The sequence below is a fragment of the Benincasa hispida genome, chromosome 10 (assembly GCF_027475165.1).
Source record: "Benincasa hispida cultivar pf3 chromosome 10, pf3_genome.v1.1, whole genome shotgun sequence".
Classification (NCBI taxonomy): Eukaryota; Viridiplantae; Streptophyta; class Magnoliopsida; order Cucurbitales; family Cucurbitaceae; genus Benincasa; species Benincasa hispida.
Window position 1 is genome coordinate 408,726 of NC_143487.1, and position 72,089 is coordinate 480,814.

At 34.7% G+C, this 72,089-nt stretch overlaps 5 protein-coding genes and 1 non-coding gene across 9 annotated transcripts; 3 read left to right on the forward strand and 3 right to left on the reverse strand.

Annotated features, from left to right (window-relative positions):
• Positions 1 to 16,454: 16,454 nt before the first annotated feature.
• LOC120089406 (auxin-responsive protein SAUR50-like) lies at positions 16,455 to 17,134 on the forward strand. Its single transcript, XM_039046860.2, has one exon. It carries the CDS (start codon positions 16,478 to 16,480, stop codon positions 16,883 to 16,885), a length of 408 nt encoding a protein of 135 aa, XP_038902788.1. The 5' UTR covers positions 16,455 to 16,477; the 3' UTR covers positions 16,886 to 17,134.
• A 9,509-nt stretch (positions 17,135 to 26,643) lies between these two features.
• Positions 26,644 to 31,049, reverse strand: ABCF1 (ABC transporter family protein). The gene is made up of 6 exons (XM_039045078.2): positions 30,033 to 31,049; positions 29,694 to 29,922; positions 29,120 to 29,193; positions 28,821 to 29,031; positions 28,510 to 28,744; positions 26,644 to 28,137 (listed from the first exon to the last, which is right to left on the reverse strand). Exons 2-6 carry the CDS (start codon positions 29,913 to 29,915, stop codon positions 27,080 to 27,082), a joined length of 1,800 nt encoding a protein of 599 aa, XP_038901006.1. The 5' UTR covers positions 29,916 to 29,922; positions 30,033 to 31,049; the 3' UTR covers positions 26,644 to 27,079.
• LOC120088052 (Ribosomal L18p/L5e family protein) lies at positions 30,523 to 33,857 on the forward strand. Of its 4 annotated transcripts, XM_039045080.2 has the most exons (4): positions 30,523 to 30,662; positions 31,085 to 31,229; positions 32,398 to 32,516; positions 33,130 to 33,857. In XM_039045080.2, exon 4 carries the CDS (start codon positions 33,175 to 33,177, stop codon positions 33,559 to 33,561), a length of 387 nt encoding a protein of 128 aa, XP_038901008.1. In that variant the 5' UTR covers positions 30,523 to 30,662; positions 31,085 to 31,229; positions 32,398 to 32,516; positions 33,130 to 33,174; the 3' UTR covers positions 33,562 to 33,857. The 4 variants fall into 4 exon arrangements, 3 of the variants coding, with proteins under 3 accessions (XP_038901008.1, XP_038901009.1, XP_090161931.1); XR_016523834.1 differs by lacking the exon at positions 32,398 to 32,516; XM_039045081.2 differs by lacking the exons at positions 31,085 to 31,229; positions 32,398 to 32,516 and having other exon boundaries at positions 30,528 to 30,662.
• Positions 33,858 to 36,230: 2,373 nt separating this feature from the next.
• LOC120087831 (heavy metal-associated isoprenylated plant protein 3-like) lies at positions 36,231 to 37,883 on the reverse strand. Its single transcript, XM_039044761.2, has 5 exons — positions 37,593 to 37,883; positions 37,396 to 37,498; positions 37,106 to 37,317; positions 36,861 to 36,948; positions 36,231 to 36,763 (listed from the first exon to the last, which is right to left on the reverse strand). The coding sequence occupies exons 1-5, from the start codon at positions 37,599 to 37,601 to the stop codon at positions 36,372 to 36,374; spliced, it is 804 nt and encodes a 267-aa protein (XP_038900689.1). The 5' UTR covers positions 37,602 to 37,883; the 3' UTR covers positions 36,231 to 36,371.
• Positions 37,884 to 39,336: 1,453 nt separating this feature from the next.
• On the forward strand, positions 39,337 to 39,837 carry LOC150033030 (uncharacterized). Its single transcript, XM_090305876.1, has one exon. The coding sequence runs from the start codon at positions 39,337 to 39,339 to the stop codon at positions 39,835 to 39,837; it is 501 nt and encodes a 166-aa protein (XP_090162002.1).
• A 6,519-nt stretch (positions 39,838 to 46,356) lies between these two features.
• On the reverse strand, positions 46,357 to 46,460 carry LOC120089618 (small nucleolar RNA R71). The gene has a single exon (XR_005485291.1). It is a non-coding gene; the product is annotated as a small nucleolar RNA R71 (small nucleolar RNA).
• Positions 46,461 to 72,089: the final 25,629 nt, after the last annotated feature.

A 72,089-nucleotide genomic window follows, 5' to 3' on the forward strand; every position in this document is an offset into this window, starting at 1 on the left:
CATATTAGTAAATTTGGTTTGGTTATATTTGACCAACAAGCCGAATCGAATTGAACCGTTTCCACCCCTGGTTTAATTATAGTCGTGTGGTGCCCCACTCTCAAGAAGAAGACTCGATTTAATTGAGGTTAAAATATCAATTTATTCCATGTTTGTTCAACTTTAATCTTCATACTTTTAATTATCTAATTTTAGTTTCTATAATTTCAATAAATCTTAATTTAGTCTTTAATCTTAGTTTATTGTTGATTTTTAATTTTTTTTATTATCTATTAACATTGTTACTACAAAATTTTAAAAATGGGTTTCACATATTCTTGACATGAAAACTATTACTATTATTATTTATTTAATTTTGGCAAACAATAATTTTGAGAGATTAGATTTAAGATTTATTAAAAATAAAACTATAGAGACCAAAATAGCAATTTAACTTTTTGAAATGTTTGTTTAGCGACAATTTAAGATTCTCATGGAATGTGCATCTCGATTATCATATTTATTTGGTGATAATATAAGATGTCCAAACATCTAGAGATTCTCGAAAATCCTAAAATGGGTATATTGAGGGTTGATATTTTTTTAATTCCTGTGTTTAGGGCACCCCTGTTTATTTTTATTTAACGATTATTTCACTTCTCTTTTGTTATATTGTAGTTTTATTTCTTGTTAGGAAGATATTCAGAATCAAATTAATATTTGTTTTATAAAAAATCTTAAATTAATATATATTATTTTAATAAAAATTATATTAATTTAAAAAAGAGTTTAAATTAAATAAAAAAAATATGTTATATAAGTTCGAACTATATTAAATTAACTATAAATTCATATATATAGTCATAAGGGCATTTTTAAAACATTAGATAAATTTAAGACATTTCTGATTAAAAATGCTACAAAACAAATATAATTATCTAAATATTTTCAAATATCTTCAAAAATATGCCTATATAATAAATAAGGTTATCTAAAGATGTCAAACATCTGTAATTTTGAATCTCTATAACTTAGTACATTTATTGATTCTAGTTATAAATATTCTCAAAAAATAAATGGTCCCTTAATTTATTCATTAAATAGTATGAAATATCTTTAAATCACCTTGGATATTTACCAATTACTACTAAACTGGAGTCTGACGATTTGGGTAAGAAGTAAGAAGTAAAAAGAATGGGAAGTATGACAGAATTTCATGGAGAAAAAACCAAAGAATTTTGTGGGAGGATAAAGCTTCATTTCTTCGTTAAAAGAGATGGAAAATTAATAAATTAATGTTGAGGGATAAGCCTGACTAACCAAGCGGTGTTTAGTGTCTTCATTTCATATTTCATATTATGTAGTTCTGATAAGGTTGCACTACTATAATTTTATTCGATAATATTAATGTGCACCATTTTAAAAAAATAATGTGATAAATTATAATTAAATAATTTGATGGAAAGCACTCCATCTCACTCTTATTATATACGTAAAAAAATATGAATTAAAATATTTTAAAAAAGAAGTAAAAAGAATTTTTCATATGAAAAATTATGACTAGAAGAATGAAATGTACAAAAATAGATGATGTCTGAGATACATTTCATTAATTTTTATTTTTCTTTATTTTGATGACATATATTAAAAAAATGAAAATAAAAACATAGGACTAAAGTCTCTTTTTCATATTCTTCTCTCCTTAAAAAATTAAGGAATCAAATATTAGTGGAAATTTTCAGAAATTTTGATAAGTGGAATTTCAATTTTCCTCCAATCTTTTGAATTTTTTAGATTATTTTTCTTTTTAACATTTGACTATAAAAGTTTTTTATTCTTTACCCTCCCAAGTTTCATTCTCAAGAAATCAAAATTGAGAAAAATAATAAGTATTTATTTTTTTTTATTGATTTTTCACATCACTTTACTTTAAACTTGAATTGATGGAAATTCACTAATATTTTTCTAATTTTCTCTCAAATACTATCTACTTATAGAGATTTTTTTTTCTTTTCTTTTCTATTATGTCGTGTTATGTTTAATGACATACTCTTTGTATCCCTTTATATTTAATGTATGATTTTTATATCTTTATTATGTTATGTTGAATAAATTTAATGTTATGATTTTTAATTTTTATATCCTCCTCATTTTATAATGAGCAATTTACAATTATTTTGTATGAAAATATTTCATGTACTTTATTTTTATAATTAATTACCAATATTTGATTGTAATTGTTTTTCTATTTTTTTTTTTTTAAATTTCTGCTCCAGCATTAACATTTACACTTACATATATTTTACAAATAATACATCTAAATGTTGTCTTCATAGAAATGATGATTAAATATGGTCAGTTATAATCTAATTTAGCTATAGCCAAAGTATCATAAATTAATTATAATAATTTCCATTTTTTTTTTATTAATTTTCATAAAGTTTTCAAAATTTCCATCAATATCAATATTTTCATAAAACTAAGACTTTAAAATTTTCAACCTTGAATCACATTCACAATTTTAAGGAAAAATATTCTTGTGAGGTTCTTCTAGCTTAGTTTGGGATTATTGTATTTTTGAAATAATTGATCGCAACTGTGCTTGTAGAAAAATCTACGGTTAAATGAAGTAAATTAGTGTTTGGTAAATTTTAACTTCAACTTGAAAAAAGAGGTTATAGTGTTTGGTAAATAAATACAAAACATATTATTTCAGGTATAATAACTAAAATATACTTATAAGTAACTTTTTTTTTTCTAATTTAAAATTTTAATAATTATGTAGAATGATGTATTTTGCTTGTTATAAATTAACTTTTAAATATTAAGAGAAATAATTTGTTTTAAAAAAATTAATATGGTATACTTTTTTAAGAAAAAAGAATTGATGTATTCAATACATGAAAATTAGAAGCTAAATTTGATAAGGTGAGAAATAGATAGATAAAATAAAATAAATTTTCCTTTTAAAGTACAAAATTGAAAACTAAATATTCATTAAAAAGTCTACCTAATTTAGGATAATCTAAAACTAATAGAATATTGCTTTTAAAATATACATGAAATTGACGTATTTTTAAAAGTATTTTTAACATATTTAATTCAAATATTTGCTTTACGAAACGCAAAAACACGTAAGATTTTTCTATAATCACTTTTATCTTTCCCAAAAGCAACCCTAAAAGCATGCTCTATCGGGTTGTTGTTTGATTTTTATGTTTTAAATTTTTCTTGTTTTGGTTTTGATTTTGATTTTATTTTAGTTTTGTCTCAATTTAGTCCTTATGTTTCAAGATTTAAACTTTTAACCTCAATTTTTTTTTATTAAATCAATTTTATGCATTAAATTTCCTAAATATTTTTAATTAAGAATTGAAAGTGAATATTTATATAAAAATCAAAGTTAAAGTGTAAATCTTAAAACCTATGTGAACCAAATTGAAACAAAACACAAATCTCAATAATAAAATTGTAATATTTAGGAACGAAGGGTCTAATTGAAATTAAATTTAAAACTTAAGAACTAAAAATGTGACATTTTGAAACTTAGAGGTCAAATAGAAACTAAATCAAAATATAGGGACAACAAGAATATATTTTTTTCCCAAACATAACTCACACGATCCTCTTTGTTTAGTTTACACTTTTTGGTTTTTTTGGGAAGGGGGAATACCCTTTTGGTCTCTAGATTTTGGATCTAGTTGCTATTTAGTCCCTAGATTTCAAAATGTTATACATTTAGTCTTTTAAGTTTTGAGTTTGATTTTAATCTAGTCCGTAGGTTTCAAAACACTACAATTTTACTCTTTACATTTTAAGTTTGCTTCAATTTGGTCCCTATCTTGAGATTTACACTTTTAACCTCAATATTTTTCTAAATATTCACTTTCCGTCTTTTGGAGTTAATTTATGTTAATAAATTAAAAATCATTAAAATAATTATAATTAAATAAGTTTCACCATTTTTATCACTTTTTAAATTTAATTTAAAATTTCACTTCTAATTATTTTTAATTAATTAATCAAAATTAATGCCAATGATTAAAAGTAAGTATTTAATGAAAAACTAAGGTTAAAAATGTAAAATCTTGAAATCCACGGACCAAATTGAAACAAAATGTAAATCTCAAGTATAAAATTGTAACATTTTGAAACTTAGGGATTAAATTGAAACAAAATTTAAAACTTAAGGCTAAATGTATAATATTTTAAAATCTAGGAACCAAATAGAAACTAGAATCAAAACCTAGGGACCAAGGTTTTTTTTTTTTTTTTTTTTTTTCCTTTTACCTCCCTCCGAATTATGATTAATTAATAATAATAATAATATTTGTCTCTATTATTTTGTCTTTCATTTTCGAAAAATATTTAGATGCATCATATTTGCATGTATTCTACCAAATTATCCAATTATAATTTGTCGCATGAAAAATTCTTATTATGCTCTTCAATCTTTTTCTCACCTTTTGTTCTCACATTCACATCTTCTTTGTTTTTTTCTTTCTCCTATTTCTCTTTTTTAATAATACTTATGAGAGAATTGAATCTCTAACTTCGAAGTTGATAATATAAATACTAAATCGGTTGGACTATGCTCACTTGGCACATCTTCTTCCGTCTGACTTTTAGTTTTTCTATTGTTTTTCTTCATTTTTTCTGGTTTAATTTTAGTTTTTTGTTTAGACAAACTCCATCTTCATTTCGTTTTTTGAATATTTTCTCATAAAACATTATAAACAAGGCCTCCATCGCATTTTGATCTGAATTGTTCATCCTTTTTAGTGTAGGAGTATTATTAAGAGTCCTCTGCCATGAAAACAAAAAAGTTTATGATACTTGGGCTTCCGATAAATCAATTAAAATAAAAGAAAATATATGTTTTTAGTTTTATTTCATATAAAGTAATCATCAAAGTATTTCAAAATAAAAAAGGGGAAAAAAAGTGAAAGAAACAGAACCCCTTATAGCATCCCCTGTCTTCGTAGTTACGATAAATAAACCAATTACAACCTTAAAATCAACACACAGATTCTGAATCTCAATTGGTTGTAGTGACTTAAATAAATATAATCAATCAAGCAAGTTTAGCTAAGTTGCCCCATACTTTTTTCTCCAATAAATAATTAAAGTTCTTTTATCATTTTGGAAAAAAGAATTAAAATGTAATCCAATATATATATATGGTTTTAGTTAAATTACAAATTTAATTTACGAACTTTGATATTCGTATCTATTTGGTCTCAGAACTTTTAAAAGTATCTATTAGGCATCTAAGCTTTCAATTTTGTGTCTAATAGTAGTTCATAAACTTTAAATTTTTATCCATAATAGGTCTTTAACGAATTTGAATCTTTAAAAAATTAATTTTTCTATTAAATATAAATATAAATTTTATATCTAATGAGATCTTAAATTTTGGTAATTATATAATTTATATTTGTAATTTTAAAAGTTTAAGAATTAAATAGATACAAATATAAAATTTTGATAACTAAATTTATAATTTAAAATAGATTCTTTTAAATCGAGAACCAAAAAAGAGGGGAGCATTTTACCTTAAACTTTAAAAGCGGTCTGCTTCAATTTAGGTAGTACTTGTAATTAAAAGTAGTTATCTGTCTTTGTTTGGTGAGAATCTAGATAATTAGAATATTTGTTTCGTATGAATATTTAGTTAATTAGGTTTATTTTGTAGAAATATTTTTATAGATATTTAAAAATAATCGAATAACTATATTTGTTTTATAGAATTTTTATTCGTAAATATCTTAAATTTATATAATGTTTCGAGAATGTTCTTATGGTTATTCATTAATTTATAATTAATTTAATATAGTTTGAACTTATATAATATATTTTTTAATTAACTTGAATTACTTTTGAAATTAATATTTTTTATATTAATTTTAATATGTTATTTTTCTTAAAAAATAATATATATTAGTTGAAGACGTTTTATAAAAATAAACATTAGTTTAAATTTAAATATCTTTCTGAAAAAATAAAAGCAACTATGATGTAACAAAAGAGTGAATATATATAGAGTGATATATTTAAAGGAAAAAAGGATAAACATGGAAAAGGAGATGCCCTCAATATGAAAATTTGAAAAACACATTTTTTTAGGAGAGCATCCAAAACTCTCTAGAGGTCCTCTATAAGGGTATCGTAGAATATCCAAAAATCTTGAGATATCAAGACATATTACTTTACCACAAAACAGATCACGTAGTAATCTAGATATCTCACTCCGTGGGATTCTTGGTTGCTTGTGAAACAACGACCCCTTGGTGTAAATATTTTACTATTTCATTTGTATGTATGTATATATGTGTATGTTTCTATTTTCTAGGAAATAGTTTAAGTTGCATATCGAGCCGAGTTTTAAGACCGACAATTTTACTCCTTCAATTTGCTTTTGGTAGCAATCATGGATACATCCACATTTTTTTTTTTTTAATTACTAATAGAAAGTTGGCGTAACACTGACTTACTTTTATTAAAAAATCTTAATTAAATTTTAATTTTTTCTCTTATCTCTCTCTCTTCCTTTTTCTTTCTTTCTCTCCTCTTTCCATCGTCTTCCTTTTACCATTTAGATCAACTCTCATTGATGATAGTATAAAAGTAGATATAAAATATATTTTCTTATTTTAAAAACAATAAAAATGTCTTTTCAATAATAAAAAAAAAGTTTATATCTAACTACCCTTTGATAAATTAATGAAAAATTAAATGAGGGACCAAAATACTACTTAACTCAAAACGTTCAAAGGTAAAATTGTTAGTTTAAAAATTTAGAGACTCAGATGCAATCTAATTTAAACTTTAAGGATTAAAAGTGTAAATTTTTTTAATGTTTTATTTTTATTTTTTTAGAATTATATGTCAATATATTTAACCTACAAACCATATAAAAAAAACAATAAATTTACATTATTTTATTTTCAATTTCATGCCTAATACTATTGATATTGATGGATGTGGTGTGACATTCAATTTTAAGTTCTAAATCCTAACTTTAAAAAAGTCTTCAACTTAATTAGTGTTTGATATATTCTTCTTTTTAAAGCCTAAAAGTTCAAATCTCTACCTAATAGCGGACTTAAACAAAATCAAGAGAGGATCTTAAGTGAGCTAATATTGCATATATAGAATTATGATATAAAAAGTATTAATTACATCCTTATTAATAGCGAAGGGCCATGGGAATTGAGAATAAAAGTAGCAAAATAAATACACACAATGGAAAGACATAATTTTGTTGGGACATATTCCACTGTTGGATTTGGAAGAAAGGATGGGAACAAAAACACTAGTTGAGTACTATCAATCTTATTCAGCTCATCTCATAGGTTACAAAACATTAATAAAATATTATATTAAAATAATTAAAATTGTAAATATTTCAGTTGCTCTTTTGCACATGACCTTGTCACTTTGCCTTGTCCAATGTCTCTAACCTATTGTCCCACTCACCATGTCTTCTTAGACATCATTGTCCTTTCCCTCTACTGTTTCACTTTTCCATCTTCTTTTCCTCTTTTGAATAATATCATGCATTATAATCATATTTTTAAGAGTATATTTTGAAAGTAACTTTAAAGTAGTGAACATTTTGCTAAGTTAAAATCAATTCAATATTTCGTTTTGTTTTATATATATATATATATATATTTTATAATGTTAGAGAAGAAAACTTCTCACTAATATCACAAGAATAATAAGCGAAAAAAAATAGCATAGATTTTTTTTTTTTAAAAAAAAAAGCAATAAAACTGAAACACACGAATTAACATGGAAATGTTCCAGAGGGAAGAAAAAACTATAGACCAGAAAAATTCTACTATATGAAAAATTAATAGAATCATACAACTCTCTCTTTCAACCTCAATTACAAAAGCACTCTCTCAAAACTTTTATATTACTCACACCATTTAATTTCACTTTCAAAAGTTAATTTAATTAGAGTTAGGATAACCTAAGCTTAAAGTATTTCTAACTTAGATGATTTGAAATCAAAAGTATAGATTATTTGGAGTGCATGACTTCATTCAACTTTTTCAATATAAGACATAAACACTTCTAATATTTATATTTATTTGACAGAAATGATTTTAATTATTTCAAAATTATTCCTAGATATATCGAACACGATGGATCAAGATTTAGTAATTGCCGACTTTGGTTTTTTCTTGAAAGTTTAATGTATCTGTCCATATATAAAAAATATTTACAATAATTTATACCCATTTCATTTTTTTAATGGTGAATTATGCATATATGTCAATTAAAAATAATGCATATATATAGTTTTAGTAGGGATTTGTCAAGCCGCCTTATTGTACAAATTTTTTATAAGATGATCGGCATGTTTTAGAGTAAAAGAAAATCTCTTAGCGATAGGAAAAAATTATTTACATGCTAACTTTGTACATTCAGTATTCCAATTTTAAAGGGTGGAAAGAAGAAATTAAAAAAAAAAAAAAAAAAAAAAAACTGCAGGAACATATGTACTATATCATATATCATCTTTAAATTATCAACATACTACGGGATCTTGATTATAGTTCAATTAGTTAATATATGAAATCTATGCTATAAAACGTAAGTTCCTACACACACCTCCTAATCTGAACTTAAAAAAGGGTAAAAATAGTTGACCTTTTTAAAATACTAAATTATGTTCTAATTTAAGGGGAAAAACAAATGGTGGTGAATCATTTAAATTAAGGATTAAATAGATATTGATATTAAGGATAAAATATCGACATGACATATATTCCTACTAGTAAAAAAAATTACTTAGATGAATAATTAAGTTGCATGTTTTTAGTCACAATCTAAATTATGGATATTATTACTAATATTTTCTATTCATATTAGACTAAATAGATGACTTGTTTATGTTTTACAACTTACAAGCATTATAAAAGATATCGAAGATATCAATTATCAATGTATCTACAAATATATTGATAAATATATGAAATTTTAATGTTGATTTAAATAATGAATGGCATATGCAAACATTTTACAATATTAACAAAAGAAAAAAAAAACATGTATTGCCTTGAATTATTTAATACAGATAATAGATTCACTAGACGTAACAGAATTTTGTCAAAAATTAGAATTATTGGCAGAAAAAACTTAATTAAAGAAAGAGGCAGTTATGTAGTATTAAAATATTCGAATGAATTGGAAAAATAGTCGTTATTAAATTAAAGAGGGAAAAGAAAAAGCAATAATTAGATAAGAGAAAAGCCATGTCCGGGGGTATTTTGTTGACCAGTCCAAATTAAGAATAATGATGACACGTGTCGAGCTACAAGTAGCTGAATTTGACATCTAAATTTGATTGGTCGAGGTCACGAGGCTGCACCCAACTGCCGATGATGTGGACACTCGGTTTTTTCTCTAGTTTCGTCACACGTGGAAGTGAATCAGACAATTGAGCCCAAGCCCCTGCCCTGATCTCCTGCCCCTGCCCCCACAAACTAAAACATGTCTGCCTCCTTTAATAATTCAATATAGAATTTACTTTCAATAGATCCACATCCAAAACAATCCAACATAATATCGTTATTATTAATATTTACCGATATTTTTATTTTTGTTTTCTTGAAATGGCCGACGTATCCACTATAAGAAGAGAAAATTATCTTAAATAAAAAAACGGCTAAAAATATCGTCTATCTACGATAGACCGCGATAAATTTAATAGACACATATAGTAGATTGTGAAATTTTGTTATATGTATAAATATTTTGGTTCATTTTCGTATATTTGAAAACAGTCCCATAAAAGAAATAATTATTCTTTCTTTTGTTAAAATAAGACTAAGAATAATGAGAAAAATAACTTATTTTTAAGATTAAACAACTACACATATAATCTACTTTTAATTAATTTGAGTTAAAATACCCATTAATTATTCACTAGCTAGTCTTCTTTCAACTATTAAGTCTATATAGTTTAATGGTTTGTTTTAGTTTGATTGGTAAGCTCAATTAAACTTCTCAAATCATCTTTAAATCATGGTCCACAAAACTACTCAAATTCTACTCAACTACATAAAAAGTGCACTCTTATTATCACGTAAGAGAAAATGTTTTCATATCCTACCCGATAAATAACTTATAACCACAAAGAAGATTTTCGTAGTTTGGCCAAAATCATTTTTATTTCTATTTTTCATTCAGTTCAATAGTTATCGGGTGAAAGATTGAATCATTAATATATGAAATGGTTAATGATGTCTTATCTATTAAGTTATGTTCATATTGAAAAATTAAAACTAAATTCACAAAGAACTAAATCATAAGAGCTAAAATTAAGGGACTATTTGGACCGAACTTGAAGTTGGCGTGGAATGAGCTATTATAATCCACTTAATATTCAAGATTCCAAATATAATTACAATTATTTATAATCGCAATTAACTACACTAATACTATTTGAAATCTCACTTTGTTATAATATTACTATTTTCTACCTAACATCTCTCCCTCTTTGCCATCGTGTTTATTATTTTTTTACTCAAACTAAAATATTCTACACTCCAAATATAAAACTATTATATCTCGTAGACTGTATGATAATCAACTTTAACGCTCTAAATGCTCCTAAGAATTGAATCGTAAATCAAATTATAAGCTTGAATCATAAGAGTTGAAACCATTATTTTTCACAAAGAACTAAATCAAAATAAGAGGTTTAAATTGGTATTTTAACTTGAAAATTAGTTAAAAATAAAATAAAAGGGAAACATATATATATATATATATATATATATATAATAGAAATTTGAGAAGATACCCAGAAGCAACTAAACTAATGGAATAGCTGGATTTTTTAGAAAGTTTGTATTGGACAGAAAGAAAGGAGGGAGGTGGGAATTAATAATTAATGGTTTTTTTGTTTTTTTTTGGGTTGGAGTTGAAATTAAATTAATAATTAGTGTTGGGACATGTGTGGTGTGGGACAATAATCTGAAAAAGAATTAAATGGGCCGGTGGGCCGGTGGGCCGGGCCGGTTGGGAGGAGGTTGAGGTTAAAGAGATGGATCGGTTCGGTTGTACAACCTAGCATTAGGATTTGTACAACGCCTTGTCTGTACTTTAGGTTTATGTATTTATACTTATATGTGTCTCTTCACACGCCCTCCATCCAAATCTCTACCAACGGTCTGGATTTTGGGTCCGTTTGGATTGAAAAAAAAAAATTATAAAAAGAACTTATTATTATTTAAATATTTTTTATAAAAATAGATTAAAATATATCTGAAAAACTATTTTGAGTGTTTGTCAAACACTCTAATTTTTCTCAAAATAACTTATTTTTTAAATTAAATATTTGAATATGTATTCCAAACATATCATTCATTCTCTACTTTTTCATTTAGTTTTATCAACCATTATCTTTCTTTTTCTTTTTTCCTTTTAACTAATATTTTTTCATTTTTCATTTCTAAGCAAAAGGAATATTTTCTTTTTTAAGCAAGTAAAATAGGGGGGGAGGGGGGGAGATAGGAAAGAAATAAATAATGGAGTTAGAATGGCGAGGCTCCACTATTATATTCTCATTTTCTTTTTTTCTTTTTCTATTCTTTTTTCTATTGCGTTTTTTTCTCAATTGTTTTTATATTTTGTTGTAAGAATGAGAAATATATTCATAATTGTAGGACCCTCCCTTTTTCTTATATTATTAATAAAAGTAAATATATCAACTTAGCATAAAAATGAGTGCAAACTTAATTTGCAAATAGTTAAAATCTCATTTGATAACTCTTTTATTTTTTATTTTTTATTTTTGTAATTTAAACCTATTTTTTCATATTTTCTTACAATGGTTAGCACCTTCTTTAATTACCAGAGTTGAATTCTTATCTAAATTCTAAAAACAAAAACAACTTTTTGAAGACCTTTGGTAATCATTTCGTTTTTTGTTTTTGGTTTTTAAAAGCTTATTTTCTTTTCAATTTTTACAACAACTTGCATCTTTCTTGAGTACAATTGTTGCATATTTGTGCCTTGAATTATGAATTATGCATATATTTATGCTATAGATTAGGAAATTTGATTATCATCATTTGTATAAATTTCCTATGTAAATCTCAAGTCAACAGATCGAAATATTTATTTGAATGTCATTTTCCACACATTGAATTCTTAGCCAAATTCCAAAAACAAAAGCAAATTTTTAAAAGCTAGTTTTTTAGTTTTAAAATTTTGGTTTGGTTTTTTAAAGCATTGGTACAAAGTAGATAACAAATAAAGAAATTGGAGGCAAAAATATTGTCTATATAAGCTTAATTTTCAGAAACAAAAACCAAAAACCAAAAACCAAATTGTTACAAAACGAGATCTAAATTAATTGTTTTTTTAGATTAATGATATTAGCTTTTATTTAGGGTAGTGGTTTTTATTTAGAAGGAAGTGACCTAATGGCTTAGTGGGATTATTAAGGGGGAATTTTAAGTTTTGTGTGTTAGTTTCTTATGCACCTGTGAATACTTAGTAATGTTTCTACGTCGATGAACGCAAAACTCAATTGAAGTACTTGGTCGTCAATGCAATTTTTCTTTCTTCTTTCTATTTTTTTTGTTCTTTTCATTTGTTGTTTTTTGTTACATTGTTGTCATGAAAAACCTACACGCGTGCCATGATAAATCCTTTTTGGGCTCTCTGTTGGCCTGATTCTTTGGTTTGATCTCGTCCTCCAAGTTGACCTGCGTGAGAGTACTCACACTGGTCTAATGTCGAGCCAACTACAATTCAGTTGTCGAATGCGATTATTTATAGAGCATTTTTCTTATAGATGCTATAGTTTATATGTAACATCGTGGTTGTAGAACGCTAAGGTCGTCGAGCTTAACTCGATTATTTTCTAATTAGCATAAATCTTCTAGCTTAACTGATTTGTCACATAACGCGAGAATCTGACTTTTTTTTTCTTTTGAGACGTATGTGTCTTGGGTCTTGCCTGGCCATCCATAAACTAAAAAAAAAATGGTACAATTCCACCAACCTTTTGAAAAACAGTTAAAAAGAAAGGGAAAAAATTGTTTATGATGATTGAAATCTTATAAGAAATATATAAAGCCAGACTAAACATTACCAAATGTAATTCATTATTAGAGTAACTAAATTAGTTTAGGGGATGATTTACGTGATCAAAACAATCAATCAAATTTCTGTTGAGATCTTCTTCATTTTCCATTTATAAAAAAATTGAAAAAAAAAACAGTGATTATTTTGGAAATTAAAGTACAATAAATAAAAGGTTGACAGGTCCTTCCCATTGTCCCCTAACTCGATTACAAAATATTTTAGGTTAAAAAGCATATGGTACCATATATATTATTCAGAAAAGAAATTCCAACAAACTCCAAATGCTTATTTTCTTTGTTGTTCAACAGTTATAGGAACCTGCGAAGAAAAGCAATTTAATATATATATATATATATATATATAATATGATCTTCAATTCAAATCATCGCCAGCTCTCTCAGGTGATTTCGATTCAACATTGCTTGTTAGAATCAAAATATATTGCTGTACAATAAATTTTTCACCTACCCATAATTTATATACAAAATACTCTCTTCCTTGCTTTATGACTAGCTGATGTTCGGATTGTTTCAATTTTATCCTTAATCAACCTCATTTCATTGTAATTGAAACTTTTGAAATGTTAGGAGTAAAATGGTAATACAAAATATGTTAACATAGTTTTGCTCATCTTTTATTTTGTGGCTGTCTATTTAACATAGGTGAAAGTAAAATTGAAACCAAAATCTAGAAAAAAGTAAATTTGTAATTTATGAAAGATCATAACTTGCAAAAGAGGAAGTTTTGCATATAGGTATAATGCTTGCAACATACACGTTCCGATATCTAAATTAGAGAGTAGACTAGTAACTTACTTCTCTCGAAAGCTGTTATGATGTATTCAAAAGAAAAGTTGATCTAAAACCCTCCGAATCACCATTTTAATTCATTATCTTATTTTCATGTAAGACTATTAATAGTCATTTAGGATTTGTAATAAAAGTTTTTATCATCCATTTGAAAATATAAAACTTGTATTCGTTGAGAGAGTTCTCTCTTTAACGATGGATTTTCCTTCCTTGACCATGGATTTGGTCTAAATATATTTCCTACTGCATCAGTTGTCCTTCCACGTGCTAGATTGGGGCAAACGAGTGGCCTACATGCCTCATGGGATGTATTGACATGGCTCATTTCGTTGAACCCATTCGGCTCCTATGTGTTGCTTTTGGTAAGTATATTGTTGGTTTCTTGATTTAACGTCTCCATACTCAATGTTGATTTTACTCTTTGATCCAAATTTACCTATAATTATAAACATTTACCCCCAAAAAAAACCCAAAGTCTTACCTAGCATATATATATACACGTGTACATTCCCATTGCTTATATAACTATATGGATATGTTAGGAGACATTTTGTATAATTTAGATAATACAATAGGTTCAAAATCTCAAGACAATTTGGCTTGATTCCATTGTTACTATCATATATGAGTTTTGTTTCACTTTACGTGACAATTGAATTTACCATTTTTTTGAATTGTCCCAAAAAAGGAGTCATCAACAAGGTTTCTATTGGAAGAAAAATATACAGGTTATAAATTGTAAATTTAGTCCCTATAATTTGGAGAAAACTAAAGTTTAATCTATAGTTTAAAAAGATAGAATTTAGCATGTATGGTGTGATAAAACATTGTAAATAGTTCTTATGGTTTTATAAAAGTCTCTTAAATGGTCCTTACAGTGTGGGTTATATATGAGTGGTTTATTAAATTATAAGGACTAAATTCTAATTGTGTCTAAATTATAGGGACCAAATTTACAATTTAACACATATATATATATAATGTGACACCTATGTTAGATCACCCATGCAGCTGCATGCATGTGAAGTAGTTTTCAATCAAAAGCTTAGAGGGTTGATTTTTATTGGCTTTTCTGCCTTTACCCTCTGCCTTTTTGTTGGAACACTTTCACTAGTGAAAGAGACATTTGGAAGGGGAAAAAAATGATAAATTTTGAGTTTGATCCATCACACTTGTCAAATTAACAAGGCCGCCCCCCTTAACTTCACATATTTCAACATGTGTACCAAAAAAAAAAAAAAAAAAGATCAATAGTAGCTAATATTTTCAAATTTTATTTGTATCTACTATATAATTAAAATTTCCTCATTATTCAAATTTATGCAAGATACAAAAAATTCTCTCCATTTTATATATAGACTGCGAAATGACAAAGTACGCGTTGAATTTATTAGAAAATGACTGGTGGATTTATTTTAAGATTTTTTTTATGGCACAATAACTATATTAGATATTTTCATATTGTACTCCTTTCATTTTTTTGCAAAAGGAATATTTTTATATTGTACTCCATAATTCTGTACCTTGCAATTTTATTTTTGAATAATATTTGATCATATATATCTAAATTAAGTCCTTTTCTTATTCATATATGTCTAATTTAATTAATTACTTAAATTGGATATTTATATGAGAGAGGATAACATAATGATAGAAATTAGAGGATAGGGATTGGTTGATCAGCCATAGTTTTTCCTTTGTACTTTGAATATAAATGTTCATACTTCTAATCAATAATTAAAAAAAAAACTGTTAAATTAGTTAAAGACCAAATCAGATATAATTGAACCTTATTGGACTGGGAGACAATTTAAAAACACACCACAACACAAGCACAAGCAATATCAACATTATGATCAAATGGGTCATCTCTTAAAATTTTATATTGAAAATGCCTAATAGTACAAAACATTACAAAACATTTTGTACTTTTTTTTCAGCCTTAATTTTTCAATGAAGTAAGAAAAAAACTTTCATGTGAAAAAGCAAATTCTCTCTTTTTATACATAAAAAAACAAATTTTTAATCATGTTTTTTTAAAAAAATTGACATGAGTCAAATTTTAGTTAGGTGTTGTCTAGAATGTAATCAAGTATTCTCCTATGTGAAAAATAATGTTATCGTTGATTTACATTATCTATCCAATTTACCAGAAACAACCATCTATATGTTTGAATTGAAATAGATTATTATTATGAAAAATGAGAAATTAAAGAAAATTATGAGAGGGAAAATGGATCTTAAAATTATTTAGGGACAGACATGACGTTTCATGGAATTGCTGAGAGTGACGTACTCACATGCTATGGTCTTCAAACTCAAAACTCCTAAACTTGTGTCTGTCCAATCATAATTTTCCTTTCTGTACTTTTTTTTCTTTTTTTTTTTTTGAGAAAGAGAAATTAAATAATAAATATCCCATCAACTTCCATTCAATTTCACTGTTTTCATCGATTTTTTTTTTAATTATTTGACCATCCCACAAACACCATAATATAAATTCATTGAACACCCACTTGACAAAAACCAAACTTTTGTAGAATTGTTCCATACATTTATCATTATTTTTCCAAATGGCCAAGCTTGTGACCATAGCCAAGAAGAAAAATGGCATTGTAAAGCTCAAGACCGCTGTTGGGAAGCTTCAAAGAAGCCTCTCTTTAGGTCGGAGGTCCGATTCTGGTCAAGATGAATGTGATTACGAAGTTGGGGATGACGAATCGACTCCGGTACCAGAAGATGTCAAAGAAGGACATTTTGCGGTCGTTGCAGTTGATGCTGAGGAGCCGAAACGGTTTGTTGTTCCATTGAGTTGTTTGACAAACCCAACATTTTTGAGACTTCTAGAGGCAGCAGCAGAGGAGTATGGATTTGATCACGAGGGGGCATTGACGGTGCCTTGTCGACCGAGCGAGCTCGAGCGAATCTTGGCAGAGGAATGGGTGGAGGAGGAGGAGGAGAATGGGTGCATTTGGGGATAGTGATTTGGAGAAATTACCATAACCACGGGGTTTTTGAAGCTATTGAAATGACCCAAGAAGATATCAAGAGGTTGTTTTTTTCGTGGCTTCAAATCTTCATGGCTTTGTAAAACTTTTTACCAAATGGAAAATTTGGTATTTTGAGAATGGCTAATAATTAAAGTTAATAGCCATTTGATAACATGTTCATTATTCTCAGTTGTGTTGTGCTCAATTTGGTGTGATTTTACTCTCAAGTGTAAGTGTTTTAAAAATGGTGTATCATGTTTTCTACTTTTTGTTGTTTTCTTGTGTTTCTACTCTTTCTTTTAACTCTCTTTAAATTGTGTGGAAACAAGTTTAGATCAAATAAATATGTTGTGTTTTCTGAATTTTGATATTATCATAAAAATTATACACTTACTATAAGTCAAAGTCAGAGTAATTGGTGCTATATTTCTCTTAATGTCGTTGGTTTAAATCTCAAGTCCTCACTTTGTTGTACTAAAAAAATTATATATATGTTGATTGCTAATTTTACTAATTCTTGTTTTATAAGTTACTTACTTAGTTCAGTTAAAACAGTTCAGCGATAGTTGATATATACTACTTTACTTAAAGTTGATGTTTAAATCTCCCGAACTGTCCTTTATTGTATTAAATAAAAAGGATTTCTCAAATTAATGGGTACACAAACAATTATAGAGAATAAGATATTTGTTTCTTTTGCTTTAATTGCAGATAATGAAAATATAATAATATGACGTGAAATGAGTACAAATCATAAAGCTTGAAGATCTTGATTTGTCAATTGAATCTAAATATTGCTGTTTTATTAAAAAAAAAATCATTGTGTAAAAGGCCACAACCACAACCACAGCTAAGAAATCCTAAACAAGGTCTATGTTAGTCGTAGGGGCCTAGGCTGCTGATTGTGGGTCCTGCCAACAACATGGGTTCATGTATATGGACTCACGTGGGCTAAGTTCCAAGGATCTCAAGGCTCACATAAACGAGTTTAATAGGTTTGTGGTTACTTTAACCTTGCTCATGTCGCATTACATCTAGACCAGTTGTGTTGAGGGCTGCCGACGGTAAAACGCAAAGCCCAAGGTGATATCGAGGGACATGCATTTCAAAAGGAAAAAGCTAGTCTCAAAATTTAAACCAAATTGAAAAACAATTGAACTATGCTTAGTCTGACACCTTGCAACTTCAAGTGTTGAAAACAACTTTGATATTGCTAAAGTTACACATAATCACATACGATTGTTAAAGGAAGAGTTAATAATCCCCAAAGAAAGGGCTCTGACCTTACTTCTTCTCTACTTAGCTAAACTGTATACTCCATGTACTAACTTAACATCGAAGTATGGTAAGCTTCACATCACACCAGTACAAAGATCTCTTACAAGCTCAAAAACTAAGACCAAAATGAGAGAAGTGAGTCGAATCACGTCCATAAAGGACCCGCGACGAATACAGATGAGATCTGAACTGTAAGTCCACCAATTATAAATACATACAAACAAGGGGTAAAAAAGTAATTACAGAAGAAATATGGGATTAGTGAGAACTTTGTTAGAGAGTCAGTTAGATGTGGGGACCATTTGGGTTGGGGATAACCATTTTAAAAGGAAGTGTTGTTGGGTAAGGGGAGGCATCTTTTGGAATGTTGAGCAAGTTTTGCTAAGGGAGGATCCAACCCTCTGGTCTAAAGAGTTCTAACATTGGTATCAATTGTAAGACCACCAATTATAAATACATACAAACGAAGGGGTAAGAAAGTAATTATAGAAGAAATAGGGGATTAGTGAGAAATTTGTTAGAGAGTTGGTTAGATGTGGGGACCATTTAGGGTGGGGATAACTGTTTTAAAAGGGAGTGTTGTTGTATTGGGATCGATGTCCTAATTCTCCCGGATTCTTGTTATTTATAATAATACACATTGTTTGATGAATAAAATAATTGTTATTTCATTCTGGCATTTACTCATATCCAATAAACAAAGCTCATTGGTTATCTTATGTGAATATACGCATGTATATGTGATATACAAGTGGATCATGACTTAAGTGATAACCTAAATAGGTCTGTAGTATAAGGATTAAGGTAAGATACCTGATCCTGGTGACACTACTGATACGACCCACTTTGTAGAAGTTTGCAAGTGTTGTAAACTACTACAGATGGTAGATCTTTACCATTCATGTGGAGACGTGCGAGCGGGGGTGTCTTGTACAAAGAGTTTGTATAAGATCGGACCACGAGATGACTAGACTCTGTATATAACGCTATTGATACTAGAGACTTACATCTCACCTAAACGACCATAGGTGACACAACCTCAATCCTGAGTGTTTTGGAAACTTCTGCCTTTGAGGGCGGTCCTTTGATTAGTATGGGTGAGAGTCGTTAGATTGCCAACTCAACATGCGTACCTTTTTGGAGACTTGTTTGATCTAGGAGCTGGGAACTCAATTCATAAGATGAAATTCACTCATTTTGCGAAGCAAGGATAGGTAAAGAGGTTGCTCCTTTAAGGGCTGATTTCGGGGCTTGAACATAGTGGCCACAGCTTCTCTTTGGAAGAGAGGACTTAGTCATAGTAGGACTATGACTTATGTTCATTAGAGGGATCGGTGATACTTAAGGAGTTAGAACTAATTATAGGGGTATAACGGTTATTGGTCTAGTTGTACTTACGAGCGATCTATAAAGGGTTGTCGCACTGCTGATTGGTTAAGATGGACACATAATATATCTGTGGTAAGGAGAGTTCAGCTGTCGGTCTTTAGTGGAATTCCTGTGATGGAACACGAGATATACATAGTGGAATAAGGATCTAATTACACTCTAATTGCTTCTAATTTAAAGGAAATTAGCATGCAAATGTAAAAAAAATAATAAATTAAAAGGGATAGTGTACAACCTTTGTAGCTCCTGAAAAAAGCTTTTTCTCGCTGAATCTCGACCCGAACTCTACCGGACCACCACTAGAGTTTCCTTGCTATTCTCTGGACTCAGAATCGAGTTGTGGGACCCGGTGAATGAAGCAATGAAAAGAAAAGCAAGGGAGGTTCAAAGTTAATGTGAGAAAAAGAGAAATTTTGTGAGAATTTGGAAACCAAAATTATAGAAAATTCAGCTTGTTAAAAAGAAAAAGAAGAAGAAATTTGTTTTATAAAACTTCCTTTTATAAAACAATTACATGCATCTAATGCATGTAAAAACTCACCAAAAATCAACATCTCACAAAGTACTAAACCAAAGTGGACTGTGTGTCATTCTATAATATTTACACATAGTCCACTTAAATTAGTGGGATTATCCAACAAAAATGTTGGATAATTCAACTAACTCTAGTCAAGGACAAAATGGTTCTTTTCCATTTGGTCAAAGTCAAACTTTGACTTTTCCTAGCAAAAAAGTCAACCCTTTGACTTTTTACAGTTTTGACCCTCTTGACTAATTTTGACCTCCCGAACATGAATCCGCATTCATATTTTCAAAATTCAAATCACATTTGAAAATAGAACTCCATAAAAAGCTGATAGCGATATCGCATATACTTGTCGATTTTAATCATTTTTCCTAATTCAAACAAATCAAATTAATCCAACATACTGTTCTAAGTTTAATCCATATGAGCTAGTAGGGGGACCTAATAGACCTACAAATCATGGGCTCCAACAATCTGAGATTAACCGGTAAAACTCTTTAACCTAATTAATCAACATTTGTTAACTAACGGGTCATTCCACTAAAGTCCCGTAGTTACACTCTCCTCACTGTAGATATATTTTTGTCCATCTGATATAACCATAACCAGTAAGTCAATCTTTCATAGGTTGTTCGTGGTCTTGGGTGGGTCAAAATACCGTTTTACCCCCGAGAACACTTCTTGTTCCTTCAGTCCCACTGAACCTCCAAAGAACAATTGTTTTGTTGTCCAACCAACAAATCGAGTCCTTCTCAGCCTAGTGAGAGGGTGGGGCCCCTTGTTCTAATTCTGAAGTCATCACTTAAGGACCTATCTACTACCACTAGAGACGGGTAGCAGTGAAGTTCGTCTTGCACCCTATGTCCTCAACTATTTACTCGGTCTTACCGCTGAAATGGGAGGCTTATTGAGCCAGCGTTGTTGCTGCTCTCACCTATGCAGATCTAAAAATAATCCCAAATAAACAGGAGTTCATAGTTAGCTCAGGATTGAGATTGAGTTACCTAGGTCATCAAATTTGAATTAGTCAGTTTTATACAGTAAACGGTATTATAAAGCAAAAGTGACTAAGTCGTGGTCTAGTCTTATACAAACTCATTGCATAGGATGCCCCCACTCACATATCTCTATATGAAAGATTCAGGATCACATCGTTTGTACTAACTACAAAGTAGGCCGCATCCATAATGTCCCCAGAACAAGGCGCCCAACCTTTATCCCTATACTATAGACCATTTTAGGCTATATACTCGAACTTGATCCATGTTTTATGCCATCACATAAAGTTCAAGTCTACATTAAATAGCCTTAGAACCTTAGTTTATTCTATTCAATATTACGATTTCAGTAACAATTTTATCGGAAAAAAATAGAATATGTTTATCAATTTACAAACTACGAGTTTTAAAACATAAAATCCAATAGCCTGGCAGTTAACAGATGGTGGATCCCGTAACTAAAGAGTTTAGTCAGTTATTCACGTACTGTTGGAGCTTCGAGCTACAGGTCCATAAGGTCCCCTTGGTAGCTCAATAGACTCAGTTGAGGATCAATTCTTGGTGTTGATTTGAAATGTTCAAATTGACAAAAGGTAATTTGATTATATATAATATGATCGATATGATGTATGAGATACATCTAGTGGAGAATTAATGTAAATGAGATTTACATTAAGTGTCATGAAATAGAAAAAGAACAATGGTTTATATGTTTAATGAGATGAAATATTAAAACTATAGGTTATAAATATAGTATGATAAGTTGGTTATCATTTATATTTATAAATGTAACACCCCAATTTATTTTGTAATTAAGCTTTATTTTTATGTTGGACTACTTGGATAAACTAGAATATGAGATTTATGTATTTGGCTAAGCTAAAATATAATTTAATTATTTGGAATTAATTAAATTTTATTTTGACTTGCATTTGGAGATTTGATTTTGAGATAATTAAATTTGTTGAGTTTAAAAGAAAAAAAAATATATATAAAAGTATATATATTTTGAAAGAAGAGTAGGGAATTTGTTTTCTTAAAAGGAAAAGAGAAAAGGTTTAAGTTATTTATATATATGTGGGAAAGATAGAAAAAGAAAAAGAAAAAGATAGATTTCGGAGTTGACCGCGAGCCGTCGTTGACAGCCGTCTCCTCCATTTAGCGCTCGCAGGACAACGCCGCCCAAGCCGTTCAGCCCCGTGCAGACCCGCTTCTGCCGCCATGCCTAAGCCATTCAACCCCCGTGCAGACCCGCTTCTGCCGCCACGCCCAACCACAAGTTGATGCGCACAACCATCCTAGCTTCCGATCGGTGCAACCACTCGTTTCAGTCGGCGTTGGACTGGGTTCCGTCGTCGTTTCGGTCAGTCACCATTGAGTTCATCAACCGCCGCTGCCCATTCTTGCGAAACCTTGAGTTTTGGTAAGTTGGATGGTTATTCTTTTGGATTGAGAGTAATAGTGGAAAAATTAAGTTATTGATTTTGGATTTAATTCATGATGGCTAATTAAATCAAGTTTTGGAATTTGTCTTGGACCAAGCCACAACTTTAGGTTGAGATTTTGTTTTGTGTTTTTACCAAGTTGAGGGAAGTGGTACTATTATCGGTGCCTTTGTGCCAGGCGACCTAGACTAGAATTAATAAGTTAACTAATGGACTCTTGAAGCATGATTTTATCTATTATGAGCATGTTCGAATTTCTAATCAATATTGAAATTATGTATGTAATGCATGAATAGATCAATAGGGCAGTTTACCGTCGCCGCATGTTTTATTTTAGAGGACCGATGGGTCTAATTTCATGTTATTTTTCATGTTTGACGGTGTGCCTACGGGCCGCTAGACATGCGTGAGCCGATATGTTTGCGTTCATATTTTCTTTTTCATGTTTCATATTTGACGATATGCCTATGGGCCACTAGACATGTGTGAGCTGACAGGTTTACGTTCATGTTATTTTTCATGTTTGACGGTGTGCCTACGGGCCGCTAGACATGCGTGAGCCGACAGATTTACGTTTATGTTATTTCCATGTTTGACGGCGTACCTACGTGCCGCTAGACATGTGTGAGTCGACGGGTTCACGTTCATGTTATTTTCATGTTTGACGGTGTGCCTACGGGCCGCTAAACATGCGTATCAAGACAAGACAATACGTCTTTTGGTTCCCTTTCATCATAAAAATCCGATGTAGCTGTATGAGCCACGGGCCATCATTCTTTGCTCGTGGATGCATAGCCTGATCTCAATAATGGGATCATTTACTGAGTATTTTATACTCAACCATTATCTTTATTTTTTTTTCAAGTAAAAGCAAAGATACTCGGGCGACTGACAAGAGGAATCTGTGACAGTGCCAAAGGAACTAGAATCGCTTCTGCATTTGCACCTTTATGTTTTCTCATGTTTTGATTTTATTATTTTTTTTATAATTTATTTCATGTTAAAGGTTACCTGGTCGAACGATTTAAGATCTTAAGATAATGGTAGAACAGTTTCTTATATACTTAAAGCAATTCAAAATCATGTTATTCTATTTTATTTTTACTTTATTTTCCTCAATGCGAATATTTATGCATGCATGCAGTAACAATCCCCTTTTTAGTAGTCCTAGGAGGCGGGGTTGTTACAATAATAATATTAATTATTGGATAATTAAATCTTTTTCTATAATAACCAATTGAGTGGGAGGTTATAGGTGATTTCATGGTAACGAAAATTGTTTTCCTAATTTTAGTAATGTTGAAAATTTGATTTTGAGATTTTCTCTCTTGGAAAAAGAATCTCACAGAAGTTGTCAAGTAAATAAGATTTACTAAGCGCAGCTTGACTAAGGTAAATGATCGTGTAGTATTTGTAGGTGATAGACACGGAACTAAATGATGAACTAAACGATCGCTTAGCTTTTGCTAGATGATCGCTTAGCGTTTGCTAAACGATTGGACGTCGACCTATACGATAGGTTCAGTCTTCTGGGTAGAGAAAGACATATTTTGAAATGTTGAGCAAATTTTGCTAAGGGAGGATCCAACCTTTTGGTCTGAAGTGTTCTAACAAATTGATATCAGAGTCGACCATCCCCGGGAAAGACAAGAGCAGAAAAGAAGAACAAGATGGATGAGAAGGTTGAAGGACACTCGAAGAGTATAACTGAGTTACGAGAGGGGATAAATGAAATGGAGATAAACTTGGAGAAGATTATGGTGACAGTATAATACCTGGCTGAAACACGAAAAAAAGAGGGTTCTGCCCTTACAACAAACTCTCAAAAGACAACGATCACTAAAGGAGGAGATGGAGGAGAGAGCTCCCATTATCAAGCAGTAGGAGGAACGGTTGACCGAAGTAAATACAAAAGGCTCAAGATGCCCACATTTTCAGGAGAACATCCAGATTCATGGATCTACATAGCTAAACATTTCTTTGAGATTCATGAGCTAACAAACGAAGAGAAAATCAAGGTTCCTATCATTACCTTCTCATCGGAAATGGTAAATTGATTCTGGTGGGCCCATAATCGAAGACCTATTCAATCTTGGAGTGAACTGAAACACCAGATGTTCGAACGTTTCCAGCCTAGTCAAGAAGAAACTCTCCTCTCCCAATTGCTTCGAATCAGACAGGAACGAACTTGAAGAATATCAGAAGCAGTTCGAGACGTTTGCAGCCCCAATACCTGAGATAGCTGAGGAGGTGTTGGAGTTGGAGGAGGCCTTCCTCAACGGACTAAAACCCGAGATTAGAGCAGAGGTAATAGCCCGATTGGGCTAGATGCTTGTATGAAGAAGGCCTAGGCTATTAGCAAATGAAACGTTGGCCTATAGACAGCAAAAGGGCTTTTGGGCCCGACCCAAGCGACGACCCAAAAAGAGATTTCCACCCTTGTTAAGCCAAAGACAACCAAAAGCCCAACAGACAAAAATAATTACAAGAGCGCCACAATACCAGAAAAGGGAGAAACAGAAAGGCGAGAGATGACGTTTCGAAGGCTCACAGATGCAAAGGCCAAGGAGAAGAGAGAAAAGGGCTCATGTTTTCATTACGATGAGAAGTACTCTCCAAGACATTGGTGCAAAACAAAGGAGTCACAAGCGCTGAACCTGCTAATATTCCAAAAGGAAGAGGAAGCAGAGGAGGGAATAAGGGAAGAAGCGGCTGAAACAATCGAAATGAAGGCACTGGAAGTAACAGGGAACATCAAAATCGCCCTACAATCAATCTTGGGCATATTAGGGAAGGGAACAATGAAGCTCAAAAGAATACTAGCAGGACGAGAGGTCATAGTCGTGGTCGACTGTGGGGCCACACACAATTTCATACACCAGAAGCTCGTCCACGAATTAAATATTCCTCTGACGAAGACAACGAACTATGGAGTTGTGATGGGCAACGAGAGCTAACAATCACAGGGGATTTTCTTCTATTGGAGCTAGGCAGATTTGATGTGATATTGGGAATGATTTGGTTATGTAACATGGGTTATACGGAAGTTCATTGGCCAACCTTGACGACAACATTCATAACAAGAGATCAGAGGATCGTTCGATCCTACCTTGACCGCACAGGAAGTCTCACTTAAGGCGTCAACCCAAGCATGTAAAGAAGATTACTTCATGATTACTTTGGCGTCGTGGTAGAATTGCAACATTTTGAGCCTGCCACTGGAAGCATTAATAACGGTTCCGAACAAGTTGGTTTGTAGTTTTACTTTGACCAAATTGAAGATTGTTCTCCACCAATTCACGTTGATATATTTACGAAAGTAATACTTGGCTGCTCGCAAAACTTCAGCCCATTTTTTTGCAGCACGACGTATCCAAAGGAGAAAAATAAACATTAGAGAAAAGAAAGAAAAGAAATAAGCTTTCTACATGACATCATATAATAGGGCCACACGGAAAAGATGCAAACAAATGGCTAGCCACACTAAGTATTAACTCCATAACCATCAACCAGACAGGTGTGGTGTTGGTAGTTGATAATCAGTATGAATATGCGAGCTCACTTTGGGATATGGATATTTATTTAAGATATAAAGTGGTTTATTTCAGCATACGTGTTTAAAAGACAGGGGCATTGGGTTTTTCTATTTTCATTTCTGCTTAATAGCCCTCTCGTGTTTTGTCGTCTACACGTTAGGAGTCTTTTTAAAAATCAAAGCCAAAATTAAATGAAGTAAATGAAGTTCTAGACCCAATTCAATTCGGTAAACGGTAGGCATTTGAGTTTTCATTTTTAATTTTTTTTAAATCAAGTCTATTTCGAAGAAATGAGGATACTTGGGAAAGGCAGGGAGGAACTGCCTTCGTGGAGTTTGAGGCGTGGTAAAGCATGGGCATCAGCCTCCACCGACTTGTGCACAGACAGAGAGTGTATGCACAACAAATGTTTAAACACACCAAATTAAATTAGCATTTATACCAGACTTTGACGTTCCCATGGACTTTTTGAAGATGAACTTCATGCCAACACAAAACCACTTCATTCAAAATCTACTCGGAGGCGATCATGCAATATCTATTCTCATCATTTTCAAAAGCTCAAAGACACCACATATGGCAAAAATCTCAACATATTATTGATTATAAGCTCGCTTTTTTGCTACATTACTTGGGTAAGCTCGGTGAATCAAATCAAATTGGGCACAAATAAGAAACAAAACCAAAAATATAAGATTTTTCTGTTCGTAGTCGCTTGGTGTCTGTCTAAAACATAAATATTAGACATCATATATGGCTCTATCTAGTTGGTTAAATAACCAACTAAAAGATATAGGGGTACATGAATGATTAAACAAAAAACATTACCTACTACGCCCATTAAAATTGCTGGCTCGAAACAATAACCAAGCCCCATCAGTGTTCAAGACCTTCGGCTAGTTGTGTGGCCACATTACGCACAAGCTGGCCGAGCTGATGCACATATGACACAACACGATCAAGCCACGGTCTACGGTATATAGAGATTTTAGTAAACTCACGATTTTACAGCTTTAATCAGCTAACCCAGCCTTCATCTTCAAGTGTGCCTTGAAGTCCATAATGTCACCCTCCCACTTGGTTACAGCTTGATTCTCGCACACCCATATCTCCTGGGCCACTTGGTTTATAAGCCTAAAGTCATGGCTTACAAGAACCAAACCACCATCCCACTCATTCAGTGCCTCCGCCAATGAATCAATAGTCTCGATATCCAAATGATTTGTGGGCTCATCAAGCAATAATAAGTGCGGTTGTCTCCATGCTAACCAGGCAAATATAACACGGCTCCTCTGCCCATCAGACAAATTCTTCATCGGCATCACTTGAGCTTTACCGGAGAGCCCAAACTTCCCAATAGCTCCTCTCATCTTCTCTTCTTCATTTCCTGGGTACTCTCTTATCATAAACTGGAGAGCAGACAGTTCCAAGTCTAATTTCTCAGCTAAATGTTGATGAAACTGAGCAATTCTAAGATGATTATGCCGTCGGACCATGCCATCTAGAGGAACCAGGTCCCCTGTCATCAGCTTCAACAGGGTACTCTTTCCAGCACCATTGGGTCCAACCAAAGCTATCCGAGAGTCCAAATCAACTCCAAAGTCAAGATTCTTATAGATGAGGTTTTCAGGGGTATAGCCAAACGTTACTTCCACAAACTGGAGAACCGGAGGAGGAAGCTTTCCAACATCAACAAAGCGAAACACAAGAACCTTGTCTCTCACCACCTTCTCAGTAAGCCCACCCCTCTCCATTTTTGCCAATGTCTTCTCCTTACTCTGCGCCTGCCGAGCTAATTTTGCTGACCCATGCCCAAATCTGGCAATATACTCTTTCATGGAAGCAATCTGATCCTGCTCCCACTTATACATTTTCATCTGATTCTCTTCCAGTTCAGAACGGGTTTGAACATACTGATCATAGTTACCCGTATAGATCTTTAACTTCCTGTTCTGCATATGGATAATGTTTGTGCAAACACCATTAAGAAAGTCCTGGGAATGTGAAACCACAACCAGGATCCGGTCAAACTTCTTCAAATTTTCTTCTAGCCAGACACAAGCCTCTAGATCTGTAATTCAGAAAATTAACAAAGATACCAGTCAGATTATTGAATTCCTACAATAAAACAATTGATAAACTAGACAGGATATGCTAATGAATTCAAATAGCATGTATAAAGGTTCAACTGTATGAAGTAGCACGTGCAAAACCCCAAACACCCCCCCCCCCCCCCCCCCAAAAAAAAAAAAAAAAAAACACACAAAACAACTTAAAACTTAATTTGTGCAAGCACCCTATACAGCCAGACCATGTCCACACCGAAGGAAGCTAAACATAGCAGCAAGCATGGGATTGCTAAAGCATGAACCAGAATGATCAGCCAACCAGGGTAACATCCAAGCATTTACACAAAAAAGAACACTGAACCAATCAAATATACCTAGATGATTAGTTGGTTCATCCAGTAGAAGGACAGTGGGATTCATGAATAGGGCACGAGCTAAGGCAATCCTCATCCTCCAACCACCAGAAAAGTCCCGTGTTTTCTTCGCTTGCATCTGCTTGTTAAACCCAAGACCATAAAGGATTTCAGCAGCACGTTTTTCTGCAGTTGCTGCGTCTAATGCTTCTAGACGTTCATAGATACGATCAAGCTGCTCCCCACCTCCATCATCCTAAATTGAAATAGAACAACAAATAATGAGCATAAGTAAATTTTTAGAGCATAGAAACTCTGTTTTATTTACATACTTGTGAAGCCAAGGATTCTGCCTCCTTCTCCAACTTCAACCTCTCCTCATCACAACTTATAACAGCCTCAAGTGAAGACATGTCAGAAGCTTCAATCTCTCGTGAAAGGTGATATATATCCATGTGTTCTGGAATAGGAAGCTCTCGACAACCTATTGCCGCAAGAAGTGTAGATTTACCACATCCATTTAATCCAAGCAAACCATAACGTCTGAAAAATAAATTGTAAATGTCAAACTTAACCACAAGAATCTGTATGGAAATAAAATTATACATGCCAGTGATAATCACAAACTAACCTGCCATAATTGAGCTCCAGCTCAGAATCAACAATAAGGTCATGCCCATGAAAGGTAACTGATAAAGATTCTATCTGCAAAAAGCACACATATAAGGAAACAATTACCAGCTTCATCGCTCACTTCCCTATTGGCACACCATTAATTCCAAATGTCACTAAGAAAAATCATCGAACGACTAAAAATCAATATTCATATGCTAATGAGTCCTAGAGATCTTATGTACAATCCAAAACCTCTTCAATCGAAAATAAAAGAGAACTTGAGAAACATTATGCATCATCCAACAGATGATTGATTCATAAGCAACTGTTACAATTAAATTCAATGGAGGAAAAAACTAAACAACGAAGAATAACTTATTGCCCAAGAAATTGAAACGAATAGGACACCGGCGAAAGCTATATAAGTATCGCAAGAAAAGCATCATGTAGAGAATAAACATATTAAAAAAAGGTAAAATTAAAATATTCTCCCCGGTATTATTCAAATAATATAGTCCACGGTTCTTTTCTCTGAAAAAAAAATCAACAGATGTACATGAATTTGATTCTAGAATAAAATTAGGGCTTACTCGGATGTCCCTGGAGAGAGGATGTGAACAAAGCACACCAGTACAAGTCCGATCAGATAACTGAAGAGCGTCAACACCATTCACCAACTTATCAACTCCATTCTGCGATTCAGCCGCTGCCGCCTTGGAAGAAGCGGCCGCCGCCGCTGCTTTTCCTCCTCGCTTAGCCGCTGCAGCCGCCTTCTTCTGAGCCGCTTTCTTCTTGCTCGCGTCGGAAACCATCCTTAACCTAAGAAGTTTGAAAAAGAAAAGGAATCAACCACCAAAAAACAAAACCCCAACAACACAATCAAAATGAAATCAGAGACGTAAAGAAGAATCCTCAATACATGGACATACCTGGGGAAACGGAGAAAGAAGATCCAAGGAAAAACGACACCGACAGAGCGAGCGAGAAGGAGCAGTGAGAAGAGGAAGCAGATCTAGGGCTTGAAGAAATCGCTCTTCGTTTCTCACGGCGCTTTTGTTGGGCGCTTTTTATCAGAGACCTGCGACGCGTAATGCAATGCGGATCAAGGGTTCGAGGTTCTGTGATTCAGGAGGCTGAGCCTTCCGTTTTATAGCCCTCCTCGATCTTTCCACGTGTCTTTTACGAACCACTTCTTCTGGTTGCGTAGCCGACTGACTTTGTTAATTCTAATGCCCTCCCGAGGGCACATTAGACAGTTAACATTGAATGTAAATTGGGCTTGCTATGGAGCACTTGATCTTGATGACTCGGCCCAATTAGACCCATTAGGAGGCCCATGGGCCTTATCAGTTCGTAATCGGGAAGCCCATGGGCTTGCACTTTCGGTTTTCCAAAAAGAAAAGAAAAGAAAAAGAAGGAAATCAGATTTTCCTTCAATTTCACGCTGGCAGAACCACCCCCCCAACTCTCCTCACCGCCGCCCGCCATCCTCACGTCGTTCGCCCAATCACCGGCCGCCACGTCCGCGCCGTCGACCGCCGTTCCCATAGCCGTCGCCGGTAAGCCATTTTCCGTCTGCCGTTCGCATAGTTTATTTGAATGGGCTTAGTCATTTTTAGTGAGCTTAATGAACCACTAATGGCGATTCTGTATCTTTTTTCAATATTGCTCTGTTCGACCGCCATGGGTGGACAGGAAGCAAGTGTGAAAACTGTATAGACAATGGACCAAACCCAAAACTCAAAATCAATGAAACAGAAAGAGTTTAAAACGAAATTGGAAGATGGGTTTTCGATTTATGATGGGAAGAGAGAGAGGAGAGAAATAAAGAAAAGTGGAGGGAGGCTGCCTTAGTTTCATAACTCTTAGAATTGAGATTCCTCAGAATTCTAGACTTTTTCTCTTAATTCAGCAGACTTTTACTTTGTCGAATGTCCTTATTTGATGAATCGTCTGATGGGCTGCTTATTATTTATTGCAGATAAGTTTAGGTCATTGGGAATTCGATTGTTGTTACATGATCTTTGTGGGTCCTTGGTTCTGTCCTTGTCCTTCTTGGAGCTCATTGATCTATAATTCAAGGACCCATCAGCTCATTTGAACTTTTTATAAGCGCTGCAATACAGGTCAGGCTCCCCTTAGCTACAATATTCGGTTTTCTTATGCAATGTAGAATATTGCAGCGCTTATAAAAAGTTCATAGAATTTCCTATCTCTTTTTTATTTTTGACTCCTGTGGTGTGCTTTTATTTTGCTTTTTGATTGGAAATGACTACAATGAAGCCTAAATTTACGACATCAGATGTTATGCATACACTTGAACGTGTTCATTGTCTTAGTGAATGATCTCATCACATATGCAGTCTGCATCCTTCCCAGTTAGAGTTGGATTTGGTTTTCTTTCTTGAAGGGTTTCCTTTCAATCTTTCTTCATTTTCCTATTAAAATCTTTCATTGCTAAATTGCTAATCTGCATTTGAGGCATGTTGAATTGAAGCTGAAATGTCTATCGTCATTTCTACCCCTTCCCCGCCACTCCACATATATATATACACAATTTAATGGAACTTTTCACTACCTCGTTTGCTGGTTTTACAAAATGAAATGGTTCTATAAACCATACTGTTTCCATGTCAATTTGAGTAGTAGACCTGGTTGACGAAATATCTAATTAATCCAATTTTGAGGATGGAAAACCATTAACCTATCGCAATATTTGCCAATGATTTATTTTGTCACTTAGCAATTTTGTGCATCAATTTCATCAACTTGTTTGTTTTTAATCATCTGTTGCACCTTCATTGTCTACTTCTTCCATTGTTTTGGTTTGTAATGTGAATCTAACATTCAATTGTAATTTGTAACTTGTAACTTGTAACTTGTAAGGGATGCTTTCTTAATGTTGTTGGTCATGAGTTAGTATTTGACAACATGGTTTTCCAATGTTGTTTTATTTGTATTGGTGTTCTTTCTCTCTGGCTATTGTATACACAACAGCATTAACAGCATTGTTATTTGTTTCTCAACATACACAAGAATTTGCAATCAAATTGTTAGTGCTTTGATGCTTTGTTCCGAAGTGGTTGTGAGAAACATTTACTCCAAAGTTTTAGGCCCATGTAGTTATAGATGATGAATTGGTTCATTAAGAGATGAAAATTAGAAAGCCCGCATTGATCATACCAATGGAAACACTTTTGTATATGAAATGAATATTTCAATGAATAAAAGAAATCACTCTTTAGTAGTTCTGGTAAAATAAATAAATAAATATGGCACTTACTCCAATTGTAGGTGATCTAAGGGGAGGAACAATTACAAAGCTCTTTAGAGCAAGAGCTCCAAAGGATGCACCAAAAGAAAACTGACATTGTTCCATAATTTGTAAAAATCCCTAAAAATATTGCAAGGAAGTATGAACTCACTCTATTGACTATGTATTCTTCTTTAGATGCAATCTTCCTAGTGTATCTTCTAGCTTTGGTTACTTTTTACACAATCAACTTTTTTGGCGTATCCACTTGAGATTACGTTGAAACTAAATAATTGAAAAATAAGCAATGCTGACATTAGTAAGATTTCATTCCAATGCCACTGGAAACCTATAGATTACTCATTTACTCTGCAAGGTTCATTCGCAGAGGGTGATCAAGGAAGGATATGGTCAATGAAGAACAAGGGAATATTTCTTAACTTTTTGGTGTTGAGGGATGGAAGATGTTAGGTTATGTGAAAGATGTTTATTGGTTTGAGGAGTCACAATAAGATATTGTAATGCGTTTGCAGCCTTATTCTTTGATCAAGATATGAATCCACATGCTTGATTTTATTACAATGTTTTAGTTCTAAAGTGATATAATCTTCTTGTATTTGAATGGAAAATAGAAAAGGGCAATGTGTATATGCTGATTATCGAGCCTGATACACCATGTATATATTTTCTGTTTAGCATACCAATTCATGCACGTTATATCCTACCATTGTTGCTATTTGAAAACTCATGGGATATTTTAACATTTTTTATAGGTGATTCAAACAGGGGGGTTTTAAGAAAAAAAATCAGTGCTGGGAATGACAGTATTAAAACGCTATGTGCTGCGACTATTCATATCTTTGAAGTACATAACAGCTAATGTGGTAGATAGAAACAATGGACGGATTGTTGCAACTGCGTCCACAGTTGAACACTCCATCAAGGGCTCACTTGAATGTGGCCGGTCTTGTAACGCTAAGGCTGCAGCAGTTGTTGGAGAGGTGTTGGCTATGCGACTCAAAGTTGATGGTCTCGAACAGGGGCAAGGAAGAGGGATTCATGCAGACGTAAACAAGGAAATTGAGAAGAAAGGCTTCAAAAACCGAACAAAGATCTGGGCTATAGTGAACGCACTGAAAAATAACGGCGTTAAACTCATACTCGACAACAATGTTGATGATGCATCTCGGTCCAGTTATCAATAAGCATCCCCGGCAATCTTTTCGGCCTTCCCTGGAAAAAAAGGGGGTGAGACTAGAGCTCGACCAGTCATCATGAAAGACTAGATTTTGCTTAATTGAAGGAACTATCTTTATTAGTTACAATCAGATTAAACGTCAGTCACTCATGATATTTGGAAGTCCATGAAGTAGAGAACTTTTTACCTCCACTTCTAAAATGATGGCATAGTGATAGTGATACCACCACCCACTTGGGCTAATGATGATGTTATCACAGTGAAATGGCCTTATATGATTATTACACTCTACACTTTTTTTCTCCTCTTGTCTTCCTTGTTTTACGTTGTTTTCTCCTTTCTCTTTTACTGGTTTCAGAGTTGTATAGGAGATTAGCTCTGGGCCAAGAGGTTGATTTCTTCCATCTGGCTGTCTCTTTCTTGCTCGTGACCTCTGATATATCACTGTTGCGTGGAAGAATTGTAGAATAAAAGATGATTATAAAGTCTTTTCAGGTTAAAGAAGATTCCATTTCAAAACAACTTCATTATGAATGTAAAAGCTTGTCTTCTAAAAAGTGTTTAGGCTTGGAACAATGATTTGACCAGAGTGAGTATTGCTAGGGAAATTTTCACTTAATTTTGTGAAGACTCAAGGTTGTTTAACTATAGAATTGAGATATTATTAAGATAAATTTGTCCAAACAGAAAAAGAAAGAAGAAAAGATGTTTTCCCAATCCAAACAAAATGGGAGGGAGAAAAGAGTAAAGCCCTTTTTTTGACTAAAAACGCAAGATTCCATTTGCAAGCAAGCTCTTCAATTATTGGTAGAAAGCCAAGTCTTGCATTAATGAGAGTCCATAAGCTTGTTAACATTGCACATTCTTGTATTTTTCCTCCACTTGCTCCACACATGTATTTTACTTTCCAACTTATACTAGCAAAATATTTAACTTTACCAATGTAACTATGACAATTTCTTACTTCCACATTAAAGTATAGTCTAAGCTTCAAGCTCTTCGAACCTTTCTTAGGGTTAAAGTTGAATTTACCTGTCACTCTATATGTATTGAACTTACGAAGAAAGAAGAATTGTCAGAGGCAACAAAAACCTACCTAAACAATAAGCTTTTTAAAAGACCTAAAATGGACAAGTTCTTCATTGCCTAACTAGGGGTAACAATGCAACCTTGTCGAGTAGCTTCGGTTTCCTCATTTTGAATGGATTTTTTTTTCTATATTACACATAAAAATATCATAACGTGTTTCTCCCTTGATAGTATTTCTAGCCACAACCATTTAAATAATATAAGTACCTTTTTAGAAAAATGGACATAGAGGGGGACAAAAGTGTGAGTTATTTAAAATAGGCTCTCGTTTTCAATCGACCCTTAAATGTTGATGTTATATAAATATGAGTGCGTCCACTTGTAAATTAGAAAAGTATTCTTTGCAACATTTGACATGGGTTTTCTTTCATATATTTATTCTTCAATAGATCAACATTGATACAAATCAACCATTACTTAACCTCATATCTGGATAACCATTACTTTTCTTTCTTTTTTTTCTTAAGAAAAATAACCTTTATTTTCTAAAAGCAAAACACATGCTGTAAAAAAATGCAGCAAAAATCCAATCCATAGCTTGATTCGATTTTTTTTTTTTTTGCAATTATAAAAGATTGGGTCTAAATCTTTGCTGGCCTGGAAGTCACCAAGAATAATGGCCACCTCTCTTAGTCTCCCTCCTCTAACACCAATCACATTCTCTATTTGGGAGTATGCATTTTGGCCCAATGTTTCTCACTTTTATTTTCCAACTTTATCCCCCCATTTTATTCCTATGCCAAAACACTACCTACCATTTAATATAACTATTTTTTTAATTCAACAATTACCTCACGAAAAATTGAAACATCATCCGTAAAAAATGATGATTGGTTTTTTTTTTTTTTTTTTTTTTTTTTTTTTTTTTTTAATTGAAATGAGCATACATCAACTAGTATAATGCTTGTATCATCAATCTCGAAACCAAAAATTCGATCTCCTCATCCACATATTGTTAAAAAAAAGTGTCTTATTTGCTAAACTAGGCTTGAATTGTAATTTAAATTACAACTACTTACCAAATTCATTTTCCCTTTCCATTTAGGCCATGTTTACCCCAAACTGTAATAAATCAACGGTAACGTAAAAAGTGGGCCTCATTTGATTATCTTTGATATTATTTACTGATGTTATGCATTTGTACTAATATGTGGGATCCACTTTCAAATCTATAATAAAAAGACGCAAAGTGATCGACAAGCAGGGCGTGCTCAATTTAATTATGTCTGAAAATTACCTCTATCACTATCGATATTATTATAATTACCACTATTATTATTGTTCTAAAGAAAAACTATGATTTTTTTGCACATTTACTGTTACTGTTACGGTTTGACCCTCAGAGGTAACGACAATAGTAAATCTGACAAATTTCATAATTTTAATAAAATGCGAGCAAAACAATTTAATTACATTTGCGATATAGACTTATTACAATTGATCCATCAATAGAATTTCATTACGATTATACAAACTTTCATTACGATTTGATAAACGTGATCAACTCTATTTTGTTTTTACTCCATGCTTGTTTCCTTTTCACCATTACCACTATTACTAGTCAAACATCGTTACTTTACCGTAATATAATAAGACAAATAAATAAAATTACATTATTCTTTAGAAAATTTCATACAAGACTAAGAAATTGGAACAAAGTTTACAAAATTTAATGGCAAATAACATTTTCTAAAAAAATAATAAAAATAATAAATAAAACTATATTTGTTACATAAGGGAACAGGCATTCGGATTCTCGTCACTAAACATTTGGGGCGAAAGCAAATGTTGAGGCGCTGGCAAATGTTGTCCAACAAATCCACCATTCCCATACCCGTAACCGTAACCGTACCCGTATCCATAACCCGGAACCGGAACTGCCACGTAATCAAGCCGGTTTCCGTCCGTTACTCCGCCGTCTTGAGCGACCTCTCCGCCGCTCTTGTTCTTGTCGCCGACGTCTCCGCCCTTTGCTCCGTCGTCTTTCTCCTTTTTGGGTACTACCACTGCAACTTTCCGCTTCAGCTTCTCTTCCAAATTCTCAATCAGAGCCTTCACGTCCATTTTCCCTTTCACCATTACTAAATCTTTTTGTCTCTCAATCGCCATATCCTCCACTCCTGTAACCAGCAAAACAAAACCCATTGATTAATTTTTTTTTTCGACTCGAAGATTAATTTGATGATGCGGTGATTAAAATTGAAAAGTATAACTCACCCTTTGTTCTTGATACAACTTTGTAAATCTTCTCGATGCATCCCTGGCAGTGCAGTTCCACCTTCAACGTCGCCGTCGTTACCGGAGTCTGGTCAGAATAATTTAAATTTTTAATCAGTAAAATAATTTTTTTTTTAATGCAAGTTGACTTGACGGACCCCAATTAACTTAATTGTTGACAGTTGTATTTCTCTAACATGCGCAGTTGGGTGAAGCGCACATTAGCTATTTCTTCACCCACTCACCTCTTTGTCTTTGGGTTTCTTGTCCTCTGTTTTCTTATCCTGTTTGTCATCGTCTGGTTTCTTCGATTCCTTTTCTTTCTTGCTCTCCGATGAGACAATGTCGATTTTCTTCTTTGTTTTATCGGCGAGTTCCTCTCGGAGGTTGGCGGGGTCGAATTTTCCGGTGACCGTCAGCTTGTTGGCTTCCCAGTCTGCTCTGACTCTGTGGACACCTTCAAAAATTGAAGAACAGGGGTAGGTTAATGTGGGGTTTTGGAATCATAATGGAGAGAATGGGAATGGATAGCTACCTGGGATTTCTCGGACGCACTTTCTGATTTTGTTGGCGCAGCCCTCGCAGTGGATATCAATCTTGAAGACGGCGGTGGTGGAGTCTTGTTCGGCGTTCTTTTTCTGTAAACAGAGAGAAAGCAGGGAAAATGAGTGTGAGAAACTAAAAGAAGAAATAGTGAGGATTAGAAGAAAGGAAGAAGAAGGAGAGTGTGACCTCGCCCATTGTAAGGATTAGGAATGGAGTTCTGTTGGAATTTTAGGTATTGTGTGTTGCAGAGTTGAGTTTGAGTTTGGGTTTGTGAAAGAAATGGGAGTGAAATGCAGAGTATTTTATAGCGGTAAAGACGCGGTTAAGACGGGGGATGAGGTGGATGCTTCCACGGCTTTCACTTACTTTTTAAATAAAAACCGCACAAAATGATATAGTTGGATATTTTTATTTTTATTTTTTTCTTAAAAAAAAAAAGGTAAGAGAAGATAGCCTCGTGTTTGAATTTCCATTCATAACATGAGAAGAATATTTAAGGTTTAAATACTTTGTTCTATTTTAATTTATAAATTTTAAAAAATATCTGTTTTAGTTCTCAAACTTTTAAAAAGTATTTATTTTGATTTCTACTATTAAGATAATGTTAACATTTTAAAGATACGTATATTGTAAAATAAAATTGCATCTAGCATAGATTGAATAAGATGAAGATAAAGTAAAATATTAACAACCAACGTGTCAAAATTTTAGATGCAAAATGACTTTTGGGATTTCTTATAAAAAATTGTTTACCACCTAATTCAAAATTGAAATTATAGATTTTTTTTTTAACACAACAAATAGCAAAGTCATTAAAAATATAAGTTATATCACCATTATGTTCAAGAGTTAACAAAATCTAAATAGTATGAACCAAAGTAAGTAACTTTTAGACTAGAATGGACATTTTTAAAAGTCTAGAAACCAAAATAAAAATATAATTCAAAGTTCATGGACCAAAATAGGATTTAAACTAATATTTAAACACCAAATTTTGTTTGGTTTTTAATTTTTAGGTTAGAATACCATTACTTTTATTTCTTCTAATTTTAATAAACCTTATATTTAGCCTCTAAATTTTACTTTTTAAAAAAAAAAAAATTGGCTAAATAGTAATAATAATTTTCATAGTATGAATATAATATGTGGATATTTTTTATAAAAAAATTATAATGAAAATACTAATAAATAATAAAAATTATCTGAAAAAAGCAGCTTTAAACAAGCAAGAACTAAATTTAAGATTTTTTTGAAAGCATATAAACTAAAATTGTACATTTAAAAATATATGGACTAAAATCAAACAAACAAGATCAAAATAATATTTTAACCTTTCTATTATTATTATTTTTGTGATTTTTTAATAATTTAAAATGTACGAGTTAAAAAAAAATAACAAATAAGTTTTTAGTAAAAATGATTGTATATATTTAAAAAGTAGACTTTTAAATATTTTTTTGTTTAGAACATATTCATATAAATTAAATATCATAGTTTTTAGTTAAATAAATTTCTAAAAATAAGTCTTAAAAAATAATAAGAAGTGTTTTTTTTAAATATATCTTAAAAGAAATTTGTATACCAATAGTTTTATCAATTAATAATAGTAAAATTGGTTCACATATGAAAATTAATAGTTTTAGTTGATATGATTATTGCTAAGAGGTAAGCTTGCACTTAATTTGTAATTCAACGACTTTTTTTTCTTCTTATATTTTACTAGTGCAATAGTTTCTTTCCATGTTTAAATGAAATTCCAAAACTTTCAATAATTCAAAGAGAATGTAAAACTTGACAGCAACTCCTCAATCAGATAACCTCCATCAAACTTGATCGCAACAAGTTTCTTTTATGGAAAAACTTTGCGCTTCTAATCCTTCAGAGCTACCGACTCGAAGGGCACCTGACTGGACAAAAAGTTCGTCCACCAATGTTTTTGCAACCTGCAGTCGGTGAGAGCATACCGACCAGATCGACTGGAGTAGGAGTTGCTCCGCGCAACGCAGAAGGTAGCTCCGATAGTGGTGCTTCCAGCTTGTCGACAACAATTGAGGTAAATCCTCAATACGAAGCGTGGATGGCTGTAGATCAACTCCTCCTAGGCTGGCTATATAATTCTATGACACCAGAAGTTGTCATTCAAGTGATGGGATGTGAATGTGCAAGGGATCTGTGGACCAACATTCAACAACTCTTTGGTGTTCAGTCCAGGGTTGAAGAGGATTATCTGAGACATGTGTTTCAAACAACCAGAAAAGGTAATTTGAAAATGGAAGAGTACCTTCGAACTATGGAAATGAATGCTGACAATCTTGAGCAAGCTGGTAGTCCAGTGCCACCAAGAGCTCTTGTTTCACAGGTACTACTAGGACTTGATGAAGAGTACAATGCCATCATGGCCACAATCCAAGGGAGAGCGGACATGTCATGACTTGATATGCAATCAAAACTTCTCCTGTATGAAAAGAGATTGGAACATTAGTCAAACCAAAAAGACGACAGTAAGCTTCAATCGAGTCAGTAATGCGTTAGTGAATATGACAAATACTAAACATGTCAACCAAAATAACAAGACCAATAGCAGCAACCAGTTCTGAGGGAGTACAACGAGGTGGTGGTAGCCATGACAGAGGTCGAGGCAGGGGAAGAAACAACAACAAACCTCTGTGTCAAGTTTGTGGGAAGGTAGGATACATAGCATTCTACTGCTTCAACAAATATAACAGAGATTTTGTTCCCAAATCTCCTCAAAACAAAGGATAACCCTTCCCCAACAGCCAGACTAAAAATATTCAACCTCATCCAATAGCCCTAGCCACTGCCTATGGAAGTAATCCCTTTCTGACAAGACAAGAGAACATGACTGATGCAAATTGGTATGCTGACAGTAGTGCCTCCAATCATATTACCTCATACTTCAACAATATTGGCAACCCGACTGAATAGTCAGGTACTGAAGCAGTTACTGTAGCTAATGGTAATACTCTCGAAATTTGTTAGGTTGGAACTGCATGTCTATCTAGTGATGCCTGTAACTTGAAACTGAATGATATATTATGTGTGCCTACCATAACAAAAAATTTGGTTAGTATATCTAAGCTAACAAAAGACAATAACGTGTTTATTGAATTTCACACGGATTACTATCTTGTTAAGGACAAGGATACGGGACAAACAGTAATGAAGGGAGTACTTAAAGATGGACTGTATCAATTAGAAGGCGCAGAAGTCAGCTCGAAGTCAGTAGGAAACGGAGTACCATCATAGCTAGTGCACAAGAATAAAGATATATCTGCTCTTAGCATATCTTCGAAGCATAGGGTGTCTAAGGTTACATGGCATAGAAGACTTGGCCATCCTTCGTAAAAAACACTAGAATTTATTATCAAAGGCTGTAATCTCCCTATGTTATCTAATGAAGAGCTCAAATTTTGTGATTTTTGTAGCTATGGCAAATCGCATTCTTTAGCCTTCCCTAACTCTAACTTAAGAGCATCTGCAACCTTTGAACTTATACATACTGATTTGTGGGGTCCAGCTCCTCTCCTGTCTACAGATGGGTACAAATATTATGCTATCTTTGTTGATAATCACAGCAGATACACATGGATCTATCCTCTAAGGTTAAAAAGTGACACTCTTGTAGCTTTTTGACACTTTCTCACTGTGATACAAACTCAGTTCAATACACTGATCAAGTCCCTACAGTCGGATAATGGTGGAGAATTTTTCAAGATACATAAAGTCTGTCATCAACACGGCATGGCCTCTAAGTATACTTGTCCATATACGTAAGCACAAAATGGAAGGGCTGAGAGGAAGCACAGACACATCGTGGAGACAGGGCTAACCCTACTAGCCCAAACATATCTTCCCTTACATCATTCATGGGATGCCTTCTTATACTCAACTCTACTGATTAATTTTTCAAGATACATAGAGTGTGTTTGATGAAACTGATTTTCCTTGTCAGGTGTCTCCTTCAGCTTGCAAACCGGCCAAGCAAGCAGTTGCCATCCACCCGGTTTCCTGGCTACCCTTCAGTCAGGACACACCACACAGTGACTCTATAACCTCTACGTTCACAACCTCACCCTCACCAATTATCAGAACAACCCACACCCAATCACCAACTGATAACTCTACAGACATCCCAGCCTTTTCACCTCCCTCTTCTGATCGTCTACCCACTAATTGTTTACCTACCCCCGTCGTCTAGTATCCAGCCCACTGATCGTCTTCCCACTAGTTGCTTACCCTACGATCGTTTACCCAATGATCGTTCACCTACCAATCGTTTAATGTCCAGCCCACCGATCGTCTACCCACCACTAGTTTACCCAATGATCGTTTACCCAGCGATCGTTTACCCAGTGATTATTTACCCACCACCCGCTTACCCACCGATCGTTTACTCACCGATTGTTTACAACCCAATTATTTACCCTCCGATCGTTTACCTCCTGACTCACCATCGACTACTGATTGTTTACCTTCCCTTACCCGTAAACACTCATCCCATGATTACCCCTAGAAAGGCAGGCATCTTCAAACCCAAAATACTGTCCTTCCAAACCCACAAAGATGAGTCCCTAACTGAACTTACACGAGTCACTGATGCGCTCAAAACCAAGCAGTGGAACATCGCGATGAGTGATGAATTTCAAGCACTGATGAAAAATTAGACCTGGACTTTAGTTCCTCCGTCATCGTCGATGAACATTGTTGGGAATAAGTGGGTATTCCGAATCAAATGGAGTCCTAATGGCTCCATTCTATGCTACAAGGCACGACTCGTAGCAAAAGGCTTCCATCAAAACCCGGGCATCGATTTCTTCAAGACATTTAGTCCGGTGGTAAAGGCGTCCACCCTCTGAATCGTCATTAGCCTTACTGTATCCAAAGGGTGGCAACTGAGACAGTTAGATTTCAATAATGCCTTCTTTAATGGGGTCCTCGATGAAGAAGTTTACATGTGCCAACCGCAAGGCTTTATTCATCCTCAACTACCGAATCATGTTTGTCGCTTACACAAGGCCATATACGGTTTCAAACAAGCGCCAAAGGCCTGTAACAATACACTGAAGACAACACTATGTAGCTGGGGCATTCAAAATGCTAAGTCTAATACATCTCTCTCCATATATCAGAGCACTTCTGCCTTGATACTCTTACTGGTATTTGTTGATGATGTAATCATCACTAGCACTGAACCGCAGATAATCATCAAGCTTATAACAGCCTTGGACTCCAAGTTTGCTCTAAAGGATCTTGGCCAACTCCATTACTTCCTTGGAGTCTAACTACACACTATCGCCAATGGAGTTATACTGAATCAAGAAAAATATGTCGAGGACCTACTCCACCGCCTGGACCTTAGAGATCTCAAACCGGCACCCTTTCCGAATGTTATAAATAAGCAACTCTCCATCTCCAATGGCACTTCTCTTGACAATCCCTATATCTATCGAAGTACGATTGACGCCCTACAATACTTAACCACCACGAGACCTAACATTACATATGCGATTAATCATCTAAGTCAATACTTAAAGCTACCTACGGACGTTCACTGACAAGCGGTGAAGAGAGTACTAAGATATGTGAGTGGCATTCGACATTTTGGCCTCTACATTCAACATGGGTCTGACCTGTCTGTTTCGGCCTTCTCCGATGCCGATTGGGCAGCCAACATAGACGATCGAAAATCAGTTACCGCTTATTGCATCTTTCTTGGAGGTAATCTTGTCTCCTAGTCCTCAAAGAAACAATCTGTTGTAACCCGGTCCAGCATAGAGTTTGAATATAAAGTGCTTGCTCGTGCCTTTGTAAAAATCATCTGGGTGCAACAACTACTGTTTAAGATCGGTGTCAAACAAAAGTCGACTCTAGTCCTGTGGTGTGACAACCTCAGCGCCGGTGCTTTAGCCATCAATCTAGTGTTTCATGCGCGGACCAAGCACATTGAGATCGACATTCACTTCGTTCGTGATCAAGTCCTCAGTGGTCAGCTTGATGTTCGTTATGTCCCTTGCTCCGACCAAATCGCGGACTGCCTCACCAAGACCTTAACACACTCACAGTTCTTCCACCTTCGATCCAAATTCGGTGTAGTAGAACTACCCACTCATTTGAGGGGGGATGTTAAGGATGCCAACACAACAAGCCAGTCACCAAAGGAAAATCCACTCAGCAGCCCCGTCAGCAGTGCAAGACTTCATAAATTACAGTCTTACCTATTTACCAATTGAATAGGTTTTACCAAAAGGATAGGATGGTTACAAACCATTTTTTTGTTGAGTTATTCTTGCATTCCCAAATTAGGGATTCCATATTGTATAAATACAACTCCTGTACATTTCAATATACAAGAAAATATAAAGAAAAGGTTGGCGTGCCACTGTCTTGTACCCTCTGCTTTATCATCTACCAAGCTAAAACTATCATTTACCTTTGTTTAAATACTATCATCTACCTCTTGACACTATCGTCTACACGGCATCGTCTATCACCTGAAACTATCGTCTACCTCCAAATACTATAGTCTACCTCTTGACGTTATCGTCTACACGACATCGTCTATCGCTTGACGCTATCGTCTTCCTCTTGACGTTATCGTCTACACGACATTGTCTATCTCCTGATGCTATCGTCTACCTCCTTCAGACGTTGTTGTTTTGATAACTTGTAGATACACAAGTTATTTTTGCTCTTAAGTCGGAACAACTAAGGTTTTTAATGATAGATTCTCCTCATTTTTAGAAGAAACGCATGGATTTATTCAAACATTAGCAAATTCATGCAAAAGAAGTTTTATTACTAAATATCGCGGCATTAACGCATTGTATTGCAGGATTTCAAATCAAGGATTAATGCTAATGCATTAGAAAAGTGCCGCAGGAAAAGCTCTAACGCATGAGCCATGCGTCGGAAGGAGTTCAACGTAGAGAAGATTCATTGCTCCAGGCTGATTGTATCACATCACCACTTGCAAGTATGGGCATCTACAGCAGGGGGCGTCTGAAAAGCTTACATGCAGCAGGTGGCATCTGAAAAGCTTCCGAGAGTCAGGCGGCTAATTAGGGCATGGACTTTAATGCTGCCCATTCACCAAGTGGACGTGACCAAAGCCTATAAATAGATGAAGTCCCTCCAGAGTCGTGAAGTTTAGAAATTATCAAGATCCTTACTCTCTGTATATCGTAGTCATAGTTTTAGTTCTTAGAAGCTGTGGTGTGATGCCAAACGATCAGAAGGGTTGAGAACCACCACCACCGCCGATCAGGGAGCGGAGGAAGCCACTATTGAGAAAGACACTTCATCCAATTCCTATACAAGTGATTGTACACAATGAGATTGAGCCAAAGAAATACAAGAGATTGTATTCTTTGGCTTGACTCAGTTTCCTTCATCTCATTTATCGCTTTCATTTCATTTGATTAAATATTGCTTTTATAAAGACTCTCTGTTTCTTTATAAAATTCATATATTTGATCCATCATACTTGCCATTGTTTATTTCTTGTTTATGTTGAATGCATTAACTTTATGCCAAACTTCATTCCAACGCTCAAGCCAACTTGACAAATTGGTAAAAAGCATCTTTAACTTAGATTGTTCGAAAGAATAACTAAGTTACATCAAGTAGGACGCCTAGTATAGCTAGAGATAGACTTACTGATGTCTATTGCATTCTGTGTTAGACGTATGCATCCTAGAGATAGGTTTTGTATGTTATTCACATTGAGAAATGTTGAATGAAGTCTAACGCATGAATAAAAGATAAGCAAATCACTCCATCTCATTCACATCACATCTTGGTTTGTGTACATTCATCTTAAACCGACTCGTCCACTTACATTAACTCCATTCTCACATGATCCATCACTAACTACTCAATTCTTTTGCATCTCTTGCACAGGCACAACAATTTAGTGTAAATAACATATTTCTCACATTTATTTAGGAAAACCCCTATAGTAGATACAACGCAAAGGTCTGCGTTTGGTTAACTGAATCCCTGAGTTCGACCCTGGACTTACCAGGAGCCTAAATTATACTTGGGTCTGGTTTAGGAAAAGTTAAACGTCATTAGAAGGAGTTGTGTGCGTTCTGTTGCATATATCTGACACCCCAACGCGTTACATTTACTTAAACGCATCAAAGCATAAACGCATCTCTTACACTTAGAACTTATTATTCCAATTTAGTTTATACAATACACTTCTAGAACGAATCACGATAGCAACGAACAAGTTTTTGGCACCGTTGCCGGGGATTTAGAAACAAAACTAACCAGAAATTTTGTTTGTATCTGTTGTAGGAACACTTCGATCGAGGGAGTATTACAAGTTAAGCCTAAGCTTGTGAATATTTATGAGCAGGGAGAGTACTCCTGAACTCAGATACGACCTCGAGATTGAAAGGACCTTCCAGCGTAGGAACCGATCCAACCGTCGTCGAAGGTTGAGGCAGCAATTTCTCAGACAACAGAACAGGCAACGAGCAATGGCGGAAGAACAGGCAAATCAACAACTAACTCATGCTGCACAGAATCCAATCCTGATGGTGAATAGCAGCACGTGTTCCATGAGGGAGTACACGTTCCCTGTACTGTATGATTTCTCTCCAAGAATCAAATACCCAACGCCAGATGGAACCAGGTTCCAGATGAAATCTGTTATGCTCCAAATGCTCCAGTTTGTTGGACAATTTGGGGATGGTCGTGGTGAAGATCCTCACGCCCATATGAAATGTTTCTGGACACGTGTAATTCATTTGTGATTCTTGGAATCAACCCAGAGGCGATCAGGCTATCCTTGTTTCTCTATTCTTTGCGTGATGACGCAAAATAATGAGTGAGCTCACTAGAGCCTGGTGAAATCACCACCTGGGAAAAGTTGGTGGAAAAATTTATGCAAAAATACTTCCCACCTACCACCAACGCGAGGAGGCATCGAGAGATTATGAACTTTGAACAAGAAGATGCTGAGACCTTAAGCGCCGCATGAGAGCGTTTTAAGGGCTTGGTCAAGAATTGCCCAAACCATGGAATACCTCTAACTATCCAAATAGAGACGTTTTATGGAGGACTGAATAGACCATGGACTACCTCTAACTACCTCTAGCTATCTTCTTTGACTTCCTAGAAAAGACCGTTGAAGTCTTCATGGACGATTTTTCAGTCTTTGGAGACTCATTCCAGTCATGCCTAGATAATTTGGAGGCCATCCTCGCTCGATGTAAAGAAACAAACTTAGTGCTGAATTGGGAGAAATGTCACTTCATAGTGACTGATGGAATTATCTTATGTCACAAAGTATCTAAGGCTGGCTTGGAAGTAGATGAAGCTAAAATATATGTCATAGCAAAACTTCCACCACCATCAAGTGTTAAAACTTTGCAAAGTTTTCTAGGGCATGCCGGCTTCTATAGACGGTTTGTTAGAGGATTCTCTCAGATTGCGCGACCTTTGAGCGCATTACTAGAGGCGAACCGACCCTATGACTTTAATGAAGATTGCACTGACGTGTTTGAAACCTTAAAGTATACGTTGACGACAGCTCCAGTACTGATAGCACCAGACTGGACGCAGCGTTTTATTCTCATGTGCGATGCGAGTGATGTGGCAGTAGGAACAATGTTAGGGCAGAAAAAGGGTAATTTGATACATCCCATTTTCTACACATCCAAAACATTAAATGACTCTCAGGAACACTACACCACTACTGAAAAAGAAATGTTGGCTGTAGTGTTTGGCGTTGAAAAGTTTCGATCTTACTTAGTTGGTGCATCAGCCACCATATACACTGACCACTCAGCCATAAAATTCTTGATGAGCGAAAAAGACGCGAAACCAAGGTTGATAAGATGGGTGTTGCTGCTATAGGAGTTTGATATTGATATCTAGGACAGAAATGGAACAGAAAATCAGGTTGCTGACCACCTGTCCAGGCTAGAGAATCAAGAAATGAAAGCCCAAGAAGATGAAATCAAGGACACATTTCCTGATGAAAGCCTGTTTAGAGTTGAAGGCAGGGAACCTTGGTACGTGGACATAGTCAATTATTTAACCACCAAGCAATGCCCTGGGAACTTCAACTCTCAGCAAAAGAAGCGGTTAATTCATGACAGCAAGTTTTATTTTTGGGATGAACCGTTTCTATATAAACAAAGCCCTGACTTCGTAATGTTTCGATGCGTTCTGGAGGAAAAGACACAATGCATCTTAGCTGAGTGTCATGACTCTCCTTACGGAGGGCATTTCGGTAGGCAAAGAACCACAGCGAAGGTCCTTCAAAGCGGATACTTTTGGCCCACCCTCTTTAAAGATGCGAGGGAGTTTGTTAAAAAATGTGAACCCTATCAACGCACTGGAAATATTTCTTCAAGGGACGCAATGCCCTTGAATAATATTCTCGAAGTTGAGCTATTTGATGTTTGGGACATAAATTTTATGGGACCTTTTCTGCTGTCCTATGGCCAATAATACATCCTGCTTGCAGTAGCTTATGTATCTAAATGGATAGAAGTAGTAGCCTATGCTAGGAATGATGCGTCCATTGTATCTAAGTTTCTTACCAGGAACATCTTTACACGCTATGGAATGCCAAAATCCTTGATAAGTGACAAAGGTATGCACTTTATTAATCGCATAATTTCCAAATTACTTGCAAAATATAATGTCAGGCACAATATCGCCACTGCCTATCACCCACAAACAAACAGTCAAGCAAAAATATCAAATTGAGAAATCAAGTCTATCCTGGAGAAAGTCGTCAATGCAATGCGGAAGGATTGGGCATAGAGGCTGGATGAAGCGCTCTGGGCCTACAGAACTGCTTACGAAACTCCTATAGGTATGTCTCCATACTCTCTTGTATTTGGAAAAGCTTGTCACTTACCTTTAGAGTTGGAGCACAAGGCATTTTGGGCAGTTAAGAAACTAATCATGAACTTGGATGCCGCAGGCACTCAATGCAAACTTCAGCTCAATGAGCTCGAGGAGTGGCGATTGAATGCGTATGAGAACAACAAGCTGTACAAAGAAAAGACAAAGCGTTGGCATGACCAACGCATCAGTAAGAAAGAACTTGTTGTTGGCCAAAAGTTTCTATTGTTCAATTCACGTCTGCGTTTATTTCCAGGAAAACTAAAATCCAGGTGGTTAGGACCCTTTATCATTAAGACAATCTTTCCATATGGAGCTGTGGAAATAACACGAGAAGATGCCACCAATGCATTCAAAGTAAACGGTTAGAGAGTGAAGCCTTACTTTGAAGATGGACTGGAACGCCAAAAGACATCTCTTGCACTACGTGAAGCCAATTGAGGCTCGCGTTGAAGTATCCCTGCATTTGCATCGCCATATATTCCAGGGACGCTTCCTCTATCCTTATCTTTTTGCATTCTGTATTTTACGATGCGTTTGAGTTTGTTGATTTAATTGTTTGGTTGATTTAAGATTGTTCTTTGTTTTTGATTTTATAAAAGTTGGAAACTTAACTTGTTTGTTTTTCTTTAAAAGTTGTGTATAATTGAGTTGGGAATAACGAACGCGTTAGACGCAAGTCTTACGCATGGCCCAGTTGAAGGGACGCGTCTTGAGAACAAAAAAACACTCGAGTATTTAGAAATCCGAGACGTCTCTTCAGCTTTACATTTATTACAGACGTCAGGCGTTGTCTGACGTCAGCCATTAATTCTCTCTCAGCCTATGAAAGGACCCAACGATTCGAAGCCTTCTTCTTCTTCATTTTCACTCTCGAGTTCTTTGAAACAAAAAAAGAAAAAAAAACCTAACCTCTCCGTCTCCCTCGCTTCCGATTCGCTCGAGCTTCTCCAGCCACAATGTCGTCCGCCTCAAATAGCCAGAACCAGACTGTGAGCTTTGGGAACGACTCACCGGTAAGCTTCTATTCCTCATCCTCTGTTTCGATTTCACCTCTCCCGAGCCCTAGAAAAATCACCAAACCTTTGCCCAAACCAAACCCACACACGGCGAAGCCACCTCTTCCCAGCGACCGTCTGTTTCGAAACCTTCCACAGTACCTATAAAACTCCCTTTCAAAGCCTCCAAAGCCATCGTTACCCCTCCAGCTAAGACCCCTCAACCTAAACCTAAAACCCCTCAACCAAAACCCAAAACTACCCCCAAGCCAAGGGCCAAAACACCTGCAAAACCAAGGATGTATCCGTCATCTATGGCTGCCTTCAAACCCTACACCAAGCCTGCCCCACCACCAGTCATTCCGAACATCACTATGGTGGGTGCAACACATGACCCACTCCCAGCCTACCTCCACAACGTACCATCACCAGCCATGTGTCCACCACTTCTACTTTCGATCCAACCCTTAGCCAACATTTATCCAGTGGAATTCGACGCGTCGAGCCAATCACCTCATTTTGCCATCATCATATCCTCCCCTGGGACGCCTCATACCCCAGTGGGCACCCCTCCATTTACTCCACCCATACCACCCTCTGACAGTCTTGTGTCAGAGCGCAATCTTCAAGAGTTGGTAGAATTGGCTCGACTGGACAAGTAAGAGGTTTTTGGTGCGATCTTGGCGTCTCTCAATCAAAGCCAAGAGGAAGAGCAGGTGATGTGTTCAGACCCACCTAACACATCACTTGAATTAGACGAAGCGAAGCACTATGCTATGATGCTTGAAGAGGAACTAGAAGAAGAATAAAGAGAAGAAGGGGAAGAAAAAGATAAAGAAGAAGGGAGAATTGGCCCTGACTCATCGCAATCACTCCCATCCGATGCGAATGAAGGGCCCTTAAAATCAAAAAGAGTAACAAGGAAAAGAAGGTTAATATTGGAGGAAGAAGAAGATGAGCAATCTGCATCCGGCCCTGAGGATGCAATGCATGGAAATAGCTCAAGGCACGATGCACTAGAGCAGGAGTTGAAAGACTATTAGCCCGCAAGGCAAAGGCGAAGGAAGACGACTCTCTAAAGGGAATCGGAGAATGAACTAAGAGAGCTGGCAAGGGAAGCCAAAGAGCACGCGACAGGGTTTAATGACATACTCGTAGAAAAGGGTTTCTTTCCTGAGCGCCACCCACTGTCAATATACATCACAGAAACAATAAACGCATTGGGTTGGAATCAGTTCTGTGTTGGGCACACGCGTATTTGGCTCAACCTTGTCTGCATGTTCTACAATAGTGAGTTTGATATGGAGAAGAACACAGCTTTTGTTGATGGGGGTGTTATGCGCTTCTTAGCTGACAAAATAAACGAAGTGTTCAACATTGACAGTAATCCAGACGCGGAAGTTAATCGCATCTTAGAACAGCCAACGCCAAGCCAATTAGAAGATGCGTTAAGGATGGTAGCCAAACCTGGAAGCAAATGGCAAACATCGAGAAACGGGGAAAAATGTTAGCTTCCAGGAATTTAACTCTAGACGCGAATTTGTGGTATTACTTAATCAAACGGAGTATCATGCCTATAACACATGATGAGACATTATCAAAAAAATGCGTCCTGGCTACCTATTGCGTCATGCAGTGCATCCCTTTGGACGTTGGAAGAATTATAAGGGATCAGATCAAGGCCATCAAGACTAAGCCATGAGGGCAACTTTACTTTCCATGGCCTATCTGTGCACTATACGAACGCGGGGGCATCCCTCTAGGGGATGATCATGAAGATATCGATAGCTTGATAGACATAAAGTTAGTGAGGCGTCTACTTCACAGTTCGCCGCATCAACCTGCCTTACCTGCCAAGGAAGTGGCAACCAAGCCTCGATCATCCAAACGCGCCCCCCAAAAGAAGACGTGCCCAGATTGTTGAACACAACGATGAAGCTTCAGAGCACGAAGAACATGAAGCTGACCTTGAACTTCTAGCCGAAGAAGCGCAACCAACCCTCAATCTTACTTTCCATGACTCACCATTGGCCCCGCCAGAAGGGAGTCCTGATCAACGCATCAAGAACCAACTCATATAGATCATGACATCCCTTATTCCCTTTCTTCGCCCTCACCAATTCCAATTCCCAACTTTGTGTCTCCTCCAATAATTTTTGAACCAACTGGATTAGGGTCAAACAACGCAGCAAATTTTGAAGACCCAGTTGGAAGAAATGAAGAACCAACACCACCTCAACACAACGCAGACTTAGAAGAGTTGAAAACTTTTATCAGTGATCAGCTCAGACCACTGGCCACATCTATCGAAGGTCTTCAGCAACAGAATTGGGATCTAAGGGATTATCTAAGGCAGCAAACAAGACGGATGCAAGACTAATTTGTTTACATAACACAATACATCAATCAGGTCTTGGTTGGAATGTTTGCTCTGCCTCCACTGCCTGCCCATCTTAGAAACCCTCTACGTTTTATGGATGAAGACCCTGAGGAAGAACGTAGAGATGATGCACCAGCACAATAGAGTTTTGGGGTGTTCGATTATTTTTGTATTTTGATTTAATTATTCTTTTGTATCTGCTTGACTTGTTTGTTTACTTCATGTGAATTTATGAAAATGAATGAGAAATTCCTATCATTTTGTTCCTTGCGTTTGACCTTGGCATACTTGATTTTTGTTCTTTAAATATTTTCTAAGTCTTGTGCTTTGCCTGACCTCAATGATATCAACTATATGAAATCTATAAGTATAGAGTAGGCGTTAGGAAAATCAACAAGGCCTGAACTTCTCTAATAAGGTTATGTTTACCTTCTAACGCGTGCAAGCTTTAAGTCTTAAACTCCTTTCAGACTCTCAAAGCCTTTTTGAAATTTTGTTTCTCTTTTAGCAATGAGGATTTAGCTCGTCTCCAAATTTGGGATGAGTATAGCTCATCTCCAAATTTGGGGATGAGGGAAATCCGAGTTAAGACGTATCAAACAGTACATCACAAATAAAAGGGAACAAAATAAGAAAAATGTTTTAAATGCAACTCCTCTGTCATTACTTCAAAAGAAAAACCTTAAAATGGCATGAGTTAAGTTGGAACAGGCACTTAGCCGTAGTTGGATACTCGTATGACACCCGTGGGGGCAAGCTAAAACGAAGTTAAGTCTTCTAGACCAACGCGTCCCATATAACTCATCTATCTAGTCTGAAGAAATTATATTTTGAAACACATGAATATTAGATATGAGTTTAGTTGTGAAGGGTTCTCACTCGTAGTTGGATGCTCGCATGACACTCGTGGGGGGAAGCCAAAATAAAAGTGGGATACCTGGAACAATGCATGGGTAAGTGAGTTCATAATTTTTTTTCTTTTTATCTGGCATTTTTTTTAAAAAAAAAAAAGGCATCTAACGCATTGTTGGTTTAGAAAAAAAAAACGAGAATATTTTGAGAAATGAAAGAAGTTGTGATAAAAGGCCTGTTGCACCTGAAACTAAACATTAGTCCTTTTAGAAAAGAGTCAATCTGAGTTATATTTTCCAAACTCTTATCTCAAGCTTATGACTGAATATGATGAGAGGCGAACTCTGCACACTTAAGACAAAGGAGATAACAAAGAATTATTTTGGAATGCTTGAGGACAAGCATTGTTCAAATTTGGGGGTGTGATAACTTGTAGAAATACAAGTTATTTTTGCTCTTAAGTTGAAACAACTAAGATTTTTAATGATAGATTCTCCTCATTTTTAGAAGAAACGCATGGATTTATTCAAACATTAGCAAACTCATGCAAAAGAAGTTTTATTACTAAATATCGCGACACTAGCGCATTGTATTGCAGGATTTCAACGCAAGGATTAACGCTAACGCATTAGACAAGTGCCACAGGAAAAGCTCTAACGCATGAGCCATGCGTCGGAGGGAGTTCAACGCAGAGAAGATTCATTGCTTCAGGCTGATTGTGTCACATCACCACTTGCAAGTATGGGCACCTATAGCAGGCGACGTCTGAAAAGCTTCCACGTAACAGGCGGCGTCTGAAAAGCTTCCGAAAGTCAGGCGGCTAATCAGGGCATGGACTTTAATGCTGACCAGGTATGGACTTTAATGCTGCCCATTCACTAAATGGACGTGACCAACGCCTATAAATAGATAAAGTCCCTCTAGAGTCTAGAAGTTCGGAAATTATCAAGATCCTTACTCTCTGTATATCGTAGTCATAATTTTAGTTTTTAGAAGCTGTGCTGTGGTGCCAGACGATCAGAAGAGTTGAGAACCACCACCACCGCCGATTAGGGAGCGGAGGAAGCCACTTTTGAGAAAGACACTTCATCCAATTCCTATACAAGTGATTGTACAGATTGAGCCAAAGAAATACAAGAGATTGTATTCTTTGGCTTGACTCAGTTTCCTTCATCTCATTTATCGCTTTCATTTCATTTGATTAAATATTTCTTTTGTAAAGGCTCTCTGTTTCTTTATAAAATTCATATATTTGATCCATCATGCTTGCCATTGTTTATTTCTTGTTTATGTTGAACGCATTAATACTTTATGTCAAACTTCATTCCAATGCTTAAGCCAACTTGACAAATTGGTAAAAAGCATATTTAACTTAGATTGTTCGAAAGAATAACTAAACTACATCAAGTAGGACTCCTAGTATAGCTAGAGATAGACTTACTAGTGTCTATTGCATTCTGTTTTAGACGTATGCATCCTAGAGATAGGTTTTGTATGTTATTCGCATTGAGAAATGTTGAATGAAGTCTTACGCATGAACAAAAGATAAGCAAATCACTCCATCTCATCCACATCACATCCTGGTTTGTGTACATTCATCTTAGACCGACACGTCCACTTACATTAAAATCCTTTCTCACATGATCCATCACTAACTACTCAACTCTTTTGCATCTCTTGCACATGCACAACAATTTAGTGTAAATAACACATTTCTCACATTTATTTAGGAAAACCCCTACAGTAGATATAACGCAAGGTCTGTGTTTGGTTAACTAAATCTCTGAGTTCGACCCTGGACTTACCAGAAACCTAAATTAGATTTATACTTGGGTCTAGTTTAGAAAAACTTAAATGTCATTAGAAGGAGTTGTGTGTGTTCTGTTGCATATATCTGACGCCCCAACACGTTACATTTACTTAAACGCATCAAAGCATAAATGCATCACTTACACTTAGAACTTATTCTTCCAATTTAGTTTATACAATACACTCCTAGTGCGAATCACGATAGTAACGAACACGTTTACATCCTCTAAATGCTATCGTCTATCACTTGATGCTATCGTCTACCTCCTTTTAAATGCTATCGTTGATACTATCGTCTACTTGTTGACGTTGTCGTTTACCTTTTGACTACTATCATTTACCATCCCGTTGTATACCTCTTCCAACGACAACTTCACACTTTAACTGGTAATGCACTATTTTCTTCCAATGTAAGGATTTATTCAACTTGACTACAAAATGAGGCCCCTTTTTGTTTCTTTACTTTACAATGACTTGAAAAACTAAGTCTTCTTTTCTTTTTTATTGTTCACATTGACTAAAATATGAAGCCAATTGACTTATTATATACAATTAATTTAAAGGTGCAACTACAAAGTTTGGGATGAAATTATTATTTCATGGTTCGGTTTATATATTTATTTAATTAAATTATATATTAGAACATTCACATCGAAAATAAATTAAAGATGATGGGCCCATCATGTTAGCAATTAAACGAATATCATTTACCATTTTTATTTTGTTAAGAAAATTGAAAATGAAGTCAATTGATTTAGATGAAGTTATTATTTTATAGTTCTAGATGCATATTTTTTTTTTAAAAAAAAACCAGATTATATAACTAAACTTAAAGAAGGTGGACTCATCAACATCATGTTGAGTTGATGTAAGATTAATAAATAAATGAATATGGTTTATTGATATTAATTTTTGAAGAAGGGGTTTACTTAAAATGTGAAGTCAAGGTTTACTTGGGTAGTGGGTCATGTGTGGTTCAATTAATTATTAAAAAAAAAATACCAAACAAATTTCCTAAAAATAAATAAATTAAATAAATTACTAAGAGAGAGAGGCTGCTGAGAAGCTTCCATGGTGTTAGTCGGTGGCCGGCTAAGTGCGTGCTTGACCATTCGGAATTCTCAATGGGTAAATATTAATATTAACATTATTTATTTACCTTACACTCGCCCACAATATTTCTTATTTTACAATAAAATATGGGATTCGGATCACAAACCTTACTATTATTAATACGTTCGTATATCAGTTAAGTTATAATCGATTTATCATAGGCTCTTTCATTTCTTATATACTCCATCATTTTATAAATGATATCTATTTCATCTTTTGGCTTTAAAATATATCTAATAAATCTTTAAAATTTTAAAAATGTCAAATAAATATTAAAGCTTATAATTTTATATCTAAAATAAGTAGTTTTATATCTCGAATTAAAATATGCATTTAGGAATTATGAAAATTGTGATTAAGAAATCGTGAGAAAATAAACAGAATTAAAAAGAAAAAAAGATACCAAATGAAAGTTTGATTTAAGTTTAGTTTTAAATTTTCGAATATTACAACTTGAAACACATATACATTATTACATAAGAAGGTTTTTCTTAAATCATGAATAGAGATGTTCAATTTTTTCATTCCCAGTTTAGGCGGAGAATGAGGGGAGAGTAGGGTGTTGAATGAGAAATTTTGGACCAATCACAAGTCACCACGTCGTTTGCTAAATTAACGGCGAATTTCTAAATCATTGACTTTGGGTTCAATTAGAAGTTGACACATGTCCCAAATTGAATTGAAAACAAGTTTCGATGATGAATCAGATGAGATTAAATTGGTCCAATTTGATATTACTATTTGGGCTTAAAGTCCAAACTACAAAACAAAGTTAAATTGAACCCAAATTTCAGATCAGGCCCAAAACCAACTAATTGGGCCCAAAGGTCAGGCCCATGGACCAACCAAGCCCACGAAGCCCACCTAAAAACTCTATAAATAGAGAAATTCTCTTCATTTGTAAGGGCTCAAAAGACCCAGAGAGAATTCACTAACAAGCAGAGGACTCCCAAGACTCCTGAAGCTGCACTCCTATAAGGCAGAAGACCTTTGAAGATACAAATACTCTTCCAAGACTTCTACTTCAAGCTTCCAAGACTCCTGAAGTTGCACTCTTATAAGGCAGAAGACCTTTGAAGACACAAATACTCTTCCAAGACTTCTACTTCAAGCTTCCAAGATTCCTGAAGCTGCACTCCTATAAGGCAGAAGACCTTTGAAGACATAAATACTCTTCTAAGACTTCTACTTCAAGCTTCCAAGACTCCTGAAGCTACACTCCTATAAGATAGAAGACCTTTGAAGACACAAATACTTTTCCAAGACTTCTACTTCAAGCTTCCAAGACTCCTGAAGCTGCACTCCTATAATACAGAAGACCTTTGAAGACACAAATACTCTTCCAAGACTTCTACTTTAAGCTTCCAAGACTCCTGAAGCTGCACTCCTATAAGGCAGAAGAGCTTTGAAGACACAAATACTCTTCCAACACTTCTACTTCAAGCTTCCAAGACTCCTGAAGCTGCACTCCAATAAGGTAGAAGACCTTTGAAGACACAAATACTCTTTTAGGACTCCTACTTCAAGCTTCTAAGACTCCTGAAGTTGCACTCCTATAAGGCAGAAAACCTTTGAAGACACAAATACTCTTCCAAGACTTCTACTTCAAGCTTCCAAGACTCATGAAGCTGCACTTCTATAAGGCAGAAGACCTTTGAAGACACAAAGACTCTTCCAAGACTTCTACTTCAAGCTTCCAAGACTCTTGAAGCTGCACTCCTATAAGGTATAAGACCTTTGAAGACACAAATACTTTTCCAAGACTTCTACTTCAAGCTTCCAAGACTCCTGAAGCTGCACTTCTATAAGGCAGAAGACCTTTGAAGACACAAATACTCTTCCAATACTTCTATTCCAAGCTTCCAAGACTTATACTTCAAGAACGTTAGGTGCTTTCCTTTTCCAAGTTAAGCATATTCACCCAACTGAGAGAGAATCAAAGGATCAAGTATTAGAGATCGAACCACATCGCATCAAATCAACTTCAACATCTACACCAACTCAAGTTCAACTCCATGAAACAAGTTTCTCTAGAAACCTCATGCGAACAAATGGGCACGCTCAGTGGGACCTCTCTACCTTTCATCTTTCTCTTGTCATCCGAGTCAACAAATCTACAAATGGCACTAAAGAAAGTTGCATCCAAAGCTACCATTGCAAGTAACACTTACATAAGCTCTGTCATCACGGAGAAAATCTGGGGCCAGCTGATGGAATTTCCTAAAGGCGGGATCGTCAACAGAGAAAATCCCTTGTTTGAAAACTATCCTTCTGTTACTGATCTATCAGAGAAAGAATTACATTTTGATGTAGTGTCTGTCATGATGACTGACGTAACAATTAAGTCGATCATGGCAGAGATGGAGGTAAAGATAAATCTCTTAATGAAGGCTATAGAGGAGCGAGATCATGAAATCGCTGCTTTAAGAGATCAGATACAGGCTCGAGATACTGCTGAATCAAGTCAATCCCCAACTACAAAAGCCAATGACAAAGGAAAGACTGTCTTGCAGAAAAGTCAGCCACTACAATCCACATCTGTTGCCTCTCTGTCAATTCAATAGCTTCAGGACATGATCATAAACTCCATAAGAGCTCAGTACGAAGGATCATTGCAAAGCTCCTTTATGTACTCCAAGCCATACACCAAGAGAATCGACAACCTGAGAATGCCAGCTGGGTATCAACCTCCCAAGTTCCAGCAGTTGATGGAAAGGGCAATTCAAAGCAACATGTTGCACACTTCATTGAAACCTGTGAAAATGCAGGAACTAGAGGAGACCAGCTAGTCAAGCAGTTCGTCCGTACCTTGAAAGGAAATTCTTTCGATTGTTATACTGATTTGGAGCCAAAAGCGATTGACAGTTGAGAACAACTAGAATGGGAGTTCCTGAACCGCTTCTACAGTACAAGGCGTATTGTTAGCTTGATGGAGCTGACAAACACCAAATAGTGGAAGGGAGAGACAATCATCGATTACATCAACCGATGGAAAGCTTTAAGTCTGGATTGCAAAGATAGATTTACTGAATTATTTGCAGTGGAGATGTGCATTCAAGGCATGCACTGGGAGCTTCTCTACATCCTACAAGGGATAAAACCTCGTACGTTTGAGGAGCTGGCAACACGCGCTCATGATATGGAGCTGAGCATCTCCAATAGGAGAACTAAATATTTCCTAGTCTCTGAAGGGAGAAAATACAAAAATGATGCCAAGGGCACTGAAAAGATCATGAGTAGTGCCACAAAATAATTTATGGTTGTTCATGTGACCCCGCTGAAATTTTCTTCCAAAGGAAAATAAACAAAATTTGAAAGAAGGCACAATGAGGGCAAGAAGCGTCGTTCAACTCTTAAAGAACGACAAGAGAAGGTTTATCCATTCCCTGACTCTGATGTGGCAAATATGTTGGAGCAACTACTAGAGAAGCAACTTATTCAGCTACCGGAATGCAAGCGGCCGGAACAAGAAGGAAAAATAGATGATCCTAACTACTGCAAGTATCATCAGGTCATTAGTCACCTAGTTGAAAGGTGCTTTGTGTTGAAAGAACGAATTATGAAGTTGGCTTGTGAAAAGAAGATTGAGCTAGATTTGGATGAAGTAGCTCAGAAAAATCACGCTACAGTAGCAGTGACTTCAAATGTTCCAATACTATATGTGTCCCATGCTCAAAGATAAAATCCGCTCCAGTTTGGAGAATTCGAGCCTATAGTTGTTCGGTTCCAACAAGAGATTCAAACAGCAAATTTCGAAAAGAAAGATGAGCTTGTTGAAGATGACAACGAAGTGTGGATAGTAGTGACTCATTGAAAGAGAAGACAACCAAACTCCACCCAAAAAGAGTCGCGTTCCTATCGAAGCTATAGAAGAAGAAACAAGACTCATAAAAAGAAAGGCAAAAAGATGACACAGAAGCCTAAGCCTGCTAAGAAAGAAGAAAAAGACTTCCCTCAATTCCGACGGCCGACAACTTCGGCAGAATTTCTCCCAAGAAGCTTTCTTAATAATCATCCAGAGAAAGTATCAGAAGTTATTGCATATCACACTGTCGGCATAGTGGAAGTCGACAACAATCATGTGACTTCTGAAGAAGTCAAAGACTCAGAAGAAATGAAGCAAAGAACTTCTATCTTCGATCGTATTAAGCCTTCAATGTTTGATCTTCAGTCTTTCAAAGATTGAGTATGGCCACGGTAGGAGAAGAAAACCAATGTCCAACGACTACTTCTGCTCGAACTTCAGCCTTCAAAAGGCTAAGTATATCCACATTAAAGAAAGATCAATCTCTAGCATCTTCTTTTGATCGTCTCAAGACAACAAGCGATCAATGTAAAGGAAGGATGAAAATCTTGAAGCCAACGTCATTCCATGAAGAAAAAAATGACGAAAAGATTCACAGTCGTGTCCCTTCACATCTGAAGAGGAAATTTTCTGTTGACATAAGTACAGAAGGTTCCTTGATAGTGAAGCCAAAACTCATCATATTGACGAATCCTACAAATGAAGAGGATAATCAAAACCATGATGAAATAAGAGCTTCTGAAGTTTAAATGAAAAAGCTCCTCATCGTAAGAGCTTAAACTACATGATGCTCCTAGCCCGCATGAGCATAAAATGTGAACGGCCCAAAAAAAAAAAGTAGTATGAGCTACGTTACGACTTGATCCCTTTCATTATAAAGGGTATGTAGGCAACTTAAAAAAATTTAAGTTCAGTCGCGCATAAAAAGAAAAAAAAATCTCTTCGAACTACATTATGACTTGATCCCTATCATTAAGAAGGGTATATAGGCAGCTTGAAAGAAACTTCAAGTTCAGTCCAGTTAAAAAAAAAACTTGAACTACGTCATGATTCAATCCTTTTCTTTAAAGGTACGAAGGAAACTTAAAGAAATTTAAGTTTAGTCCGTCAGAAGAGGTACCACAACCACCTAAGTATAATACTATAAGATTGATGTTGATCATCCCCGTCAAAGAATGACACTTCAGATTGAAGATGTTCATCCCTATTGGGGGCAACATAATGGGTTGAAGATGTTCATCCATCGTAAGGAGCCAACACAGTAAATAAAAGGCACATATGTGGAATGTGCTTCGCTTCCTCTTTAAAAGTAAACTTATACGCTCCTCAATCTTCAAGTTTAGAGGCTCCATCGATGCTTCATCTTCATGCTCAAAGTCACAAAGTCAAGCCTACTGCCAAAGCTTCATGCTTCATCAAACTCAAATGCGAAGAATTTGTCGATGCTTTGTCAAACTTAAGTGCGAAAGTCTCATCGATGCTTCTCCATATTTAAGTTTAAAGGCTTCATCGATGCTTCTCCATCTTTAAGTTCAAAGGCTTCGTTGATGCCGCTCCATCTTTAAGTTCAAGATTAGCATGCATGGCCTCACTTCCATCTTCAAGTTAAAGGTCGGTGTGTATGGCTCGACTCTATCTTCAATGACTCGGTCTACAAAATCATGATGTAGCTTCGCTTCATCTCCAAACTAATGACGCAGCTTCACTTCATCTTCAAAGTCGTGGCGTGGCTTCGTTTCATCTCCAAACTAATGGCATGGCTTCGCTTCATCTCCAAGTTATGGCGTGGCTTCGTTTCATCTCCAAACTAATGATGCGGCTTCGCTTCATCTTCAAAGTCGTGGTGTGGCTTCATTTCATCTCCAAACTAATGATGCGGCTTCGCTCCATCTTCAAAGTCGTGGTGCGGCTTCGTTTCATCTCCAAACTGATGATGCGACTTCACTTCATCTTCAAAGTCGTGGTGGGGTTTCGTTTCCTCTCTAAAATATTGGTACAACTTCACTTCTTCTCCAAAATTTGTGTAGCTTCGCTTCCTCTCCAAAAATGTGGGTGTGGTTCCATCTCATATGCGAGATCAAGTTTGGTTTGTCTAGCTCTACCTTATATGCGAGGACGACTCTAGTCCATCCAGCTCCACCTCATATGTGAGGACAACTCCGATCCGTCTGGCTCCACCTTGTACGCGAGATCGACTCTAGCCAACCTAACTTCGTTTAAAATCTTAATGGCACATTCTTCTCATCTTCAAGGTTTGATGGCATATCTGCCTCATCTTCAAATACTCAATGGCATATTTCCCTTATCTTCAAATTTTGATCAAGGAGTAACATAACAAGGCAAACCTTTCAAGGATCCTCCCTAGGGTGATCGAATGGGAGAGTTGTATGCCTTTGCGGGGCCCCTTCCTATGACGATCAGGATATAGAGTGACGCTACAAGGTAGACCTTTTCGAGATTCTCCCTAGGGTGATCGAATGGGGGAGTTGTAAGCCTTTGCGGGACCCCTCCCATGACGATCAGAATACACGAGTGGCGCTACAAGGTAGACCTTTCCGAGATCCTCCCTAGGGTGATCGAATGGGAGAGTTGTAAGCCTTTGCGAGGCCCCTCCCATGACGATTAGGATGTACGAACGGTGCTACAAAATAGACCTTTTCGGGATCCACCTAGGGTAATCGAATGGGAGAGTTGTAAGCCTTTACGGGGCCCCTCCCATGACGATTAGGACACACGAGCGCACCAAAGACGGGTCGATGAGATTAAAAAAAAAAACATGTTTTGTGTGCTCCTTTGGTTGCATCGTAACTCTTATAAAAAAAATAGTAGGGGGGCAAGTTAGTAAAAAAAAAAAAAAGAGAGAGAGAGAGAGAAAAGTGTGAAAAAAAAAAGAAGAACAAAATTTTAAGAAACAAAATATTGTATATATATATATATATATATATATATATATATAGTATATATATATATATAACTATGTGAAAACAAAAAAAAAGGAGGGAAGCCCTAATTCCCCATCTTTTCTTCTTTCTCCCTTCTCCTCAGCTTCCTACTGCAATTCAAGGCTGATTTGCAATCCGAGTCCGATTGACAAAGGATGTAAAGAACGTAAGATCGAAAGAGAATCACAATTCAAACTGCAAAGGACGTAAGAACGAAGGAGATCACACTACAAGATGAAGAAGATCATGCGTCTGCCAGTATTTATATAGCTAAGTTCGATGGGATTTTTTTCTACTAATCAGTTGAAATCTGATAAAATCACAGGTTACTCGAACTAAATACTGTTTATTTTGTTGTGGAACTCCGATTCTTGTTGAAATTAGTTAAAATTCAATAAAAAGATCATGCTCGATTGGAGGTTACCTGAATTAGAGGTCACGGTGGAGTTTTGAATCTCCGGATTCAACGGCGAGGAGTTTTGAGCTTAAGACTTGAGAGAATCTGGCATAAGCCAACAATATGGAGGAGGAAATCTCGCTAAGGCTGGTATCGCTAGCCACAAAACAGACGGTTGCCTGAGATAAAAAAAAAAGAAAAAAATTATTAATAAAATATAATAATAATAAAAAGGGAGAATCTCGCTCGAAATCTTCTCGTTGGTGTCGCTCTCTCTCCCACAATCTCACTCGAAATGCTCTCGCTGATCTCACTCTCTCCCACGATCTCGCTTTCTCCAGTGTCACTCTCTCCCACAATCTCGCTCTCTCTAGTGTCGCTCTCTCCTAAAATCTCGCTTTCTCCACTCCCGCTCGAAATGCTCTCGCTGATCTCGCTCTCTCCCACAATGTCGCTCTCTCCCTCGCTCTCTCCACTCTCGCTCTCTCCCACTTTCTCGCTCAAAATCTCGCTCTCTCCAACAAGCCAGCCAAATCGGATGAGATAAATGTCAAACCCGTCCCAGATTAAAATTTGGTCATATCCCAAATTTTATCAATATTTGAATGGTTAACCTTGATATTAAGTTATGAATAAAATGCCGAGTCAAAATTTGGCTATATTCCAAATTTTATCTCAAATTTAAATCAACCTTAGTTTCTATACTCATTTCCAAGTAAAATTGAGCATATCCGAAATTTTTATCTCAAACCAAAATTGATCAAGATTCAATTTCACCCCAAATTCTATTTTGAATTTGAATTAAATTAAATTTGCAATTAAAGTGGAACATAAATTCTACTTTAGTTCAAATTAAAGTTTACTTAGCGAAAGTGTGTCAAACGAACAAGATTTCAAACCAAAATTTTGAGCTAAATTCTTATATTTTGATCATGATGATGCATCAAATTAAAAGAGTAAAAAAAAAAAAAAATCATACCTTGATCTCAAATTACATTTTTTCGAGATTCATCCACCCATATGCGTGCATAAATCTCGAAAAGGGGACATTTGTTGAATGAGAAATTTTGGACCAATCATAAGTCACCACGTCGTTTGCTAAATTAACGACGAATTTCTAAATCATTGACTTTGAGTCCAATTAGAAGTTGACACATGTTCCGAATTAAATTGAAGACAAGTTTCGATGACGTCACGCGGATGAATCAGATGAGATTAAATTGGTCCAATTTGATATTACTATTTAGGCTTAAAGTCCAAACTACAAAAAAAGTTGAATTGGACCCAAATTCCAGATCAAACCCAAAAACCAACTAATTAGGCCCAAGGGTCAGGCCCATGGACCAACCAAGCCCACGAAGCCCACTTGAAAACTCTATAAATAGAGAAGTTCTCTTCATTTGTAGAGGCAACATTTTCTACACTCAGAAGACCCAGAGAGAATTCACTAATAAGAAGAGGACTCCTAAGACTCTTGAAGCTGCACTCCTATAAGGCAGAAGACCTTTGAAGACACAAATACTCTTCCAAGACTTCTATTTCAAGCTTCCAAGACTCCTGAAACTGCACTTCTATGAGGCAGAAAACCTTTGAAAACACAAATACTCTTCCAAGACTTCTACTTCAAGCTTCCAAGATTCCTGAAGCTGCACTCCTATAAGGCAGAAGATCTTTGAAGATACAAATACTCTTCCAAGACTTCTACTTCAAGCTTCCAATACTCCTGAAGCTGCACTCCTATAAGGCAGAAGACATTTGAAGACATAAATACTCTTCCAAGACTTCTACTTCAAGTTTCCAAGACTCCTGAAGCTGCACTCCTATAAGGCAGAAGACTTTTGAAGATACAAATACTCTTTCAAGACTTCTACTTCAAGCTTTCAAGACTTCTACTTCAAGCTTTCAAGACTTATAAAGCTGCACTCCAATAAGGCAGAAGACCTTTGAAGACACAAATACTCTTCCAAGACTTCTATTTCAAGCTTTCAAGACTCCTGAAGCTGCACTCCTATAAGGCAGAAGACCTTTGAAAATACAAATACTCTTCCAAGACTTCTACTTTAAGCTTCCAAGACTCCTGAAGAGGCAGAAGACCTTGAAGACACAAATACTCTTCCAAGACTTCTACTTCAAGCTTCCAAGATTCTTGAAGCTGCACTCTTATAAGGCAGAAGACCTTTTTGAAGACACAAATACTCTTCCAATACTTCTACTCCAAGCTTTCAAGACTTCTACTTTAAGAACGTTCAGTGCTTTCTTTCTCCAAGTCAAGCATATTCACCCAACTGAGAGAGAATCAAAGGATCAAATATTAGAAATCGAACCACATCGCATCAAATCAACTCCAACATCAACACCAACTCAAGTTCAACTCCACGAAACACGTTTCTCCGGAAACCTCGTGTGAACATAAGAGAAATTCCTTGGAAATTAAATCATAGTGTCTGCCTTTTCTCTTTTTGACTTATTATTATTGTTATATTATTATTTTATAATTTCAAGCTTTATTGTTTGATGACCAGCCAAGATGATGTATGTATTTGAATTAGTCCTCCAAATTTATGTCAAATATATAAATAATTTGATAAGTAGTTATTCCCTACCTTTAAATTGAAAAAAAAAAAATAGAAGTTAATTATTTAATTAAAACTTTTCAATATAATTACTTAAGTTAGTGGATTTGTTTTCTAAATACAAAATTTAAGGAAAAAGTGAGCGGAGAGAGATGGAGAATTGAACCCAACCCCGTTCCGTAAACATCTTTACTCATGAATCTTTTTGCTAGAAGCGGCAAAGTGGATGCAGGGCCATATTTTAATTGGGCTTACAAACAAATGAGTTGAACCTTGGGCTGGCCCATTAGAAAGACAATACTCAAACCAAATTACTCTTTAATGGGCGCCCGGCCCATTAATTGAATCTATTAAAGGTTTTTGTTGTTTACCTCTAAATTGAAAAACGAGCACCTAAATTAAGAAATAATAAATAAATACTCAAGTACTTTTGAGGAAACAAAAAACGACTCTGTTTATTTTGTTTGTTCTTTAATGAAACGACTATATGCTACAAAGCATTGAAAAGACTTGGAGCATTTGAGAAACTGTTCCCTTGTTGTAATTGGATATAAAACACCAAACACATACTTTTTTCCGAAATTGCAGCAAAATAAAACCAAACTTTATTTGAATTTAGAAAAGTGAACCAACAAAATGGATTTTAGACCATTATACCCACAAAAACATTGGAGAGTGGGACACCCAAACTTTGATGACTACAAATTCCAAATTTAAATTAGAAGAAGGGGCCATGTAAGAAAAAGATAGATATCAATTATGATTTTATGAGTCCACTTGCAACAAATATCTGGAGAAGAAAATTCATGATGCATATTTGTTTTTAAGTTCGAAGGGTATATTTGTCTTCTTCCTGCTGTACGGTAGCAGTAATAGAACCATTTTAGGGATCACTCCAATCGCTCATGTCTTACCACGTTTCTAATTATATATATATATATATATATATATATATATATATATATTCTTTGATATTTAAAAATATAATTATTATTTTTTGAAAATTTTAGTTTAAAATTTACATATTAGCTGATGGCTATTTAGCATTTTAGTTTATACCATGAGTTTAAAGTTGTTGTGATGCTTTCTATTATCCAAAAAGAAAAAAAATTGTATAAAAATTATACTTTTTGTCCTCTATATAGATTCTTCAGTTTTAAAACTAAAAAATTTTACATGCCCTTTAAACATAGAATCTTAGCTTTAAAATTTATGAATAAACTATTCTTTGTATTTTAATTTTTAAAAATAAATAAATAAACAAACAAAGTGTCAAATTAGTTTCTTATGATAGAAAAAGGGTAATAATTAGGTTCACCCCATACTCCAATCATCTTCATGCATCATCTTGAATCTCAAGAGAAAATAAATACTTTTAAAATATTTTTTAAAAGAAAAGAAAAATTTTACCACAAACATTTAGGTTGAATACACCAAAATGGATGTAGTCTAAAATGTACCTAAATATTTTTAATAAAAAAAATTGATCAAGGATCCAAATACCATATACAAATCGAACTCAAGTGCAATTTTTCTTAAATAACATAATTTTAATTTTTCTAAAATAAAGAATATTTTTAACATTTATTATCATTATTTTTTTCTCTAGAAGTTCTCTATTAAACTCGTGGATGTTACTGGGCAGATTAAACATGAATTTTGAAACTTGGAAGTAGTTTGACTATTTAAAACTTATTTTCCATTTTACAACATTTTTGATATTTAGCTATTACTTACGTCCACTCCAAAGTCCAAAGGAACTTTTTAGTTTTAAGGGCACCTTAAAGTCATTTTAGAAGAACGAGTACAAAACCAAACATCGTCATCAGCTATAAATTATTTGGCCAAAAGGCAGTTGATAATTTAAATTAATATTTTTTTTAAGTTGAATATGTATCTAACAATATTTATCAAATATTATGGTAATAATAACATCACTCTGGTGGTGACCCGGGTAGATTTAATATAGACTTAGGGAACTCGAACCTTTCTCAACTTTATGCTGTTCTATATATATATAAAAAACGAATATAGTATCAAAACCATTAGTAAAGTCAATGGTAAATTTACTTTTGTCATTTTCAAAACTACTCTAAAACAATTTTAATCATTAAAAACTAATTTTAATAATATAAAATTGCCTTTAAAAGTGTTAAATTAAATCTTAAATTAATTTTAATTGATTAAAGGCGTATTTTCAAAGTGATTTTGAATATGACAAAAGTGATTTTAATAATTTCAAAATCACTTCAAATTGTAAGAGACAATTTTTTTTTTTTTTTTCAAGAATAGCCTATTACAAATGTAAGAGACAATTAGAGGTGTACATAAGTTGGGTTGAATTTTTTGGTTATTATTTTTCTCTTATTAATTTAAAATACTTAAATATATCTACGATACATGTCTAATAACCAAAATCTCATAAAATTTTGTTAGAAATGTGTTATTAGCTAATTTAAGAAATTTGGTTTTTACTTCTTGGGTAGTTTTGGTGTTGTCTCAAAATTTGTCTTAAAAGATATTACATAGGATGGTGCTTGGCAAAATTTTTTCTTTCCTTATTTGAAATATTATGTATTTTATTGATGATTTGTGGAATTTGTTTGGGGATATTTTCCATCTTTCGCCGTGCTATTTAAGTCCAAGAAGCATCCTTGCTAGGGTTGTCGCATGTACTATTGTGTGAATTCGTTGATTGAGTTTTAACAAACAACCTGTGTGTATTTATTGTTAAAAAAAAAAAGACATTATCTTAGTTCTTGATGACTCGTTCTCTAGCTATTCTTGCTGTGGAAGTTTCAACTTGGAGAAACATTATTTTGTCTTAAGCTGAGCTTAAGAGAATGTTGATTGAGAAAGGATTCTCCACCTTAGGGAGAGCCTAAGGGTTCATTTTTAGACGAGTTCTCAAACTTAATGGAAGCCTAAGTTGTTCAAGTGAAGGGGAATTCAAAAAAAAGGAAAGATATCTTCATAGTGAGGAGGAGTCTCACACACTTAGAGGAAGCCTAAGCGCTTCTTCACTGATATTCATATACTTAGGGAAGCATAAGATCCACTGAGAAGAAGTCTCACATCTAGAGAGAGTCAAGGTGATCAAATAAGACTATGTCACTATAATTACCATTATTTTACAAATAAGTACAATGTTCTAAATGCTTGACTTTTAAATATTAGTGAATTAGTTTTTCGGGGCCTCACTACCTCCCAAATGTATGTGGATAGTCACTAAATTGGGTTACCGATCTCTGTGCGTTCATTCTTGATTTACTATTTGTTATTCTGTTGTTGTCTCTATAATTGCTAGGACATCTTGTGTGACATCTATGATCTATGTAACAGATCATCTCTAAAATTTCAAATTCAAATGTTAAATACTAAATATTTATGATATTTATTACAAATATTAAACAAAGAAAAACATTCATAAAAGAAAATTAATGAAAATTCAATTCATCAATTCTAAATAAATAAATATATATATTTCGGGTTAGGTTGGGTCTACTTAGAAAAAAAATACTCAATCCAATCCGCTAAAATAGTAATATTAAACTTGATCCAATCCAAAAATAAAACTAAATCAACCCAATTTTTATAATGTAGGATATTTTGTTCTTCAAATTGTCGTGTTACTTGAACATCCATATAGCCATATTTGAAAATTTAAGTAGACACCCTATAATGGATATTTAAATTTTGATTTTATTAACTTCGAATTTATTTCTTGATCTTTCATTATATCCAACTGTCAACCAAAAAAAAGATAAATGAGTGTTGGTGTTAGATCCTTCTCAAACATAGTGTTTGTACGAAGGTTTTTTGTTTTTTGTTTTTTTTTTTTTTTTTCAGAGAAACGTAACTTTCATGGAGTCAACTTGATTTAATGTACAATTGTTAGGTTTGGGTCGATTCTAACACTTGTCCTTCTGCTTTTTAACATAGTGTTGGTGTTAGGAAGCCTCCCATATTTATCAAGTTTTCATGGATAATGTAGGTTTGGGCTTGGATGACCCTTGAACCACTCAATTAGAGTTTAGAAGTAGTTGCAAATATACCAATCATACTAAAAGTATTAGTAGATATAACACAATGTAAAAGAATTTAAAGATATAACAAAATTTAGTATAACTCTCGAGGACTATCAGTGATATACTATATCATTGATAGGAGCCTATAAGTGATATACTATATTGTTGATAGGAATCTATCAGTGATAAAATATATCGTTGGTAGGAGTCTATCATTAATAAATTTTGCTATATTTGTAATTCTTTACAACTACTGTTATACACTTAATTATTAGCCCTAAAAGTACTACTCATCTCAATTATCCTAGACTTTATGCTTGGTTAGTATTTGGACCAAAATAACTTTTTTTTTTATTAAAGAGCTGACGAGATAAATAGAAAATTTTAAAGTTCTATTTGGAAAAATAGTAAAATATTTTTAAGATCATAAAAATAGCAAAACCATTTTTTAAAATAAAAAAATACTAATTAACAAATATCCAAATTATCCCTGCACACTAAACTTGATAAAATCATACATCACAAACAAAATCAAATCTAAAGAAGCTAATTCAACACAAATACACCGTAATATTATGCAAATACACGGTAATATTGCATTACATTAACTCATACGTCCTTGAACCCTTTGTTAGACGACAACCAATTAATTTAATTTGAAGCCAATCATATCATAAAAAAAAATCAGAACTTTAACAAAAAACCTACAAAAAAGCCCCTAATAATCACCTAAATATCACCTAAAGACTGCTGGCTGATTCCTCTTACGACCACAACAGTTATAGTGGCGATGGTTGTTGGGATTGGTGTTCTAAATCTCTTGTATTCTCGTAGTTTGTAAACATTGTATAAACAAATTGTTATTAATAAAATAATAATTATTTTATAAGCATACACTCAATCCAATAAACTAAGATCCTAGGTTATTTTATGTAATTTAAACAAGTATGTAGAGATATACGGGTGGATCTTGTTTAAATAATAATCTAAATGGTCTGTAGTAGATGGATAAGGTTGGGTACCTTATCCTTGTGACACTATGGATATGGCCCTCTTTGCAGATGTTATAAGTGTTGTAAAGTACTACAAATGATTTAATCCTAAGAATTCATGTGGAGACATGTGAGCAGGGGTATCCTCTACAAAGAATTTGTAGAAGATCGGACCACAAAATGATTATTCTCATTATATAACATCGTTAATAATAAAAATTTACATTTCACCAGGATGACCATAAATGATATGACCTGAATCCTGAGTGAGTTGTGAACTCTTACTCATAAAGGTGGTCTTTTGATTTGTATGGGTGAGAGTGGCCAGGTTGCCAACTCAATATGCCTACCATTTTGGGGGTTCGTCTAATTGGGGAGCTGGGAACACAGCTATACAAGAAAGAATTCACTCCTTCCCTAATGTCGGGGTTGAAGGAACTCTAATTACAGAGGATCTTTGAGCAAAAGCGGATCGTCTAAATGAATGAACTCAAACATTTACAGTTATACATAACAGATTATACACAAAACTTAAATTACAACATGCTTCTTGAAATAAAAATAAAGGTTGAGAGATTATACCTTTGAAGAACCGTTCTTCAAGATAATCCCTCATTCACGAACATAGCGGGCAACAACTCAATTTCCCTCAAACAGCAACGAGCAGCAACTCAATCCTCAAACAAACCAGACACTACCACAAGATTACCTTGGTATTCTCAGTGAGATTCTAGGAGTGGTGGGCTTTCGTTTATTTTGGTTAGAGGGAAGATTTAGTGTGAAGGAGGAATACGATCGAGTAAACGACATGACTGTCATATAGATGAGAAAGTCTATCGCATAGACTAGCTACTCGATCATTTTTTCTCTGAAGCTAGCGCGTAGTAACTCGATTGTTAAACACGTCTGTTTGTCACTTGTGTTTTCTCATAGAATAATTAGCAAACCAATTTTCATCTTTATTCCATTTTTCCATAAAACCGTACAACTATCCACTAAGGGTGGTTATTGTGAAAAAGATTTTTAATTATCAAACAATTAATAAATATAATAACTAACTTATCATATTATATTTATAACTTATAGTTTTAATATTGCATCATATACAATATATAATCCATAGTTCCTTTTCTTTATTTTATGGTATTTAATATAAATCATATTTATATTAAATTTAATAACTATGAATCTTATTTATAGAATTTATATTTGAATCATATTCAAATATTAACTCGTCCACTCAAACAATAATGTATCAAATACATTATGTCAATTATATCATATATAATCAAATTTCCTCTTATTAATTTGAACATTTCAAATTAACACAAAAACTTATTCTCAACTTGAATCCATTGAGTTATCAATGGGACCTTATGGACCTGTAGCTTGAAGCTCCAACGGTAGGTGAATAACTGACTAAAGTCTTTAATCACATTATCAACCATTCGTTAACTGTCGAGCACTCCATTAATGATCGACAGTTGCATTCTTCGCACTACAGATATATTTTTGTGTCCATTGGATATAACCAGTCAACAATACGATGACCCTTCACAAATCGCTCGTAAGAATAGCTGGGCCAAATTATCGTTTTGCCCCTATAGTTACATCTAACTCCTTAAGTACCATTAATTCCTCTAATGAATAATAGATCATAGTCCCACTATGATTGAACCCTTCTTGGGCCAAAAGAGGATGTGGTGCCACATTGTCCCACTATGATTGAACCCTTCTTGGGCCAAAAGAGGATGTGGTGCCACATTGTTCAAGACTCAGAATCAGTCTTTGAAGGATCAATTTATCTACTTACCCCTGCATCGGGGAAGGAGCAAATTCCATCTTGTGTAACTAAGTTCCTAGCTCCCCAATCAGACGAATCCCCAAAATGGTAGGCTTGTTGA

Excerpts from the sequence above, each read along its gene's own strand:
- LOC120089406 (XM_039046860.2), top strand. The coding sequence starts at position 16,478 with ATGGCCAAGCTTGTGACCATAGCCAAGAAGAAAAATGGCATTGTAAAG.
- ABCF1 (XM_039045078.2), bottom strand. The coding sequence starts at position 29,915 with ATGGTTTCCGACGCGAGCAAGAAGAAAGCGGCTCAGAAGAAGGCGGCT. Across the intron at positions 29,194-29,693 it reads CTCTCTCCAGGGACATCCGA|ATAGAATCTTTATCAGTTAC; the intron begins GTAAGCCCTAAT and ends TGCTTTTTGCAG. Across the intron at positions 28,745-28,820 it reads CAGAATCCTTGGCTTCACAA|GATGATGGAGGTGGGGAGCA; the intron begins GTATGTAAATAA and ends ATTTCAATTTAG.
- LOC120088052 (XM_039045080.2), top strand. The coding sequence starts at position 33,175 with ATGACAGTATTAAAACGCTATGTGCTGCGACTATTCATATCTTTGAAG.
- LOC120087831 (XM_039044761.2), bottom strand. Across the intron at positions 37,318-37,395 it reads GTGCGTCCGAGAAATCCCAG|GTGTCCACAGAGTCAGAGCA; the intron begins GTAGCTATCCAT and ends CAATTTTTGAAG. Across the intron at positions 36,764-36,860 it reads AGTTGTATCAAGAACAAAGG|GAGTGGAGGATATGGCGATT; the intron begins GTGAGTTATACT and ends TGCTGGTTACAG.
- LOC150033030 (XM_090305876.1), top strand. The coding sequence starts at position 39,337 with ATGTTTTTGCAACCTGCAGTCGGTGAGAGCATACCGACCAGATCGACT.